The sequence below is a fragment of the Narcine bancroftii genome, chromosome 3 (assembly GCF_036971445.1).
Source record: "Narcine bancroftii isolate sNarBan1 chromosome 3, sNarBan1.hap1, whole genome shotgun sequence".
NCBI classification, from domain to species: Eukaryota; Metazoa; Chordata; class Chondrichthyes; order Torpediniformes; family Narcinidae; genus Narcine; species Narcine bancroftii.
This window is the reverse complement of record NC_091471.1, coordinates 344,290,949-344,363,037: the sequence shown is the minus strand read 5'-3', so window position 1 is coordinate 344,363,037 and position 72,089 is coordinate 344,290,949. Positions and strand designations below refer to the sequence as shown.

Here is a 72,089-nt window from a genome sequence, read left to right as displayed (position 1 = left end):
TTATTAGTAAATCCCCCAACCATATAAGGAGCTTAACATCAATGCTATTCTGCTTTTTAAAAGATCATTCTCCCCCATGTTAAATTCTCAGTAGTTCAAGAGCATCAGTCATTATTTGGTTACAAAATTTGTAATTAATTAGAAATACTACAACCTTCTGGTGATATTTCTTTTATTGTAATAAAGAAGCTTGGGTTCTTTTAACACAACTATACTTTATTAGCTAAAGAACTCGCTCAGGGCTCTGTGGAAGCATCCATCTTGAATCCAACCAAAGCTGCAACAAATGAGTCTCCAACTCCCTCTGGTGGTCAGGAGGATCATGAGCACTCATCATTATATCCCCTTTTCTTGGAGATGTTTAATCTAACATGACACACTAAAACAGTATTCATTTCAATTAAAAGATCAACACAAACTTGAACATAACATCAGCAGCACAAACTTTTCAAGTATGCAGTTCTTTTTCTTTTAGAGATTCAGCCTGTCAGGTACCTTGATAACATGTGTGGATCTTCTTAATCCAGATGTTTGTGTCAGCTCTGCTGGTCCACTATTGTCTTGTGATGTTTCCTCTGTTGCAGTGCAAGCTGGATCTTCTGCATTTGTCTGTTCCTGAAGGGTCTCTCATGTTTTCAGCAGGCTCTTTCAATTCCTTTTCAGTGTTTGACCATTTTCTTTTCTGACAGTGTAGGATCTGTCATTCACTTCCTACAGAACCGTAGCCTTTTTGTCCCAAGTATTGGAATCTCTTAGTCTCTCTGTGCCATTTTGTGCCAGTGGCCCTAAGCTTCTTTGGTGATTGGTCATAGTTTGACTTTTGTCTCCATTGCAGACACTTTTGCTTCCATTTGATACCTCTGTTCTTGTTTTGGTTTGCATAGTAGGGAAGTGTTGAGCAGAGACTACGTCCCATCGAAAGCTCAGCGAATGATATGCCATGTTCAAGTGGCAAAGCTCTGTAACTCAATAGAGCTAGATATGGATCTGAGCCGCTGTCTAACTATGTGAACTCCTTTCCCTACTTTACCATATGACTGGGGATGCAGAGGACTTGAAGTCACATGTCAAAATTCATACTCTTCTGCAAAGTTCTGGAATTCTCTACAGCTGTAGCATGGTCCATTGTCACTATAGACAATTTTAGAAGTACTATGTCTTGCAAAAATCAATTTCATATATTTGATTGCACGAGCAGCAGACATATTAGGAGGCAGTGCAATCTCTGGCTAGTTTGATAATTAGTTAACTAGCAAGTAATTCTTTCCATCCAGGTGGAGCAGATCACTCCAAACTTTCTGCCATGGTTCTTCTGGTAAGTCAGTTATGATCATGGGTTCCTTTGTCAATTTTGTGGCATGTTTCAAACAGGTATCACAGCTTTTTAAAATTTTTTTATTTTTCACACTATGAACCATACTAACCAAAATACACACAGACATTTCCCTCTTGAATATACACAGTGTCATTTTCTCCCCTTTTCCCCCCTCCCTTTCCTCCCTCCTTCACCCCCCCCATCCCCACCCACTCAACGTTCAACCTATATGATACATTAAACCCATTAAACAATGTCATCACACAATGAAAATAAACAAGAAATTTGTGTCATCTACTTTTACACACTGGGTCAGTTCATTTCGTCTTCTTCTCCTTCTGTCATTTTAGGTGGTGGAGGTCCACGGTAGGACTTCTCTGATGTGTTCCATGTACGGTTCCCAAATTTGTTCGAATACTGTGATGTTATTTCTTAAATTATATGTTATTTTTTCCAATGGAAACAGGTATCACAGCTTGAAACCATCCTGTCAATGTTAGCATTTATCACAGGCCAATAAACATCAGTTCTGGACCTCCTCTTGCATTTTTCCATTCCAAGGTATCCTTCGTGCATCCTCTTCAGCATCTCTTGTCACAGTGATTGAGGAATAATAATACTGCTCTTTCTGCCCATTGAAAGTGCTCAGCTCAACTCTGAGGTTGTAGTATGGCTGGCATTCATTTCAAGGCCATCCTTCATTCAGATTCTTAATGACCTTCTGTAGAACTGTGGCCTTTTCTGTTTCAGCTGTGATCTGCTTGGATTTCATGTCAGATATGGGAAGAGATTCAGTGATGAGATTCACGTCTGTCTCTGTGGAACTCTCATTGTGTGCTTCACTCTGCATCATTGCCCTGGATAATGCATCAGCTAACACAGTAGGTTTCCCTGGTGTGTACACCAATTCAAAGACACAATCATGTAGCTTCATCATCAGTCTTTGGATTCTCGATGACATTTCACTGAGATGATTCTTGATTATCACTGTCTCTACCACAAATGTTGGTAGAATATACACATAACTGTGTAATTTCTCAAGTTCATGGACACTCTTGATCTGTGCATATCGACATTCAGATGTTGTCATCGTCCTTGATGCACATGCTACTGACCTCCAATCTTCTCCCACAGCCTGAAGTAGTACAGCACTTATTCCATCTTTTGAAGCGTCCATAGATATTTTTGTCCTTCCGGCCACATCGAAGAACGTCAAATCAAATTCATTTTCAAAATTTATGTAAACCAAATGTAATTATAAATACACGACTGGAGTATATAAATGTTGCTGCAAGTTAAAAAATCAAGAGAAAGAAAAATGGGTGATTTCTATAATGGGATCCAATCGATGAAGCTGATTTTATATCCCAAAGACAGGTTGCTTTCAACAACAGAAGGACAATATTTGCTGATAAAAATATTTAAATAGAGCAAAATTTACTCTCAGCAAACCCTTACTTCTAATATATCCACACATGCCATTAGTGGTATCCATACTCATTTGTTTTGGTGTTAAAACATTCCCTGAGAATTCAAGGACAACCTTCATTAAACAACCTGTGAAGGAGTATTTACCTTGAACGATAAGACCTATGGAACACTCCAATCTGTATTTGTTATTATGCAGTTGGATTAGAATAATAGATTATGTACAATGAGAAATAATGTGTAAATTGTAAAAATAAAATCATCAATCAATTTTGTTTTATTAAAACACTCAGTAAAAAAACTCAGTGATTAAAGGTTTTGTTTGAAGTATTAGACTTATGCTGATATAGACAACTTGATTACCTCCTGGAGACAAATTTAATTATTAAATCTTATCTAAGCATTACTAACCATATGAATTTGTCCCAATCTTGTGATAATCCCAGGAAGCAAATTTTCAACAAACCAGTGAGTAAACTTAAAATGTTTAAATTCAAATTTAAAAAATGTTTTAATTTAGACATACAGGCCCTTCCAGCCCACAAGCCCGTGCCACCCAATTAACCTAAAACCCCCATACAATTTGAAGAGTGGGAGGAAACTGTAGCATCCAGAGGAAACCCACACAGACACGGGGAGAACATGCACTGGAAATAAGTGTAGAAGCCACCTGATTTTCCTTTCTATCATACCTGATTCTAGAGCACTGTCTTTACGTTCAGTCAGTACGTTAAATATTACCAGCTTAAATTGTCCAAAGGACTCACCTGTGGCTCTATTACAACTTTCGCCTCTGAATAAGAAGGTTGAAGGTTAAAATCCCACATTATTGCAATGAGCATAACAAGCTATATGGGTGTTGTGCCATTTGGATGAGGCATTAAACCACCCTGTTTTAAGTGTATGAAAATAGAACACCATGGTTCTATTTTGAAGGTGAGTTACTGCTAAAATCAGGTGCTTTGTTATTCATGGGGGATTGCTGTCCACAATTTGCCCACAATGTATCATGCAACACAACAGTGTCTATCCTTTAAAAAAAAGGGTTTGTTAGTTGTAAAATGTTTTGAGCTATCTAAAGGGGATCAAGCAGATGCTTTATAAATATCTTTCTTAGAATTAAACTGGGCAGTGTCTTTCTTAAACTTTAAAAAATTGCCCATCTGCTTCCTGTCCTGTTCAGGGCCGGTGCCAGACTATTTTGCGCCCTAGGCAAGGACAACTAATTTCACCCACCCCCCTCCCCCCAAAAAAAATTGCCAACCCCCTGAATTTTTTCTACTTCACTCATTTAACCTGTAGAATTTGCTTCACACTACTTTTGAAGTGACCCAATCTCAACTCACCGCTCTTCTTCTTCTGTTCCTCCCTCTGGGCCCAACCAGTGTCTCCCTCGCCCCCACATGAATCCCCCCCCCCCTTGTTTTGACCATAACCGGTGGTCCCTGCTGCTCGGCGCATCACGTTCACCTCCCTCCTTCCCGGGGTTGACCTGCTGAGGACTGGAGGGTGTCACAGTTCATCACTGGAGGGCTAAAGGGTCCCTCTCTGCACCCCCCCTTCACAGAGGCCCATGACAGAGCTGGCCCCACCCTGGTTTCCCCCTTCCCCGCCCTCCTCCTTCTCCATCCGGAGCCCTCTGTGGGTTGGCTTGGGCTGGGTTGGACACTACCCCCCCCACCCCCGCACCTGTCCCTGACCCACTCAGGGCTTACCCTTGAATGAGACGCGGATGAGGGGTTGTGGCCGTGAGTTCAACCCATCATGTCCATGCTCGATGAGGAACTCCCTCACCTTATCCCACCCACTCCCCCGGCTCCTCCAGAGGAACACTGCACCCCGAAACTGACCAAGCCACAGTGTGCGGGAACAATTGCAAGTGTTGACGATGTGCTCGGGTTTATTTCAACAGGCTCGCACCACTGGGTTACCCTCCACTCGCTTTAATGTGAAGGGGTTTGGCATACAAGTTATTGCAATGGATAACATCTGGGTACACAGGATATTCTCAGTGCATAGATACAAATTGCGTGTTAAGATGCATTTTTAAAAATATTTAAACTTGCTATCACGAGAATACTTTGGAAAGCTTAACAAGATAGATTCGGTGAAATTCAAGGCTTTGCAAGTTGTTCAGAGGAATAAACTTTTTAACCCCCCCCCCCCTCCCACCTTGATTCCAATGATTGGCATTCTTCCCACGAACTTTACAGGGGCTGGCCTGTTACTCAAACATAGGCCCCGGGTCCACACCACCTTCGACACATCAGCAAAGCCCTTTGTTGAAGTAGCCTTCATTTCTAATCGCGAATATACCCTTTGTAAAAATGGTTCTGAATCAGCAAGGATCCCTACAATTAATTATATTTGACTTTGGGTTTCAGGATGTTCACCATTCCAGTCCAGCATCTTTTTTTTTATGCACTGAATTTGTAAGGCCCCTCACTGAATCATTGCCTATTTGCTTTCCGACGCAGCCTGCCTTGCTTGGGGCTCATGTGCGGCTCCAGAGATGCTCAAATCCATCGTGCACGTGCCATCAGCCCTCACGCACGCGCACAAGAATAAAGATGGACGTATCCAGTCAAAGGACCCCTGGACGCAAACTAATAATGCACATTTGGCCCCGACGTCTCATCCACAATCTCCACCAGCACCAGTACACCACAGGATTAGCCACCTGCTCTACTCACTTATGACAGTAACACCATTACAAACCATATTGGGCTGTAGTAAAAGCAGTGATGAGTTAGCATACAGGAGGGAGATTGAAAACTTGGCTAAACGGTGTATAACAACTACTTCTTGCTCAATGTCATCAAAAGCAAGGAACTCATTATAGACTTTAGGAAAAGAAAACTGGAGATGTATAATTCAGTGATCATTGCGGATCAGAGGTGGTAAGGCTGAGCAAATTTTAATTCCTCAGAGGACCTCCCCTGGACATGACATACTAGTGTAATTGTAAAGAAAGCACGCCAGCTCTTCTACTTCCTCAGGATTTTGCGGAGATTCAGTGTATCATCAGAAAGATGGCAAAATTTGACAGATGTGCAGTGGAAACTGTGTTGACTGGCTGTATTATGGCCTAGTATGGAGGCTCCAATACCTCTGAGTGGAAAACACTGCAAAAGGTAGTGGAAACAATTGAATTCATCACAGGCAAAGCACTCCCCACTATCAAGAAAATCTACATGGTACACTACTGTCATTGAGCAGCAGCAATCACCACCCAGGACATGCTCCGCTCTCACTGCTGCCATCAGAAAAGAGATCTAGGTGCCACTAGACCCATACTACCAGGTTCAGGAACAGATGCTACCCCTCCACCATCAGACTCATTTAAGAACTATGGGAAATGGATCCAGGATGAATTTCTACATATCAATTTCAAAGAGAAGATTGTCCAAATAATAATAATTGGAAAATTGCCAATCCTGGTGAAATATCACCCTTCCTGGTGCAATTACATTTCCTAAAATCACTTGTGGTATCAATCCCCTTTTGCCAGAACAAGGTATTTCCTCAAACCAGGAGGACTCTTTCAGTCCAGTTCTAGTCTGGCTCCTGTCATAAAGAGGGTTAATTTGGAAGCCCAGAAACTGTGGAAAGATATTAAAAGCCTCCTGTTCATCTGAATCTACCACTTGTCCAGCCAACTATTTTACCTCTTCAAACCCAAAATGAATACCCATGGTCAACAAAACTTTGAACCATGATACAAGGCTATATGTTTTGTCCAAATAAAAATTCTTACTATAAATTTATTAAATTTGAATGTACTTAAGAAATATTTCCCGATTGCCTTCATTCTTTGCCTGTTACCTTCCTGAACATTTGGCTGCTGGGATATTTTAATTTACACCATATCTTTCATTCCCATTGGGAATTACATTTATAAAGGTGGGCACATGAACCTCCCTTGGCATCTCTCCTGTTTCCAGATAACCTCTTTCACCTTTTCTCTCTGGAGCTCAGCAAAGTGACACTACTTTGTTTCAATACTTCATCCCATCCATCTTTGACCAGTAGCCAGGGGATAGTCTTTTAATCCAAAGGATTAAAATATAGTACTCATTTCTAATGCTCATCATGACACCCGATTTAGTTTTTTTTTAAATCGCCCACTCTGGGATCAATATTGTTTCACTTCTGTTTTCAGGGAATATTTGCAACATGCTATAGCCTTTTCTAAGCTGTTGCCTTTATAGATCAAACTCCCAACCCCCCCCCCCCCCCCCCATTCCCCCATATCCAGTTCTTTCACCATTCGCATTAAGCATAAGATTGGAAAGTGTTTGATTAGTCATGTTGCTTCCACTGATCAAAACAAATATGATTATGAGCACAGTCCCTCCCAATTTTGGGGGTGTTTGATTCCTACTTCCCTCCTTCATTTATTTCCTTTACTTTTCTCAGAGCTTCCCTGTGCATTGCCAATCTCTTCTGGGCTTACCCAACTCTCAAGGGCTTCCTCATCCATATGTAGTGACCATAGTTAATATTTCTTTCATGAAATCCCCTTTTTTTTCTTGGTTGTTCCATTCTTTCCCATTTCTCCCCACCATTTGTACTTTCTCACTGCCTTCAGTCTATATTTTTCTTTTCTTTTCTAGCTCTCTCCTTTTCCATTCTTTCTCTCCCTACCTCCCCAGCTCTTCTAAATGTTCAGCTGTTTCATTGTGTTATGCCTTTTGTGCTTTTAAAAGCAGCTGAGCATTTTTAACAGGCAAATGGAGATGTGGGGAGGGTGACAACAGGTAGAGAGGCTAATGGAGAGGGAAAGGGAGTCACAATTAAGATGCGCCAGGGTGAGGGTAATCAGCCAGCATGGCACATGCTTGTTGCTGCATTTGTCCATCAACAAAAAGAAAGAAGATGTTACCTTTTAAAAGGCAGGAAAATGTGAATAACTGGAGTTATGATTTGTGTTACACTCTGGGACCTTTGGAGTTGTTAATGTTGTAAATACTTGTGTATTCAATATTGGCAGAAAGAATTCATTCTTATAAAAAGCAAACATCACCTGCTGGCTGCACATTGATTTCTTGTATCAATAACTTAATGCTTTCATTCAAGGAGATGATCATTCACCGCTCTTACATAAATAAAAATTAAAAACGCTGGAGGCAGTTAACAGGTCAGGCAACATCTGTCAAAAGAGATCAAATGACCTTTTATTGCTTTTCTTTCTGCCCCTTTTAGAGAGTCTATTAATGATGACAAAGAACTACAAGGATCAGCTACAATTAGATGCTTGGTTGGCAATGCCGTGCAAACAATGGATGAAGGGCATCAAAATCCTGGATCTCCCATATCAACAAGATATAGTTTTTTTAATAGCAACGGTTGATACAGCAAATTACAGCACTTCTGGCACATGCAGGGAAAAAAAAACAATTATAAATTACAGAGATTTTAATGAGCAGGAACTTAGATAAGACCTGCTACCAGTTGAGACAGAACAAAGTTATTTAAAATTTAACCTATCGCCTGCATTGGCTTGCCTTAAAATACAAACAGAAAGGCGCCTTGCTAACGTTGTAGAAATTACGCATGCCAGGTCATTCTGATTTACAGAGATGAGAAATTAAAACAAGTTGAAGAATTCTGCTTCTCCACTATTTGAAACAAACAACTTTCCTTATCTTAAAAAAACCTATCAACCACAATAACAAGCTTGTAAAATTATGGGGTATTTTGTCCCTCCATTAATTTTATACCTGATAATGGTCACTTGGAACTTTGTGGTGTGACATATTTCTTTCCTAATTAATCTGTCACTCACCAATGTTAAAGTTAAATGTGATGGTTTTTCTATCTACTAAAGACTCAAACACCAATTCTTGCAAATAGAAACATAATTCAGACACCTTTAGAATCAAAGCTCTATCAATGTTGACACATTGTGTTAATTCAACTGACCTAAACATGTTTTGCTGCTAATTTCCGTATGTACTCAGCATCCAATGCCTCTCATGTCACCGTCTACTATAGTTGGCCAGCATTGATGGATTCCAGTTGCCCTGATACCTCTTTTCCATGGTTGCAATGTCCTGGTGAAACATTTCACCATGTCCGTCACTGACTGCACCAAGATCAAAAAGGAAGAAGTCCAAGTTTGAAGGCAGAAAATGGATTTTCAATGACATGTTGCACATCATGTTTTTGTACGCTTGAAGTAGATTTAAAATATGACTGGAAATCACAAAAATAGGTTCTAGCTAAAAAGACAGTACATGATAGGAAAATGTTAAGATGATTTTCGTGATCTATAAAATACAACCAAAAGTGTTCAGAAAGAAAAATCTTCATCGTTCAATGCAATTGATTACAGCAGGGTTCTCTGATCTTTGACAAATTCCCTTATTATTTTTAAAACTTAGAACGAGTGGACTGAGTTTATATTGTATGTTTCAGGCAAATGTTTGTTCATTGTCTCCTTGCTATCTTTTGAAATAAAGTTTTTCAAAACCCAGCAGTCTTAGGGGAAATATTCTTCTGCTTTTTTAATTTTACAAGAGTTTGAAGGATTTTGAGTAAAAATTAAAAAGGAGGGAGAATAAGGTGCTTAAAAAAGCAATTGTTTCATAGTTTTTCCAAAAAACAATATTATAATGTAGGTAATTTGTCAATTTGTATTTATGCCTGACATATCATTCACCTGTCCTATTGCTAACTGTCCAGCAATATATATCAAATTTAATTATCATGGATGTAAAATGATACTACACTACCAAACTTGAATTCTAGACAAAATTGGTGATCTTTAGAGTAGGCTCATGTAGCATTCTCATGCCCTTTTGGTTTAATTTCATTGGTCATTTCAGTTAAACACCAGTGATGCTCTAAAGTTGAGGTCATTGGAGCTTCAGGTATTAGGTGACCAATCCAACATGTAACATTTCTTACAAAGGAACATGGAAATCCTCAGGCAAAGTCAGAATCTGACAGATTTGGGATCAGGCCTAATTTTCATCCTTCCACAATCCTTAGGATCTCTCCTTTCCCACCCCCCCCCCGACCCCCCACCCGTTCCATGTTTCTTCAGTTGGCCCATGTTGGAGAATGAAAAAAACTTTAATCATGCAAGAGAGAGGGAATCCAAAATAGGCACCTCCTAGATGACCAAAGATACAGAGATGATCCTGCAACAGAAAACAGGATAAATGGAACGTTCAGAATACCCTAGAAAACTCTAGAAAAAATTGAAAGGGAATAAAACTGGAACATAAGGAGCTCATGAGAATAAATGAGTGTTTAGCATAAGAGGCACTGATTCTAGCCAAATCTTTCAACTAATCTTAGATATGTAAATTCTAAGGGAGCATGGAAATGGCGGATTACCAATAGTATGCTCCTGGGAAAGGTATAAACGATTGCCAATCAGTATGAAACCAGTTACACAAAGTTTTTTTGAGATAAAATGCAAGTGAACAGAAGGCTGAAGAATCATTTCTCATTGAAACCCATTGAATACTGGAAGGCCTGAATCGAGTGGCTGTGGAGAGGATGTTTCCTATGGTGGGAGAATCTGGAACCAGAGGGCATCCGTTTAGAACTGTGATGGGGAAGAATTTTTTTCTATCCAGAGGGCGGTGAATTTGTGGAATTGCATGGGCTGCTGTGGAGGCTGTCATTGGGGATGTTTAAGGTGATCTTGCTCAAGAAGGTAAATAAGGGTTACAGGAGAATGGGATTGAAAAGGATAGCAAATCAGCCATGATAGAATGGCAGGGCAGACTCGCTGGGCTGAAAAACCTAATTCCACTCCTATGGTCAAACATCTTTTGTCTGGGTTGGGAAAGAGAGAAAGCAAACATTGAGAATCTGGAGGGACTCAGCGGACAAAGGAGAGAAAGGGCCAGTCAATGTTTCAGGTCGTGAACATTTATCGAGACTAAAGTGGGAAAGGGAGATAGCAAGCATTAAAAGCAGGCAGGTGATGGAGGCTAATTAAGGTTTTCTCCTTAGATTTGGTGCACCTCATAGCCTAATGGTAGAAATAAAGATGGTTCACAGGTACTAAATTCCATGCATTTCTTTATTTCCTCAGCAACTGTCCTTAAAGGGCATTCAATGCTGAGGTCACTGGTGCATTGCATAGACAACCCAAGAACGTCTTGCACAGTAGGTTTGATCTTCATATTCTACAAGATTTGTTTGAAATTCCAATAGCCACACCCTCAGATTTACTGTTATTTAAAATAATTACCTCCATATCATTGCCAATGAAGGTAAAAAGTCCAGAATGAATATTATGAGGTATTACTATATCCTCAGACACAGTGGGATAATGTCATTCCATATGGTCACAATATCATCTTATCAATATATCTCTGTTGTGAGATGGAAATGAAAATACAAGCAACAATATTTGCTCATCATTAAAATTCATGTTCTTTTGTAGACTAGTACATCAATTAAGTAGTAAAGCACAGAAATCTGCAGACACCGTGATTAAAGTAAAAACACAAAGCTGGAGAAACTCAGCAGGTTAAGCTGTTTACTTTATATAGCGTGGATAAAGATACATAACCAATGTTTCGGGCTTGAGCCCTTCATCAAGGTATGAACAAAGTGTTGGCTGGCACCTGAGCAAAATAGTGGGGGAGGGAGGGGCAGATGGAGGAGCACAGTCCCATAGGCAGGAGTTAAAAGGTAAATAAGGGAGGGCACACTAGCAAAAATTAGGAGAGGGATAGCTCTAGTACATCATTATTTGTGTAAAATTAGATTATTGTTACAAAATGGGTTAATAAAATTATGATTAAAATACATCTTAAAAGGGGTAAGATTGTGATGTTTTGTTGTTAGATCACATTTCACAGACAAACATCTCAAGTTCCATCCAAGTGTAGACTTCATGCCTCCAATTGGCTTTGCTGAGACAATGGGAGGGTATTTGTGAGAGTTTTACAAAAAACCTCACAAAGATAAGCATATACAGAGCCGTTGTCATACCCACACTCCTGTTCGGCTCCAAATCATGGGTCCTCTACCGGCATCACCTACGGCTCCTAGAACGCTTCCACCAGCGTTGTCTCCGCTCCATCCTCAACATCCATTGGAGCGCTTTCATCCCTAACGTCGAAGTACTCGAGATGGCAGAGGTCGACAGCATCGAGTCCACGCTGCTGAAGATCCAGCTGCGCTGGGTGGGTCACGTCTCCAGAATGGAGGACCATCGCCCTCCCAAGATCGTGTTATATGGCGAGCTCTCCACTGGCCACCGTGACAGAGGTGCACCAAAGAAAAGGTACAAGGACTGCCTAAAGAAATCTCTTGGTGCCTGCCATATTGACCACCGCCAGTGGGCTGATATCGCCTCAAACCGTGCATCTTGGCGCCTCACAGTTTGGCGGGCAGCAACCTCCTTTGAAGAAGACCGCAGAGCCCACCTCACTGACAAAAGGCAAAGGAGGAAAAACCCAACACCCAACTCCAACCCACCAATTTTCCCCTGCAGCCGCTGCAACCGTGTCTGCCTGTTCCGCATCGGACTTGTCAGCCACAAACGAGCCTGCAGCTGACGTGGACTTTTACCCCCTCCATAAGTCTTCGTCCGCGAAGCCAAGCCAAAGAAGAAGAAACAAGTAGGTGTTGATGGATCAGCATGTTTGAGTAATGTCCAGGCACAAGAATTGAGAATCTTTTGCTATTAAGCGTGGTGCCAGAAGATTAAATTGCTGGTTGAAGGTTGTTGTTGTAAGAGGGGTCATGTGCTTTTGCAAAGAGAGAGAAAACATTCATTCTTTGGAAGAGAGAGATTCAGCAGCATGGTGTTGAGGACTGCCAGTTTGCAGACCTGCTGCAAGATCCCATTTCGACTAGTTTCGAGTTCAGCCTATTATAAATCTCTGTAGTCAATTGTGTTCCTACTGAAATGGGGGAGGAGTGGGGTGGGGGGGGGGGGGGGGAAAGAGAGAACTCTTTGTGGTAACCTGGAAGAAGAGGTTATCTTTTGGAAAACCCAAGGGGGGCAAGTTTCTTCAGCAAGGAAATCATTTTGAGTGTATGTCCAACAGACAATAAATATCTCTCTGAAACCAACAAAGACCTTCCTGAATGGTAATAACTTAAGTTAAACCCACCAGAGCCTGGTGAAGATAATAAATGTTTAATTCTGTGCACAGAATGGAAGATTGTCTAATATCAGTGAACTTGGAGAAGTGAAAAGTAAACGATTGAACAGTGAAAAATAACTTTCCTGAACACATGAACATTACATGCACATGCGCTTAGAATTAGAAGGTGGTTAATAGTAATAAGTTAAAGATTGATGTTATTATGCTTTAAGAAAATAGAGCCACTTTTGTTTAAGTAGCCATCGTCTTGGCGAATTTCTGTCACTGCTAGTTTTTGAGTCCTTCAGACTCGTACATTATCAAGATTTAAAACATTATGTTCTAAATGTTAATGGTTAAAAAGATTTTTTTAAAGCAGCTTATTTTAAGACCATTTATATACTCTTGCTTCTGTGTAACCTTGTTTTATTAACAAACTATTTTCACAATTTTTAGGGGGAGCTAATTGATTAGATTGCATTACTCCCTATAGGAGATGGGGTTATGACATAAAATCCTGAATAACTTGGATAGGTTTGTCTTCAAAGCTTGCCATCTTATGGAGCACAAGGGAGTCAGTATTGCTCCGTTACCCCAATTTAAAATCTAACTTTTAAGATTATTTTTATTTCCCAGATGGATTCTTTTGCAAGAAAATAAACCTCTTTTAAAGTTTACAGCTATAGATCTTTATATTGGCAAGTATTTTGTCATTAGAACAAACATGGTTATTATTCATCAATCTGATAAATTGCTTATCTTGTTCTCCATCCCATTTTTACGAGGCAAACTGCTTGCTGGAAAAAAAAGTTGAAGTGAAACTTGACCTTTGGCAATAAACAATCTTGAACAAATGTTCGCATTTTTATATTTCTTCAAAATATTCTCTCGGGGTTGATCTTGGACCACCAGGCCAGGTATATTTATTCTGTGCATTGACTTTAGAGGAGGTTTAAATGTAGCACACAGTTATGTTTGCTGGATTACTAATGATATAATCACATTTTTAACATTTGACCATTTAGAACAGGACTCAAACATCAGAAAGAAACAGGCTGAAAGCATGATTGAGGCATTTACCTACAGCAGACATAAGCTCTTTTGTGATGAACATTTTTTTGCCACTACACCACTCAGGCTCTATTTCTGTGACCTTAAAATGATTTGTTTTCCCTTACTGGGAGGCAGAATGTTTATTTATATGGAGAAAGTAACTGCTCTATATAATCAGAACTTTTTTTTTGAAATCACTTTTCCATTCACAAATGAAAACATTCTTGAATGTAGACATAGATCTTCAATAACACAGACTCATGGTCGCAGCTGACAATATTGTTAGTAGACTCACGGTATATCAGGAATTTTTTTTAACCAAGGTTCATTATTATTTTTGAACTTCATTTGAAAATAAAGATGGTGTAAAATAAAAATTCAACTTGTGTTAAAAGTAGTAAATTAGAAAGAAAAGCAGAAATAAAAATGGAAAATGATGGAACTATAAAGTACCTGCAATAAAGACATTTTTGGTGTGATGAAAATCCTTCAGCTTTTTTTCTCCTCTCTGTGTTGCAGTTTGTTTTAATTTCATTATTTATTTTGTATGTGTATGTTTGTAAAGTTTTTTTTTGCACAACTAATTAGTGGCAATTCTGCCTTGCTTGCAAGAAAATCTCAGGGCTGTATGTGATGTCATGTATGTACTCAGACAATAAATTTGAAATCCAGAGAGGACTGACAAAAATTATACGCTTGTTCTTGGTCTTTCCAGGTTCTGGGAAGCTTTTGTGTTTTGCCAGCCTTGTCTTGAATTTTTCTGGGATGATCATTTGAATTCCGTCAGTAAGCCGGTCTTCAGAGTTGAGTAACCTGAAGAGATTCCAAAAGTCATCCTGCATCTATTGCTAATGTTCAGTGATCTCATAATTCTGACGCATGGATTTGCAAATATGTAACCCGACCTCTAATTACACATACCAATTTGCATGTTAGTTGAACCACAGATACCGGTTTTAGGGCAGTACCCAGAAACTCGTTAAATGAACCACACAGACCAGTGTTAGTTGCAGCCCAGAGCAAGCATTAAATTAAACCTCAATATATATACAAGGTAGAATGCCATTCTACAACTTCTGAATATTGATTGTACTTTAATATTAAGAGAAAAGCTGGATCCTTTGCCTCAAGTGCAAAGGAATAAACATCGGAAGTGGTCAAGTAGTAATAATACTTTATGGTCTAAAATTCAATCATTGCATCACCAAATCCCAAATTTAAATATAATTGACAATGTACCACTGACAATCTCCTCCCATGCCAGTTCCCTGCTGATGACCTTCCAATGAATTGCCTACATAATTCTCTTGCAAAGATTCTCACAACCCCCATGAATCTTTTTGCCACCCATTTAAGCCTGTGTCTCTTACTCCTTGATGCATTCACTCTTGGGAATGCTGGTTCTTTGCTTGAAGACTAAATAATTGAATTCCATCCCTGCCCATACAACGGTCCAAGAAATGAGGGGTTGCAGACTCCGGGGGGAGCAGAAGACTGGGGCAGAAAATGGGAGACCACCCCCTTTTGAGACGAAGCAGAAGAAATGACCCACAGGACAGTGACTGTGGCGGAGGATCAGTGAGGAGCCATGATGCTGAAGAACACACAGGCGGCAAGCTGTTGGTGACTCGAGGCGAAGAACTTACGCAGGCTGCGGGTGACTGTGGTCAAGGGAAATGCACGAGACTGCTGGAGACAGGTGTGAGACTGTCTGAAGGGGTACCAGGTACTTGGAACCTGGATGCGAGAGGATGCTGGAGGCTTCCTGATCATATCAGAGGTTTGGTTTGGATCTGGAGCACAGTTCACTGATGATTTGGCTTTGGGAATGGTGGAGGCAAATACATGATCACTTAGTAATTCTAGGGAACTCTCTTTTGCTTCTCTTTCTCTGACTCTAAGGGGAGTTGGGCAATTTCTGCTGATGGTGAATCTTTGTCTGGTTTACAGTACAGGAAATTTTGTGTAATATCACATTTTCTGTTACATGGCAATGAAAGAATCTTGAATATACTGACTTGTGTGATAATGCTCTTCTTATTAACTCCAGCAAATGCATATCCACTCTCTTTAGCATTATATCATTTACCTCAATGTGTCCCTCCCCCTCACCTCTAATGTTTACTTCCTTAGTCTTCATATACACCTTATGATATGAAATACTAAGTGCTCAGTTCAGTGTATTTTTGAGCATTGTTTCAGTTATTCCCACAATATCAACTTGCCCACGCGTTTCTGCTTCCAACTTGCGTAACTTGGTACACCTATGCATTCTCAACCTGCCTTTGACTTTCACATGGTCTTTTCAGTTGCTCCCATCCATGCCTATTCCAGTGCTACTTGATATTCACACTCCTCTGTGCACCTTAACCATTTTTAATCGCTACATGCTAGTGCCCAACCTTCAGCCAAGTTATCAGAAACTCACCCAGCCTACATTTTTGGTGATAAAAGACAAAGCCTTTCCCTCTAGTGTGAAGAATCTAGAAATGTTTGGCCTATACATAATTAAAATCACTTATAATCACTTTTAATACATATTTAAAGAGGCTCAGGTGCACAATTATATAGTTCCCTGAAGGTGGTGACACACAGAGAAGCAGGTTTGCTTAATTTGGGAGGAGCATTAACCATAACAGATGGGACATCGTGTTACAACTATATAGACATTGGTGAGACTGTACTGGAATATTGTGTGCAGTCCTGGATCTCCATACTAAAGGAAAGTTGTGACAAATCAAGTGCTAATGCAAAAAAAATTACAAGGATGTTGCCAGGACTGCAGGCTTCAGTCATGAGGTGAGACTGGATAGGCTAGGACAGCTTTCCCTGGAGTAAAGGAGGCTTGGGGGTGGTGGGGGGGGGGGGGGGGAGAGGCATGACGGAGCTTTACAAAATGACAAGGGGCATCAATAAGGTTGATGGCCACAGTGTTTTTTTTCTAGAGGGTTACAGAGTCTAAAACTGGAGAGTATGAAAGGGGAAAGATACAATGGGGACCTGAGAAGCAGATGCCAGAGGGTGTAAGGAATGAGCTGCAAGAGAAAGTGGTAGACGTGGGTACAATTACAAAATGTAAAAGGCATTTGGACAGGTTTAAGAGGGATATCAGCCAGACTTGGGTAGGCACCTAGGTCAGCATGAACGAATAAGTCCAAAAGGCTTATTTCTATGCTAGCTCTACGTTTATGACTAAAATGATAAATAAACCAGCAGACACACGGGATACAAATGAAATTTTAGTACACCCTCACAATCAGGCAGATAACAATGAAATTAAAATTCTTAGGATTTACGTTATTTTTGATTCCACTCAAAAGATTGGCTTAGAACATAGAAATTTACAGCTCAGTACATGCACTTTGGCCCAGTGTTATGCCAACATATTAACAACTCTGCCAATGGCTGAGAATTCCCCCACTGCATAACCCTCCATTTTCCTCAGTTCCATGTACCTATCCAATTGTCTCTTAAAAGATCCTATTCTACTTGCCTTCACCACATTCTGAGAAGAACTTACCCCTCTTCCCAGATTAAAACTACGTTCCCTGTTGTCAGCCATTTCAGCCCTGGGTAAACGCCTCTGGACAACCACATGACCAATGCATCTCACCATTTTATATACCCCTATCAGGTCACACCTCATCCTCCGTTGCTCCAAGGAGAAGAGACCAAGTTCACTCAACCTATCCTCATAAGGCATACTCTCCAATCCAAGTGGCATTCTTGTAAATCTCCTCTGCACCCTCTCTACAGCATCCACATCCTTCTTGTAGTGAGGTGACCAGAACTGAACAGAATATTCCAAGTGACGTTGCAAGAACTATAGGCTTCCTCCAGAATTTCTGCATTTTTCTACAATCACAACATTTCCAGAATTACATCTTTCACTCCATGGATCCAAAAGATATCTCAGTTCATCCACACTGCTCAGACTTCTCCCGTTAATATTGTATTCTGCCTTCAAATTTGACCAATTGAAATGAGCTACCTCATACTTTCCTGGGATAAACTCTATCTGCCATCTCTCAACCCAGCTCTGGATCCTATCAATCACCCTTTGTCATTTGTGGTAACCCTCCAGACTATTCACACCACCACCCACTTTTGAATCATCCACAAATTTACTAGCCCACCACTCCTCTTCCTCATGCAGCTCATAAGAATCACAATAAGGAGGGATCTCAGAACAGATCCCTGCAGGACACCCCTGGTCACCCACCTCCATGCAGACTACTAACCACCTACAACCATTCCCTGCTTTCTCTGAGCAAGCCAATTTTGTATCCATAAGAATTAAATCATGGGTGAATTGATTTGATAAGAATAAACTATTTTTTTACTGAATTATTTTATGTTTAATATTAACTCAAGGAATGAAATAATACCCATAAAACATGATTTCTGCTCTTAAGAATTTGAAATCTTATGCTATTATTTTTATACAAAAATTCAGAACATGTAAAATGATTTTATCCACTGCACAAATGCTGCATTCTTAATCAAGAATATTGACAGAGTATCTTATCTCATCATAAGTACTTTAACAACCATGGAATATTTTTGAAACACCGCCACCATTTGAAAGCAAGAGCAGCCTTCAAGATGCACATAGCAAGGTCAAATGAAAAGCCAAAAAACAAACGGCTGAGTAATCTTTGTGTGATGGCATTGATTGTGGGAGGGTTGGTCAAGCAAACCCCCAATGTATTTAATTGTGAATTGAGATTACATACACGCCAAAGCCTCAACCAAAATAAAGCAATAATGAAAACAATGCACTCCATTAGCAATGCCTTGAAATATTAGCAAAAGTCAACCAACAACCTTTTGGCAGAGAACCAAATGATCTACCAACTGATTAGCTGCTGGAAAAAAAACTTTTGAACGTGACCACTGATGTTGTTTCAAAGTAAAAAAATCAGCTCTGATCAACCCAATGAAGAACTGTAATGAAAATGTTATGCAGAAATATTAACTTTACTAAAAGATAGAAGCACAAGTGCTGCAAATCTAAGAAAATAGACTGGTCTTTCTCATTCCTGTCATGCAATGTGTTTTCAGGAATTTAAAACGCATTTATTCATAGAATGAGTACATTCAAAAGTTTATGCCCATTTCTAATTTACCCCTTGAAATGAAAAGACAGTTTAAGCTCAACCACACATCCACACACAATTTTTTCATTACCGTCCAAATTGCTTTTTTTTCTTAGATATGTCTAGATTGACTTCATTGGAATGTTTATGTATCATAATGAGAATCAGATGATTTCAGCTCTGAAATGAGAATTGGATGCTTGAAATGAGAAGGAGTTGCTTCTCTTCATAGTACCCGTTCATCCCCCCCACCCTCCAGTTCAAACCCTCTCACAAAACACAGTTACTTTTACCAGCCAATGTGTTTTTTTTTCCCCAATGTAACATAATCTCTGTTATTTGTGTCAGTAAAATTGCAGACTCTGTTTTTTATTTAGTTTTGTTTCCTCATCCCCTGAACCCTTCATCTATAAATGGAGAGTCTGTTTGGTTTGGAAAGTATTCAGAAAGACTGATGAGAAGACAAAGGTATGTGACTAGGCTTTTCATGTGGCAAGTTCAGTTTTCCATTTGTTTCACATGTTCTTATTACTGTAACACTAACAAATGAAAAAAGTACAAACTGATCAGTTACTTAAATCATTTCGAGGCATTGACATGCCTTCGGGGAGCTCATTTAATGGAAGGGAATTAGAGCTGTTCTGCCTTTCAGATTAACTTTATCCCAAACCCAGCCACTCAGGCCAATTCTACATCAATTCTTTTAAAATTGCTGCTATAACTGTATGCATTTCCTTTACATTTGACCTCTCAAAGTGCAACGCCTCACACTGTCTGGATTAAACTCTACCTGCTGTTTTTTTTTTTGGCCCACTGATTCCATAGCCTCTTGTATTCTTTGATAATCCACTACGCTGTCCAAAGCCAAACCAATCTTGGTTTCATCTGTAAACTTGTTGACTCATCCATCTACATTTTCATCCAGGTCATTGATACAAATCGCAAACAGCAAGGTTCTGCCAGTGAGGCTTCTAGATGGATACACGAACATCCAGGAAAACACACCATGTGTAAGCAACAAACATTTTTTTTTAAAAATAAGTTGGGCATCATGTTTAATGCAGACATGTGGACCGAAGTACCTTTTCCTGTGCTGCATCGTTCTAGGTCTATGTTGATGGACAAGCAGAGGTTTTCTCCTGCTAAATGCCAAGATAATTACTTATGGTCACCTCCACAAACTATATTCTATTTTACACTGTAACATCATATAGTGTCCAGTGCCATCATGAGCATGGCTTAATGATTGACAGCTGGAATCACACCCTCGAATCATGTTTATTATTTACCCTAATATCTTCTATTGTGTCTCAAAGTCAAATTATGGGGGAATTACACCACATTTTCACAAAATGAAACATTTTGCTCTTATAAGCATTATACAATTTTTTTTTCTTGCTTCTTGATGCAACAAGAATAACAGCAGGACAAATCTTCCCTTCCAGAAAAATAACCCATCAGCAATGCTACTTAGTTATAGAACTTAATATTTTTCACGTTATTTTCATCACTGCCTGTGTTTGGCATAACCAAAGCAACACAGATTAAAGGAACTGATCTAAGTTACATTCTTAATTGGTCTATTCATCAATAGTTCAAGCAATCAGTCTTGAAATTGCAAAGAGACCACCCAACACAACACAAAGCCATTCAACTAATCTTTGCTGCCATCATCCTTCCTTCAGGAAGCCAGATTGGGACCATCAATATGACAGAAGTGTGAAATACACCATGATCTATTAACAGAGGCTAGCTCTGGGGAAGTAGGACTCTTTGGCACAACAGCTACACAGATCTTAGCCGACAGCTAAGTCAAGAACTCAAAACTTGTTTACAGAGCAAAAAGGAGCTCATATCTGAATCAAGGTCTCAATTCAAACGTGACCTTTCTGGATAAAGTTAACCATGTAATGCATTTTCCTCACAGATTAAAAAGCAAATATATTTTCTATTGCTCTTTATACCATGTCTAGTCTCCAGTGCATCAATGATTGACAGTGAGAATCAATCTGTTGATCCAGAGATAGTTACTTCTCTGGAATAATTTTATTATCAATTAACAGGGCTCACAATATCTCAGGCATTACATTCTCCCAGTATCAGTCTTCATCATTATGTCTTCAGAAATCCCTCGCACTGTACATCAGCTTCATTACAAAACAAGTTTCCAGGCATCATTTTGAACATCTGTACATCATATACAAGTTTATGCTACATTCATATCCTTTAAGACTTTGAAATTCATTAGTATTTGTATATGGATGGTAGTCTTGAATAAAAATTATCTTTTTTTTGTCTTGTTCATTTTAGTTTAGCTGAAATCTGAAATGTTGCTGAGCAACACCGGGCTCTATTAAAGTGGCAGAATGCTTGGTTTCATCAGTACCACATGTCAAACACATCACACTACAAGGTAGTGTTCCTTTTGATCTAGATAACTGACATCCAGTTGTGGAAGGGTAGTGTCAATCTGTGGTCAGTTCACAAGGGATTTCCCCCTTGTCTCTCGCTTCTTTGTAGATCCTTCTGAAGTCCTTATACCGGGGTGCACAGCCGAGTTGGACCTCACCAAAGTGCACGCTGCCTGTGAACAGGAAGTCTCCTTCTCCTTCCTTGACTCCACAATGCAGCATTGTCTTTATATGTCCCAGCCATTTTGCACTCTTCCCAATTGGCTGGAATATTTGGTTCTTTTGTCTGTAAATCTTGTCTGCAAATATATCTATCCTCGATTCTTCCTGTTGCTGATCATGTGTCACGGAATGAATGCTTCCTCTGACAACTGGGGAAGAGACAAGAGGGTGTGATTAGTTTTTTGCTGATAAAACAGAGCATAAAAATAGATCCACAATGAGAATAAACAATCCACGCTCTAAGATCATCTACCTTACTTACATTTCTCCTTGCATTGAAATATATACACAAGAGAATGTCCCCAACATTCACTCCTTTGATTACCATCTACTTTTTCTATCCTCTCTCCATTGATTTTTAACAATCTGGTTCCTCCAAATCAGTTGTCCTCCTACCCTAATCTCCACACTCTCATTTTGATTTCCACCCTACTCCCCAGCAGCTCTAGCAAACTTGCCTGCCAGGATACTGGTCCCTTTCCAGTTCAGGTGCAGCCCATCCTTTTTGTCCAGGCCAGACCATCCCCAGAAGAGATCCCAATGAACCACAAATCTGAACCCCTGCCCCCTACACCAACTCATTAGCCATGCATTCATCCACCACATCGTCCTATTCCTACCCTCTCTAGTGCATGGCTCAGGCAGCAATCCAGAGATACCACCCTGCTTCTTTTAGTTTCTTCCTTAACTCCATATATTCTTTCTTCAGGACCTCATCTCCACTTCTGTCTATGCCATTGGTCCCCACGAGGACCATGACATCTGGCTTCTCCCCCTCCCCCCTCCAGAATGCTGTGTACTCGATTAGAGACGTCCCTGACCCTGGCACCTGGGAAGCAACATGCCATCCAGAAGCCCTGATCTTGTCCAGCAAACCTCCTATCTACTCTCCTGACCAATGTCCCCAATTACAAGAGCTCTCCTCTTTTATCCCCCTTCCCTTCTGAGCCAAGGGGCCACCTTCCATGCCAGAGACCTGACCACCCAACATCCCTGGTAGGCAATTCTTCTCTCCCCCCCCCTCCCCCAAACAGTATACTTATTATTGAGGGGAACGGCCACAGGGGTACTCTGCACTGACTGTCTCCCCCCTTCCCTTTCCTTACAGTCACCCAAGTTAGCTGACTCCTGTCTGTTTGGGGTGACTGTCTCCCTTTAACTCCTATCTACGACTGCCTCTGCTTCCCTTATGATCCGAACCTCATTCAACTGCAACTCCAGTTCCCCAACTCGGTCTCCCAGGAGCTGCATCTGGATGCACCTTTTGCAGGTGTAGTCATCAGGAACATTTGTGCTGACCCTGACCTCCCACATCCTGCAATCGGACCACAGACGACCCCAACTGTCTCCATAACCTAGATTAGATTAAAATACACTAACCAACCTTACCTTACTGGGAGCACTTCCTTATCCTCTGCTCACTGAAGCCTCTCAAGCCAAAGCCTGAAGTCTCCACTCCTTCACTGGACCACTTTCTCAGTGGCCACTCATCCAACTACCTCTCTATTTAATTTTCCTTGCCATTTACCTCAAGAACTGAACTAATCCACTATTTTTTTTTCCCGTAACTGATCTACAATTTGCTTCTAAAATACAAGCCGTAACTATTAACTGTAGTTCTACAGCACTCTGGGACGCTTTCAACATATAGAGTCAGGTGGGTGTGACCCCGATGGATAGATAGAGCACGAGACCAAGGCTAGTTGTTGATACTAACTCCATCTAAAAGTAATAGTTCTGCACAGACTAAAAGGTATATTTGTTTGTGCTTTAACCTTCTATGGTTCTAAGCTCATTTATTAAAGCTAGCCTCAAACCCTCAGTGGATGAAGTAGGTTCTGGCATCAACACAACGTGAACAAGATTAGTAATGCTTTCTGTTCTAAAATTGGAAGATATGGCATTGTACAAAGACCAAACCCAAACATTGGACATGAGCATGAGATATTTATACCAAATTACAGAATTCAAGGAGGATTTAAAAAAAAGGATTGTGGCAATATTGAAATTACAGCCTAGTATAAGGCAGCGTGCATATGAGTCAATGTCGAGCAATAATTTTAGTCTCAGCATCACACATGCTTATCAAAAGGCGGCACAGTTGGCGAAGCAGTTAGCGACAGCAATCAGGATGGGTTTGAATCCTGCGCTGTCTGTTAAGGAGTTTGATTGATACGTGATATGTATATGATAGGATTTAATTTCGGTCATAATTAGTATACCTTGTGTAAAGGGTTTTTGTTAAACTCAATAATATTTTTATAAAGAAAGGAGTTTGTACATTCTCCCTGTGTCTGCATGGCTTTTCTCCAGGGGCTTCCATTTCCTCCCACCATTGTAAAAATTTGCACTGGGGGCTGTAGGTCAATTGGGGGTAATTGGGCAGCACGGTGGAAAGGGCCCGTTACTGTGCTGTAGGTCTAATTTTTAAAAAAAATAAACTTTAAAGAAAATTTATACCGTATTTTGATTGTCAAAATTCTGACATTCAAAACTGTTGAGTTATCTGGGCCTGCAAAATGAATTAGCAATTTAACTATTTTTCAAGGGAATGGATAGGTTCAAAGCCTTCTTAATGGTTTGCAAAATAGATTCCTAATTTGTTCCAAAATCAATTTCATCTTCAAGAGTGGCATGATTAGTGTAGCAATTAGCGCACCGTACAATGCCAGTGACCCGGGTTTGAATCTGGTGCTCCGTACAAGGAGGTTGTACATTCTCCCCGTGCCTGTGTGGGTTTCCTCCAGGTGCTCCAGTTTCTTCCCACCTTTCAAAACTGAGTATTTGGGTGGCACAAGCTCGTAGGCTGAAAGGGACAGTTTACCATGCTGTATCTCTTAAAAAAAATCTTCACTTTTACATAGAGCATAGAACATTACAGCACAGAACAGCCCCTTCAGCTCACAATGTTGTGCAAACCAATGGAAACCTATTAAAAAAAAACAAAATCTGCCCTACCTTACATCCATAATTCTCTATTTTTTCTTGTAAAGATGTGCCTGACCAAAAGTCTTTTAGAAGTCCCTATTGTACCAGCCTTCTCCATCACCCCTGGCAATTCATTCCAAGCATCCTCTACAATGTTAAAAAAAATATATATATTTTTTTTTAAAATCTCAAAGACCAGGGATCACAGAACAGGAGCCACTAACCTCCAGGCAAAAAATATTCCATCTACTACTACCATCTGCTTTCTGAAGGCAAGCCAATTCTAAATCTGCACAGCTAAGGTTCCATGGATCTCATGCCTCATGGCTTTCTGAATGAGTCTACCATGGAGGGCCTTGTCAAATGCCTTAATAAAATCCATATAGACCCCATCTATCACCCTAACTTCACCAATTTATTTTGCCACTTATGCAAAGCTCACAGGATTCATGCCATTCCTCAGCATCCTGTTTGCATCTCAGCAGCATGCATAAAGGTACACTCTTCACCCTTTAATTATGTTGTTTCATGTGTATAAGAAACCTGGTGTGAACAGAGACCATAAAACCACTTTACTTTTCCATTCCACAGAAGGAATAAAGACAATCCACAAAAACTTTGAGTCCACTATTCCTTTAAACTTTCTGGGAGCTTTATCCAATATGCAAAAGGTGCAGATTATTACAAGATCTTTAGTCAAAAGAAATTGTCATAATTTTGGTTAATTGTGGTCTCTTAAACCCAAATAATAACTTTTATTCTTTTTACTAGTTCTATTTTCTGCTCAGCTTACCCAAATACCTTTACGTAGAGTCTGCAAGTCCTTGCCGTGAATACATTCAATAACTTTGCTGCCGTAGCTCTCTGGTTAGACCGTTCAGAATGTTCATGACTTTCAGAAGAAGTTCCTCCTTCCATCCCTCTCAATCTGAAATAACCTGCCCCCTCTTATGCGATGCCACCAATAGGGGAAATATACATCCTCTTGGAAATATGGGACTGCTCGCCTTTGGCACTTTTATATTGCCCAAACGTGTTTCTCATGATACAGATTGCTTTAAGTTTCCCCCTCACCGTAATCCTCATTTAAAAAAAAATATCATGAGTAATTGCCTTTTTTTATTATTTAGATTATTTAACCTGCCACTTCCAACTATTAATTCCGTTCTCATTCTCTAAGGGACGAGCGTTTACTTTAGCCACCATTCTTTTAAATAGCTCATAAATATTCTTAATATCAGTTTTAGATTACATGTCTGTTTATACTCATACTTTCTCCAGTCTACTTCAATCAACTCTGTTTGCGTGCAATTGTATTTGGCCTCATTTTTTAGTTAGGACACTAGCTTCAGAACCAAATTCCTCACCCACAAACCAAATTTGAAATTCTATCAGGCTATGATGACTTTCAGAGGATTCTTGCCCCATTATACAGAAGTTCTTCGGTTTATTGCTCAATAAGAAACTGTTTCAGATACACTCTATGAATGACCTCAATTTGCCAATTTGACTGGTTTCATTTCTGGGATCATTTAAAATTTACCAACGATTATTGCAGTAGGTTTCTTACAAACTCCAGTGTTTTTGGGTTATGCACTACAGCACCGGTTCTCAACATTCTTCCCCACGTACATACTACCCTAAGTAGGTGCTCTATGGTTAGTAAGGTATGCGAGTTGAAAAACGGTTGAGAACCAGTGCACTAATAGTGACTGTGTCCATCTACTATGTCTATCGGTGACATATTGCCCATTTTTAGTTATTACACATCCTAAGCATTTGAATCAAAAATCATAGTATCCTCACCACGGCAGTTATCTCACCTTTATTAAGTGTGCTGATGTTGAACAGAGCAACCCCACTTTCTTCCACTACCTGTTCTTCTAAAATGCCAAATATTCACTTTACAACTTTTCCTCTCTACCACTGTTAAAAAGATTGACCACAATGAGGCTTACCCAAATCACTGGTGCAGGCAGCAAGGAGGACTTCCATGTCATTGCATGGGCGACAAGAAGCTGAATAAAAAAAAAGTAGCAGGTTAAATACTTCAGGTATTTAATAAATGCAATTAGGTTTCTTTTAATAGCAATCTTAATTCCAGTTCCTTTCTCTCTCCACCTAGCCTGGACTCCTTTCCCCTTCCTATGGTCCTCCCACCCCCCCCACTTCACCGATCGTCTCCCACTCTCCCCTTTTTGTTCGGGCATCTCTCACGTTCCCCCACACCTTGATGGAGGGCTCAGGCCAGAAACATTGGTGATGTATCTTTACATTTGCTACATAAAGGCACCATTTGACCTGCTGAGTTTCTCCGGCATTTGTGTGGTTTTTTTTCCACTCAACACAGTGTCAACAGAATCCGGTGTTTTACCCCCACAAGCTTAACTCAGATGCATTGTCAGAGTGCATACATAACATCACATACATTCCTGAGATTCTTTGTCTTGCAGCTGAGGCAGAGTTACACATTAGCAGTGCCATAAAAAAACCCGACTCAACGGATACAGGTGCACAAAAAAAGAAATTTAACCAAATTGACGATAATGCAGAGATAGAAAATGATATAAGCAAGAGTCCCGGGACAAGTTCCTTGTTGAGGGGTCGGATGGTGGAGGGGGAGCAGCTCTTCCTGAACCCAGTGGCGCGAGTCTCACGCACCTGCATTTTAATAATTCAAAGATTAGATTTAAATGGAAATTTCTTGCAACGTGGTAAAGAATATTGCATCTCGATGCTATGCTGTTGTAAACATCAGTGTTTATAAAAGCACTCTGCCTCATTTCCCCTCCCCCACCACCAGCCCAAAATGAATTAGTCTTTTCTTTGGCTTGGCTTCGCGGACAAAGATTTATGGAGGGGGTAAAAAGTCCACGTCAGCTGCAGGCTCGTTTGTGGCTGACAAGTCCGATGCGGGACAGGCAGACACGATTGCAGCGGTTGCAAGGGAAAATTGGTTGGTTGGGGTTGGGTGTTGGGTTTTTCCTCCTTTGCCTTTTGTCAGTGAGGTGGGCTCTGCGGTCTTCTTCAAAGGAGGTTGCTGCCCGCCAAACTGTGAGGCGCCAAGATGCACGGTTTGAGGCGTTATCAGCCCACTGGCGGTGGTCAATGTGGCAGGCACCAAGAGATTTCTTTAGGCAGTGCTTGTACCTTTTCTTTGGTGCACCTCTGTCACGGTGGCCAGTGGAGAGCTCGCCATATAACAGGATCTTGGGAAGGCGATGGTCCTCCATTCTGGAGACGTGACCCATCCAGCGCAGCTGGATCTTCAGCAGCGTGGATGCTGTCGACCTCTGCCATCTCGAGTACTTCAACGTTAGGGGTGTAAGCGCTCCAATGGATGTTGAGGATGGAGCGGAGACAACGCTGGTGGAAGCGTTCTAGGAGCCGTAGGTGGTGCCGGTAGATGACCCATGATTCGGAGCCGAACAGGAGTGTGGGTATGACAACGGCTCTGTATACGCTTATCTTTGTGAGGTTTTTCAGTTGGTTGTTTTTCCAGACTCTTTTGTGTAGTCTTCCAAAGGCGCTATTTGCCTTGGCGAGTCTGTTGTCTATCTCATTGTCGATCCTTGCATCTGATGAAATGGTGCAGCCGAGATAGGTAAACTGGTTGACCGTTTTGAGTTTTGTGTGCCCGATGGAGATGTGGGGGGGCTGGTAGTCATGGTGGGGAGCTGGCTGATGGAGGACCTCAGTTTTCTTCAGGCTGACTTCCAGGCCAAACATTTTGGCAGTTTCCGCAAAGCAGGACGTCAAGCGCTGAAGAGCTGGCTCTGAATGGGCAACTAAAGCGGCATCATCTGCAAAGAGTAGTTCACGGACAAGTTTCTCTTGTGTCTTGGTGTGAGCTTGCAGGCGCCTCAGATTGAAGAGACTGCCATCCGTGCGGTACCGGATGTAAACAGCGTCTTCATTGTTGGGGTCTTTCATGGTTTGGTTCAGCATCATGCTGAAGAAGATTGAAAAGAGGGTTGGTGCGAGAACACAGCCTTGCTTCACGCCATTGTTAATGGAGAAGGGTTCAGAGAGCTCATTGCTGTATCTGAAACCGAATTTGATTACCGTCTCCTTTGTTACTCGCGTTAAAATCATCCAATATGACCATTCAAACTAAAGTGAGGATAAAATTATACTGTAGGCTTACCCTTTCATTGTTAACGACGTCTTAAAGGGACAAGAATGGGTTTCAGTGGATAACTAGTACAAAGAAAATCCGAGAAATTCTTTTCCAAAAGTATGCAAAGCGGTATGTATACAAGCCTTCTACAAAAAGGGATCATGAGATCATCTGGTCCTGCCATCGTGGATAAAAGAATAGAACTTGGCAATGTACAACTTTTTAAAAATTAAGATAGTTTGCAACAGAAATGAATATCGTGAGATTATTTCTTTCCACCATTTATGCACACAGCAAGTCTATTAAAAGTACATGTTAACTTATGATAAGGACCCATCACATAAACTTGAGAATCTAACAGCAGATTTCTAATCTTTGTCAAAACATATTAGCAAGTGTAACCAGGACATATTATTTCCTGGATGCAAGAATTAATAATTCAAAACCAAGAAAATTAGTCCAAAAATTCAGATTGAATCAGTCACATCATTTCATAAAGCTCTCAATTTATTAAAGAGGTCAAAAAGAATGAAATAAAAGGAACAAGCTTGTGACGGTGTATTTTTAATTGTGCACAATAAAAGCTCAAATTCTTAATCTATTTTCTTGGGAGGAAAGGAGTCATTGTGACCCCATATATTTTTTCTTCACTGACCCAAAAGACAAGCAGATGGCAACACTGTATGCCTTCCTTCTTTACCACCCTGACTGAAATCACATGAAGATAAATAAAGTATCACGTAATGGACCTCCAAATCCTGGACACTTACAATTCAGAGAGGCTTCCAGTACAATGTGAGCATTGTCTGCAGTCCAAATTTAATTCTGCTGAAGATTTCATTACGGATACTGACAGCATCCTGCAGTAATCTGACTCAGGCCTTAACCACTGCTCATGAGCTGTTGCATTCACTGCTTGACAGAAGGATGTAATTACATCATTCCGCACAAGCCAGTAGTCATGTTGCAGCTGCTTTGAGTGACTTGCCCTCTCAACCTGATGTTGCGGAAAGTACATGATGCAGCTAACAATAGGGCAGCACTTGTTGGCCAATATACTTCATTAGTAGCTCTTCCCAAGGGGCACCAACTACTTGTCACTAGAATGCCATAACATCCAGGACCTCAGCAGGTGAACCACTCAGTCAAAATTCCTCAACCACAGTCAATTAAATGTTTAAGAGAGGGGGAAAGTGCACAGACTCCATGAGCAATAATGTTTTCACATTTTTAAACAAAACGTAGCACACCATTTTATTGACGTTTTCCCAAAATGGTCTTGTTTTTAAACATTCTATTCTGCTCATCTTCACAAAAATCTCTCATCCTCAGGATTAAAAATACTAGTATCAGAAAGGAGGAAGAAATAAGGTTACGCTGAAAGTATCAAAATATCAACTAAAAGAGTTGTTCCATTTAATGTTCAAAATACATTTCAATCAAACCTTTAAAATGCCAGGAACAGTAACAGAGTACAAATGGTTCATTTGCACAATGAGATCTCGTCTTCTTGGACCAAAATCACCCATTTGCGTCTTTATGACATTTTTCATTCTTACTTCCTGATTTAGTCACCACAATTCTTAAAAAGTGGAGCAGCACGGTTGGCAAGGCAGTTAGTGTAACACCTTTACGGCGCCAGCGATCAGGACCAGGGTTTGAATCCCGCGCTGTCTGAAAAGAGTTTGTACATTCTCCCCATGTCTGCGTGGGTTTTCCCCGGGAGCTCCAGTTTCCTTCCACTGTTCGAAATGTGAAGAATAAAAGGGTGTGGGTTAATTGGGTAGCTTGGACTCGTGGGCCATAATTGCCTGTAACTGTGCTGCATGTCTACATTTAAATTTAAAGTGCTCAACAACAGATTACAAGAGATCAGACTCTTAACTGAGTCAATGACATTCAGACCTGGTACATTTTTCTTTGCTATCCACAAATTTGACCAATGCAATGTTAAATCCATTGGTCAACTTAAATTCTGAAAGACAGACAGATCTGGACATTTCATTTTTAGGTTAGAGATGGCCAAATAGATTCAAAATACAAACCAAAGCAACATAAATTGGGCTGCAGAGTTAGCGGTGGACAATACAATGTCTTTATGATGCCAGTGATCAGGACCTGGGTTTGAATCCCGTGCTATCTATGAGAAGTTTGTACATTCTCCCCGTTTATGGGTGGGGCTTCTCCGGGAGTTTCGGCCTCCTTCCACCATTAAAAATGTACCGGGGGTTGTATTGGGTGTAAATTAGGCGGCATCGGTTAGTGAGATGAAATGTCTAAATTTAACATTTTAATTTAAAAAGTTTAAATTTTAATTTATTTAAATTTTAAAATTTATACTGTAGAAAGAATATTTCTTCACAATGGTTGATAGCAACAGAAAAAAGTCTGTTACTCTGGACTATGGTTTCTGCAGGAACTCACAAGCTGGTGCCATGCACAACTTTTCTTTCAATTGAGTTGGAGTGAAGTGAGTCGAGTGTTGCCAGTGGGAAGCGCTGAACAGGAGCTGACCCGAGCTGATGCCGTGAAGTGCGGAGAACCTGTCCGCTGAAAGACGGAGTTTCGGGCACAGCCTAGAGGAGGAGGCTGTTGTCATTGTGGCCTAGTAGCTTTACAGAGTACTCAGGCCTACGTTGGGATTGTTTGCTGTCGGGGGTCAAGAGGAGAGGATGGGAGCGGGCGGAGTCAGAGGCAGTGTCCGGTGGCGACTGGAGCTGCAGAGCCGTGTGAGTTTTGGAGATCTAGAGATGTGTTGTCCAGGGCCTCGTGGTAAGTTCTGGAGGTCTAATGGATGCATTTTCTTGGGCCTCACAATGGATGGCACTGGAGCTTTTGGGAGCTCCGTGAACTATGACAGCGCAGTGGTCTGTTTTCCCTAAATGCTAGCGGACTTTTAACATCTTGTCCTGGAGAGACTGGTAGCCTAACCTGGGAAACCTGCACTACTAGGTGCCCACAGCAGCTCCTCAGTTCTTCTCCACTTGAAATGACAGAGATTTTTAAACATCTAGTTTGTAACCAGTCTTTACTGGTGCCATTGTCTAATCTCTGAAAAATTAATTGGATGTAGTTCTGTTTGATCAAGCAGCTTTGTATAATCACTGTGGTCTCGAGAACGTTGTTTCATTTTAATTCTGTGGTACTGCTTTGCAGTATGGTGTTAAAGCAACGATAAACACTGATACCGGAATTATCATTTATTTGCAGTGCATTTCAGCTTGATTGATGGCTCATAAAAATTGTGAATTAAATTATGCAAAATGGCCAACACACAGATATTTTACATCATGACATCAAGCTGCCTTTATCCACGTTTTTTTTGTAAAAAGGGCACTCAAATTTTCATTGTAAAATGTTCAAAACAAGTCTACATTTAGCATAGCTGACCAGATGATGAACCAACTCTCTGATCGCCCTTACCGCGGTCCCATGACCATCTAATTGCCTCTGACCCTGAACTTCCAATTGCCCCTGATATCCCAACCCCAGACTCTAATCCTCGCAAATGCCAAGCCTTCCAGCTCCATCCCTCAATCCCCTGTACCAAAAGTTCTGATTGCCCTGCCACTAAAACCTGCATCAACCCAAGTGACCTGACCTGTCCCCAAAACAATTCTTAGCCACAACCCACTCAGTTACTCCAGTCTTCAAAACAACCAAAATCGCCAGACCTGATCTCGTGTCCACAAAGTCAATCTATTTGCTCAGCGTGTAGCACACCCACAAAAAATATGCAACATTCAGTACGTTCATCACTAATAAGGACAGAGGAAGCCAAAAAAAAAGGGGATTAGTCCAGCCTGTAAACACGTGACTCGCCTTTTCAAAGCACTCGTTGAGTCTTGCAGTAAATTCTGGCTTAAAAAAAATCCTGGCCTTGCAGGTCCATATACTGTACCTTTGAGAATTATTTTGGATAAAGTTAAATATTTAGAAATCTATCATGATCAAAGATGAATCTTTTAAACAATTCAAAGACAACTATTGCAAAATTGGCTATTAATTGTAAGCCAATGTAAGCAGTTATCACCAGTGGCACAGATCAAAATATTACTGTTATAGCTCAATTTAACAAGGATTTCTTCACGAGCATCCTATTGAAGAAATGCTTCAGGATGCTACAATCCTTGTACATGACGACTACATCAACCTCATGGACAGTAAATTTAATAAGAATGAAAAAATGTATTATACATGGAAGTAGTCATCCAATGGCTTAAAGAAGATCCAGTTGTTTTTATGTTTGTGAAGTATAAAAGCACAAGAACAGATCAAGATTTGACAAAATGTCCACAATATTCTCTGCTCATGGTTCGACCAATTTCATAGAGCCATCGAGTTACAGAGCAGAGAAATAGACCCTTCTGTCCAACTCATCCATGCAGATCAAGTGGTTTGATCTAGAACTGTCAAATGTTTAATCAAGCAAATTAGTTCAGTTTCTTGCATCTGAAGCAAACCAGGATCAAGTTGGTTTTTAACCTGGACACCACTGATGGGCAACGCACCAGTTTCTGAGACTGAGGCTAAGGAGAGAAAAGCAGACGGTGTGGGTGGGAACTCCACCAAGTTCTCGATCCTGGTCTGTATCAAGTGATGCCAACAGGAATGCAAATGTCTTGAGAGGCCAGCGTCAGTTTCAATTCTTACTTTTCAACCCGTGCCAAATACCCAGTAGACCCTCACTTTGCTGGGGCACTTATGCTACTTTAACGTTCTGACCAAAAACTGGAAATGCTGTGCGCACAGCTAGCTATTCTCTGCTTGAGCAAAAAAAAATTCACAAGAACAGGAGAATAATGAGAAAGGATCCATCCAGCAGAATAATAGCACGCAGATCAAGTTCTGTGTGAATAAGCGATGCGAAGATTATTTGATCTCATCATATAGGAACATCAAAGTCTATGATGCAAAGCCGTAAATTCTTACTTGGTGGGTCCACATGCAATTGCTAAACTCCTCACTGATTTGTGTCCAGTTAGACTATTCCTGCATAGCCACGTGAAACCAGAGAATTGAATGTCAGCAGGATGACCCACTTTTCGCAATTTTGGCTCAATCTTACAGGGTGATCCCATTAGCAAGAGCAATTGTTGTGACATGGCAACCCTTACATATACATGCTCATCTGCAAATCTGGTTGCAAAGGGTGTGGGAATTGTCAATTGGGTCTTAATTAAGACTAAGATATTGACTTAAATTTGATTGATCTGGTCCCAGTTTCTTATTGATTGATGTTGAAAGGTAAGCACAGAGTTCAAAGACATTACAAGATTCTGCAAATCACCACTGCCCATTACTATTCAAAACAAACACACCATTAATTTTAACTGCCACCTCTGCACAAGTAAACAGGCTATGTTTGTACAACAGCTGTAAATCTTGGGCCGTTCTGAATGACCTGGTGCTGCGAGTAAAACTGTGCTATCCAAACCCTGTGGGACAAGTCACTGTGCAGATTAGCCCACAACAATAACTTCCGACCCCCAATATCAGTTTACATATCAGTCTGCGCGTCTGAAATAGGACACTGGGGATTCTGGCTTGAAAAGTGGACAAAGGTAACAAGGTACTGGCCTTTTAAAATCAGCAAGCCTCTGAAATAAGCCATAACTCAGCCCCCATTCAACAAGAGACCATCGCAGAACAACTCAAAAGGCTCAGCAGCAATTTGGCAATGGTGGTGATAGAGGAAAGCTTACAAGTGGTTTTTGTCACACTGGCAGACACAGTGATGATGTGACCACTGGCTGGGTGTGTACATAGGAGCTCATGTCACAAAACTCAAAGCGAGTCAGCCAATAAGAGGATGAGAAATTTCTTCACCCAACACCAGACAAATCATTGGAATTGACACCCCAGGAGAATTCTGGAGGCTTATTACATCGAGGCAAGAATTTGACTTTCAATACAACGCTCTGGACTCATTGCACTTAGCTCTCAAGATAAAAATGGTAGATAAGCTTTATTATTAAAAAGTGTTATTTGATGTAGTTTTGCTAACTTTACCCTGCAATTATTATCCTCCGATTCCATCTTACATATCAAGCAGAACATTTGACTAAAGCAACTAAATATTTGCACTAGAAGAAATTCCACCAAAATGAGCAAAGATTTACATGCAATGCTAATGTAATAAAGGGGGGAGAAACAGATGAAACATCAACTAAAGGGCAAGTCTGAAACATTGAACCTTACAAACTCAGTTAATAAAATACAGCAAAAAAATATATAAAATGGGTTTCTTCAGAGCAACCTGATTTTAGCAAAATAAATTATTAATCTTTACTCAATAACCAATTTTCTCAGAGAACAAAAGTAACTGCAAAGTACTTCAATCCAGACGTTGAATTACAAAACTTGATACTGTCAAGGACTCCGCATACTAGTACTTGGAATTGTAACCATTCATTTCTGCTGCACTTTCTACTGTTTGCAAGGTCAAAATAAACCTTAGGGCATTGCTAAAAGAACCATGTCTAAAGATATTATCAAAATCTCAAAAGCTGACTGTTGCATATTGTTAAAATTTTGCACCAGTTAATATTTTTGTTCTGGGTCAGCAAAAGGATATATAAAAAATTCACCAACAGAAACTTTCCAGAAACAATACACTAGATCAAGATTTCAGACTTGCAAACATTTTACTTGAATCCAACAGTGTAATGAAATAGCATAGGGTACTGTTACAAGCCCAGAGGACCCATAAACCCAGCACCAATAGATATTCACCAAGACAAATGGTTGGCTTTAAAAAAAGTTGTTTTTAATTATCTTTAAACATGAAAACAGAATCACGCTTTAACTTATCACTATTAACTTAACTAACCTCCTTTTAATTCTAAGCACACGTGTATGTAATGTGTGTGTAAGTTCAGAAAAGTTATTTGATTCACAGTCAAATCTCACTTCTCATTCCTCCAAGTTCACTGGTTGCAAGAAATTCTTATACTGTGCACAGAATTTAACATTTATGAAGTTCACCAGGCTTTGGTGCAAGAAAGGTAAATGGTTACTGCTCAGGAAGGTTCTTGTCTGTTTTCAGAGAGAGATTTGTTGTTCGTGGGACACCCACAACTAATGTCGTCTTACCAGCCACTTCAGTGTCTTGCTGAAGAAACTTTCCTCCTCAGGGTTCTCCAGATGATAACCTCTTTCTTTCAGATCACCAGAGTTTTTTTTATTTCTCCTATTTCAAGTGAAACATTAGGCAGCCAGTCCTCTCCTCTTGCTTGAAGCACAAGAGCTGTGACCAGGCTGATCTAAGCAGTCACAACCCATCTTCCAAATGGGGTTTTCCACAAGCTTGCCAGCTTGTTCTGTTCCAGTCCCAGCTGCTACTGCTGACTGTAAAACTGTAGAACTGAATTCTCTCTCTCTCACACACACAGAAAAAGCCTGTTTTATACTCTGCTTGAAAAACCACACGACCCCCTCAGAACAGCAAGTTCCCCTCCAGACAGCCTAAATGGCTAATCAACAATCCATTAGTGAAGTCTCTTGGGCACTCTCCAAAGCTTTTGCAAAGGCTCTTAGGCCCAGCCTGTCTAACATGAGCAGAGCTCCAGCATTTTAAATAAGATCTGGTTTAAAGTTTTTGTATGTGACTTACACTAAGAAAACCTGCCCCAATTTAACATAATCTATAATCTGTCACAGTACTCATCCCATCAGATCTGTGCTAGCCCTCTGAATGAACTAACCACTTTATTCCTAATCCTTACCTCAAATCCTTTCAAAGATCTCCTCTTCCTCACTCCCCACCACAAAGAAACAATTATTGATTTCCCTTTTAAAAACAATTTGAAAACTGCATCAGTTTATTGCTCCCCATGATCATCTGGACAACTGATTTTCTCCAGACCCTCTCTTCAGTTATTAAATGCATGTCTTCCACAAAAATATAACCAGAACAATTCCCTTCAAGATAACTCATTAAAACTTTCTAATTGCTTTTCTGAGTCAGAAAGTTGCAGCATTAAACAAGCCTCTTAGTTCACCAAGTCTGTGCCAACTATCAACCACCCAGTTACACTGATGAATTCCGTTTGTTGTTCAATAACGAGCATTGTTATATACATTCCACAATGTACATAGGCACTGAAATTCTTACTTGCCATAGCTGAAATAGTTCCTTGTAAGAAAACTACAAACGACTAATTGGATTCAAAAGAGAAATTAAATATTCTGCTCTCCTCGTGTTTTTAAAAAAAAAGCTTTTCAGCAATTGTGCGGATAATCTTTTACTGGTGTTGGAGCATTTGCTGATTAGTGTCACAAGGGGAGGTTCAAGAGCCTGACAGGCATTGGAAAAAGTGTTTTTGAATGTAGAGGCACTGGACTTCAGACTTCGGTGTAGCAGTAGAGATTGTGACCAGGGTGATAGGTTCCTTGGCTGCTGTATTGAATGGATTGGGATGAATTCGAAGGATGGGAGGGAGGTTGGACTTTGCAATTGACCTGGCTGTTTGTTACTTTCTAACGGTTTAAAAACTCATGACCAAACTGAAGCCAACTGAAGAAAAATGAGGATAGAAAAACATTCCAGCTTCTTTTAGAATGAATAAATTCACCTTTTGTTTTTGAACTGCAGGAGATATTTTATCACAAGACCAGGTGCAGAGCGACCAATTGAAACATTCCATTCCTATCTTCCGAAGGCAGTCAGCATCTTTTAATAGCTTCAATTTTGCCCAAATGATGCTTAGAAATAAACAAATATCCACAGCCAAAATAAATGAAAACAAACAGCAAAAAAAAAAAAAAATGTCCAAGGGAGCAAAAAGGATATAGTGTTCAAAACTATACATGGATTTTAACCCATCATGATTTAGGGCAGGTGTGGCCAACCTTTTAATTTAGACATACAGCATGGTACCAGGCCATTCCAGCCCACAAGTTACGTACTGAGGGTATAGGTTAATTGGGGGTCACGGACCCATGGACCGAAATGGCCTGTTACTGTGCTGTATGTCTAAATTAAAAATTAATAGGTTGGCCATCCCTGCCTTAGGATGTCACAGTTAGCACAAAATTCTTCTAGTGCCAGCAACTCAGCTTCAAACCTGGTGCTGTAAGGCGTTTGTATGTTCTCCCTGAGAGTTTTCTCCAGGTTAATGGAGTGTAATTTGAGCAAACACAGGTGTCGTGGGTCGGAAGGGCCTTCGACTGCATTGTGCAATTAAAAAAGACTGACAGAAAAGTTTGTGATATTATACTTGTTCATACTATCAACTGATTCCTAAACTGATCGATATACAAGTGTCCTGGAGAAGCTCAGCAGTTCCAAAACGAAGGTTACCCTTTACTTCCTATGGGCGTTGCATGACCTGCTGAGTTTCTCCAGCCCGTTAGTGCGTTGTACTTGATCCCCAGCATCTGCAGACTTTCTTGAGTAACTTCCTCATGAATTATCTTATAACCGGTTGAGGCTTCTTTAATTTTCTTTCTGATGAAATTGCACATGGGGGAAGAACGAGAGTTCTTAGTTTCGAGCACCTTGATGGTTTGTCTTCAGTCAAACTCTGGTGATACATTTCTTATTTACCACAAAATACATTATCAAATAGCCAAACACCAGGAGTGCTGAAAGCTCCTCATTGCCCTTAGTTAGAGGATACATAAATCAGTTATGCTCCTGTCCAACACTGGGGGTGACAGAGCAGCGGTATCCGAGGATGAAAATAAAACCAATTTCTGTGGCATCTGTCAAATCCTTAGCATGTCCCAAATTGTTCCACAGCAAATGAGATACTTTCACGTTTCTCCTTTTTAATCTTGAGCAGTCCCTTGGGATCAAAGTTAAATTGCTTCAGCTCCAATTCAGTACATTCTGAGGTGAATGAAGAGCCAATGTAAGACTGGCTAACTCTGCCACATACTATCTTGGAGAACCTTTCCCCAAACTCAACACACAAGCTGAAGTATTGATGAATTGAAGAAAGCAGGTCATCGCCTCGAATTTCTTGGGATTTTGTGCAGGCTTGGTTTGTAATCAAAAACCCTGGCCAACTTCTACAGATGTGTAGTGTGTGGACTGGCTGCATCATGGCCTGGTAGGTGGGCACAATACCTCGGAGTAGAAAGCCCTGCAAAAGGTAGTGGACACAGCCCAGTACCTCACAGGCAAAACTCTCCCAACCATTGAGAAAAATCGACGTCGAACGCAGCAGACATCAACGATCCACACCATGCCCTGCTCTCGCTATTGTTATCAGGAATGATGTCTAGGTGCCACAAGACTCACACCACCAGGTTCAGGAACAGTTGCAATGCTCAGCTATCAGACTTCTAAACAACCAACTCAATCAGAGACTTATTTAAGGATTCTTATTTTGTACATTATTATTAAATATTTATTTTCCGCATTGCACTTTTTTTGTTTGTTTGCATTTCTCTTTTGTATAAGCATCCTGAGTACAGTTTATTTTGCCCGACCAATAAGTAGAAATTCTGCCTGGCCTGAAGAAAAAAAGAATAGCAGGGTTGTATGTACTCTGACAATAAATCTGAACTTTGGGCATGCTGCTTGACTGGATGGGTGTGCGAGTGGTTTGGGAAGTGGTCGGTTCCTTCCTCCATATATACTGGCTCAAGTTGTTGACACAAGGCTCTCAATGCCAATTCTTCCTCCACTGAGTGGACACTGAGAAGTTAGTGGGGAACTTTTTCAGGAGGTTTGAAGTTATTTTTGAACCTTCTTTTCTATCCACCTGGTAATCTCTTCCTATAGCAGCGGTCAGAACAGAGTGCCCGTTTTGCTAATCTGGAATGGAGGATGTAAACAAAGATGGCAGTAAATGGAGTCAGCTAGAGCTGCAAATGAATAAATAAAGTTTAAAAAAAACTAGAGCTGCAATGCCAATCTGGGAGGTAACATTGACATCGATTTGCTTATCCTGCCAATGGATTTGGAGAGTTGGCCATTCATACTGTGGGTTCTCTCTGTCTCAGGAAGGCAGGAATCAAGATCGCCCAGGAAACCACGAGTTTAGGGGAAGATGGACCCCCTGCTGAAGTTCTAAAACCTGGCCCAGAGGAACTTCAATCCCAAATTCACCACCTCGCTCTCCCAAATTTAATAAGAGGAGGATGATCCAAGGGATCTCAGAGACATCATAATCATTCCAAAGTCAGTCATCCGTGTGATGTGGCACCCTATCTGCATTTGGAGGATTTCAATCCACAGCCATGAGACAAAGAACAAGAAAGGCTGTTCAAGTCACATTGACCAGATGATTAAAAAAATATATTTTTGCTGCTCTTTGTGCCAATGGAGTCTTTTGCAATCTATTTTACTTTTTGTAACTCAAGTCTTTAGTTGTGTCCCACACCCACCTTCCTCTGGACTAGAAATGGAAGGTCATGACGACAATAACTTTGTATTAAATGTCATACATGTGCACAGAATTTAATAATGGTCTCAGCTGCAAGAGAACTGGACTTAATTTTCCATAACAGTCTTCTATAATAAAAAAAAATGTGACTGCAAGTCAATAAAGGGCAACAAGACAGAGAGCCAGCGTGCTGAAGGTTCCCAGCTAGGGCAAAGAAAATGCACAAGTGATTCCAAGTAACAGGTTAAAAGATTTTGCTACAAATATTTTAGAAAAAGAATATATTTCACATTCAACTCAATTTGATTTTACTCTTGCAGAATCAGAATCTATTGTCAAGAAATTCGGTGTTTTGTGGCAGCATCATATTATGGAACTATCTTACAACATTACTATTAAAAAAAATTAAAATACTCGTGCACGAAAAGTAAGGCAGTGACGTTGGTTCATTGATTTTTCAGGAATCCGATGGCAGCGGGGAAGAAGCCGTCCTTGGGCCACTGAGTGCTCGTCTTTAGGCTCCTGTAACTTCCCCACCCCATGGTAGCAGAGTGAAGAGGGCACGGCCTGGATGGTGGGGGTCTTTGAGGACTGAGGCTGCTTTTATTTATATATAAAGACACTGCCTCATGTTGATGTCCTCGATGGAGTGAAGTCTGGTGCCTGTGATGTCACAGGCAGAGTTGACAACCCTCTGAAATTTATTCTTGTCCTGAGAGTTGGCGCCTTCATACCAGGCAATGATGCAATCAGCCAGAATGCTCTCCACAGTACAACTGTAGAAGTTTTCGGTGACAAACCAGACACATCACAAATTTTAGCCACTGGTGAGCCTTCTTTGTGATTGCATCAACATGGAGGCTCAATGTGCTGTTCATCCAAGACTCATCTTCAGCCCCATGTATCCTCTCACCTTTTAACAAGTTCACAACTGATCTTCCGCCTCCCATCACTTTCCTGCACTGATGGCTCAATCCTTCCTTAATGCAAAGCTTTCTTGAAAATTACCCCTCAAATGACCTCTGACACTGTAAAAGCAATGATATGAACAAGGGGTGATTCAGTGTCATGGACAATGTTGTAATCCCATAAAATACAGCGAAATTGAAACTATATATAATTTTCCAAGATGCACTGTGTAATGGCAAACCTGTTATTTTTCAAATACTTAAAAAGATCAGTTTCAAAAGGAACTCTATGAGAGGCTCACCACTTTAGATCTGGTTCTACAAGATGCAAACAGATGCTTCGAGCTGTGCTGAACAACCTATTCATTTTGGAGTAAAACCACTGAAAGCCATTTGGCAACCTTACTAAATAGTTTTCATTTCCTGACTTGGATGAAATAAACCTCAGTGCTTCTGACTTGCACTCTACCCCAAAGCACAGTGAGCATTTCTTTCCATACTTCAATGAAGTGTGAACGCAGCACTCAATCCCAAAGACTTCTTCCTCATTCAGATCGCATAAAGAAAGGATACAAAATTTGCTAATGCTCAGTACAAAGGCAACTGAAGGCAAGTTATCTGGCCAGATTTGACAAGCAAGAATTTCTTTGTCTTTTATGGCAGGCAAAAGTTGAAGTACCAGTATATCATGTACATTACATTTTTTTGTATAATTACATGACAATAAAAGGAACTTTGAAGAAATATTCCCACTAAAAAAAAATGTAGAAAGCCAAATTTTTCTCCTGGATGCTATTTTCTAAAAACTTGTCACAATTTAAGACAAGTTTATACTTGAACAGTTCATCTTTTGTTTTGTAAATTTGACTGAATTTCTAATAGCTTTCAGTAGAAGCTTAATCTTCATTGTTGAAACACAACTGGTTCGACCTGTAATGAGCATAGAGATTTGTTCCTGAGGCTGTCTGATGTAAAAGCGCCACCTATTGGTGTGTAAAACTCTACTGCAGCATCAAAACAAACCAAAAGTGTAACTTGTGCAATAAACTTCCGTTTTTATCTCATTTATTGCATATACTGCATCGTGTCGCATTATATCTGCATTCTTGTCACAATGCATTAATGATGTACTGGTCAGTTTGAAATTCATTGTTGTTTTACGCAGAGTTAAGACAGGCATGCTCAGAAAAATATATTTATTTGTACGAAGTATCCCCACTGATAAGAAACATAAAATGATGCATTCTGGAGGTTTGCTTTCAAGGAGGCCAATGAGTAAAGTCCAAGTAACTTCAAACAACTAATTAGTTTTAAACTTACTTATAATATTGTACTGGACATACCACCATTTCTTGACTTCAAACATGACCTGACAATCAATAACTACGTTTTATGAAAAAAGTTAGTAGATTTTATCTTGCACTCATTCAAATAAACCAGATTTATTCTGTATTCCTGTTTGAGTCGTGCCACACTCTTGTACACAAGGATTAACACTTTACATCAAACATTGAGTCAGGGAACGGAATCCTGCTGTTGAGCACTTTTTGTACGCGGTGTACTCAAGCCAGTTATTTCAATGCAGCCAATCCTAGAAGGCCAGTAGATTCCATTCTATACAACTCTGGAGTTCAGGATAGAAACTTCAGGAGGAAGTTTGACAGTGGGGCTAAACAGAGTAAATTATTGAAGAAGTAAAAAAACACAAAATGCTAGAGAAGCTCAGCAGGTCAAACCGTGTCCTTTAATGTAGCAAAATAAAGGATACATAATTCTTGAAGGAATATTTGAAAAGTACAACTTAAGGTTGTCCAACAATTATCTAGTTCCATATTGGTGTTAACTACATCTGATCACAGAGGGCATTTTAAATTGCCCATCGTGAAGTTATTCTATGTAGAGACTGTAATATGAAGACATTAATTCTTCCACAATTTATCGTGAAGTAGCTTGCAAAAACCCGCAAGTAATATACAGTGGAAACCCTGAAAATACGCCTTACCTGCGGCATTGCGTGAATTAGCAGCACTCCGGTCTTTAAAGAATTCGTATTGAAAACCAGTGATTTTTCTGCTTATGTCCATCTGAGGAGTGGCCTGGATAAAGAGTGCACCCTGATCCATGCCAAAACAGTATACTTTATTTGGGATGTGGTCCTCTTCAGTCACCAGAAGTTTCAGATCACCAGTCTTTTCTAAATAAATATTAGCTCCCTTGGAATCTTTGAAAAGTTTAATGCAGACAGTCAAGTCTTTGAAGGAGCTTGCTATATTGGTTCTCAAGTTAACCCTCAGGGCTCCCGTTGGATACAGCCATTCCAAAGAGCCTTTAGAGCAGCGGAGGTACACCTGTTCTACATCTCTCGAGTGTGCATTGTGCGTTAAACCACTATGGGGGGGGGGGGGGGGGAAATAAAACAAAATTAATTAAAATCTTCACATTGAATAGATTTGGATAGTTTGCAAATACCTGTAGAGTTTTTTCCACCTCAGAGTTATCAACTTGCATTTTTTTTTATTCCTCAAGTTACAGTAGAACAGAATATTAGAAAAACAAACTACTAAGAGAAGATAACAATGGTCTCAATGAAAGAAAGAATGTACACTGGTATTTGCAAAAGCAAAGTAACTCTTAGAGATAATTACGGAGACAAAAATAACGGTTTTTATTGAACTAGGTTTTTATTTATTCCAGGTTACAAAATTTCATATTCAATCCCTGTCCTTTTACATCTTATGTGAAACAATTGCATAACAGCTATTGTTCTCTGATACAGGTATCCCCTGCTTTTCAAATATTCGAATTACAAAACAATCACTTCTACAAAAGGATTTGAATGGGTTTTCACTTGTACAAAAATAGCCTCCAACAGTAGCTAATGGGTCTTTTGCCATTTCGGCTTACGAAAGGTTTCCTAGGAACGCTCAACATCTTCTTCGCAAGATAATGATTAAGTACATTTTTTTTCCTCAAATGCCATTTGGGTTTGAATTTGTCAAATTCCTCATTGCAAATAGATGACTGGTAAACCACATTTAGAACAAAGTACAACTTGGAATCTACTCTTGATCACCATTTAACTCATTGAAGAATTTTGACCATGTCAGATGTGCATCTGCTGTATGCTATTTTGGGTGGATGTATAATACACGGACAATAATTTACAGTTTCTAAATGGTATGGATCTTTGATCTACAGATGTTCACAATGGACTGCTCAATTTAGATTGTTTACTGAATTTGAATAAGTGAACTTAAGTAAGGTGAAAACATCAAGCATGATCAACTTATCTTCCCAATTAAATCTGCAGGGTCTTCTAACAAGATAGCAGCAAAGTGGTCGTTCTTTTTTTTCTCTCTAGTTAATTTATCCCATGCTTGTAAAAAGGCACTGACAGATAACAAGGTCACTTTTCATTAGCTTTGGCAGACTCTCCCTGGGTAAAATAAACTTGCTTTGACTGGAGGATGTTCCAGACCTCCCAAGATTTAATCACCCCATGTCAACCTACAAGTACACACAAAAGATAAACAAAATAGCAAATTATTTCTCCCCCCCAAAGAAAGGGCTGGAAAAGACAGCAAAATTCAAAACAAAGCTTAAAACACCAATGGTGCCTTTCACCAAACAAATAAAAAAGTTATTTGGATTAAGATGCACAGTGGAGGTCCAATCAAACAGGAATTCCTGGTCGAAACACAGGTTCCAAAGTTCGACTTGGGATGGCCGGCACATTCTCGAGTGCCACAGGTGAAATAAAAACATTCAAGCAGTCCGGGTTGATAGGAGAGGAAGTCTTCCTTGCCCTTATTGACATTGCTGCTATTCTCATCCCTCCACCTCATCCGAAAGTGTCACCTCCCGTTCCCGCAGACCCCTCCCTACAAGGGGACCCTCCTTCCGAGCGCGTCGGCCCCCACCGCCTTCGAGGCATTGGACTCAAGAACCCGGACATCATTTGGGTGAGGGGGGAACTTTCTGATCCAACTTGTTAGCGACCACAGCTGATGCTGCGCCCCTCGCCCACCCACAGGGACCGACCCCAGCGAGCGCAACAGAAGTGGGAGCAGGTGACTCGCGTGTTCACTGAAACTTCCAGGAAAAAGAGACACGAGGAGGGAGGGGGATCTACGAGTTCACTGTCTCCTGCTCTTAAAGTCGGTCCGCAGGTGTTTTCAGTTTGGGGGCGATGAGAGAGGGAACCAAATTAAAATTAAACACATGGGGGTGGCTCTCTCCTTTGTGCAATTTAAACCCAACTTGAACTGCAAACACTTTTTTTTTTAAATACAAAAAGTAACTATGGGGAAAAGAAAGTTCCAATATTCTTTGCTCCCAACTTATCTGCAACTTTTTTTGTAAAAAAAAGGAACAAAAACACGCCAGAATTTTTTTTTAAAAACCCAGCAAATCGATATCGAAGTCAACTCGCCCACCAACACACAGCGGCGGTCTGAGGTCTCAACCCCAATGTGTGAGCTACTGGGGAACCACGAGGAAGACCGAGCTTCATCCCCCTCCCAGCCCCCAGTTAAGAGTGGCAGTCCCGGGACAGGTGAGTCTTCTCCGGAGGCTCTGACAGGTTCGGGGGGTTGCTCACCTTCCCTTCCAACTGCACTGATTGCTGGAGGACTGCGACGTCGCCGCTTTGCAGAGCAGGAGGACCGCGACCACCGAGTCCAACACGGCGCTTAACATTCTTCTCCTCTGCTCCGATTGCCAGGGGATGTGAAAAGGAATCGCGGCGATTGGGGGGGGGGGTCTCTCTCTACATTATGGTTGGGTTTGAGGTGCCTCTCGCTGTTGCAATCCGCTGCGTTCTCCTCTCAAGCCCCCAAGACATGATAGAGCATCACATTTCCTGAGTGCACTTTCTGGGCAGTGAAACTCCCAGCTCCACGTCACGGGTTGAATCCGCAGCTCCGCCTCCGCTGGCGGCCGCCTCCTTGTGCAGGGCTGCTTGTCAAAGCTCTTCGGCTCGATTTGGTGGAAGGGAAGGGGGGGGGGGGTTAACTCGCATTCCGCCTAAAACATTCCCTGTGATTAGGAAGGGATTGCTTAAGGTGTGTGGGAAGGTGGAGAATCACTGCCAGTTGTTACTGAAATGTTTTGCTTGAGAAAAATTCTTGCACATAACCAGTCCATTGGGGACGATTAAAACCTTGTTTTCCACTCACCTACCACCTGAAGCACATGACTTTAGGTGGAATGTGAGTTTTGACAGAAAAAGTTGCCCAGCCCTGGTTTAGAAGGATATGCATCAAATGCAGGCAAATGGGAATACTAACTTGGTTGATATTTTCAAGCCTCTTTGACTCTGTTTATTAAGTAAAGCACAAAAGTCTGCAGACTTTTGAGGTCATGACAGAAGCTCACCAGGTCAGACAGCGCACTTTATCAAGCAAAGATAAAGATACAGAACCAACGGTTTGGGCTTAAGCCCTTCATTGGCCAAACATTTCTATCCTCCCCACTATCATCCTCATGTACTGCAGGAGATGCTCCATTTCTACCCATACCTCCCTCACCAACATTCGGGAGGGCCCCAAACAGTCCTTCCGAGTGAAACAGCACTTGGGTCTCATCGCAGTAGTTCTCAACTTTTTTTTCTTTCCAGTCACATACCACTTTTAAGTATTCCCTCTGCCATAGGTCTAGAATCAAGCTCCTCCAAACCCAGTGTACCCTTTCTCAAGTAAAGAGGCCAGAAATGCATGCACTTGCTTTCTTAATTATCTGTAACATCTGCACCTTTTCTTGTGTACAAGCATTCACCGAATCCCTCTGCACGACAGCATGTTGCAATCTTTCACTATTTGAATAATAATAGGATCTACTATTTGCTTTCCAAAGTTTATGGCCTCATATTTACCAAACACTTTTCTCCATCTGCCAGACCCTAACCCGCTCACTGCCCTGCTTGAAGTAGAGTTTTTCATTATAAGAATAAGTGAAATCCTGGCACAATTGCAGCAAAGGGCAATGGTGTCCTCATGAAGAACAGGTGATCTGGTCATTTATCACTATACTCGCTTTCAATCTCTCATTGCTGCAGCTGGAGGTCCCGACATGCAACAAAAAGACATCCATTATCCCTGAGCCCAAGGAGAACAGAGTGAGCTACTTCAATGACTACCACCCAGTAGCGCTCACATGTACCACGACTACCACCCAGTAGCGCTGACATGTACCACGACTACCACCCAGTAGCGCTCACATGTACCACGACTACCACCCAGTAGCGCTCACATGTACCACGACTACCACCCAGTAGCGCTCACATGTACCACGACTACCACCCAGTAGCGCTCACATGTACCACGACTACCACCCAGTAGCGCTCACATGTACCACGACTACCACCCAGTAGCGCTCACATGTACCACGACTACCACCCAGTAGCGCTCACATGTACCACGACTACCACCCCGTAGCGCTCACATGTACCACGACTACCACCCAGTAGCGCTCACATGCACCACGACTACCACCCCGTAGCACTCACATGCACCACGACTACCACCCCGTAGCGCTCACATGCACCACGACTACCACCCCGTAGCGCTCACATGCACCACGACTACCACCCCGTAGCGCTCACATGCACCACGACTACCACCCCGTAGCGCTCACATGCACCACGACTACCACCCAGTAGCGCTCACATGCACCACGACTACCACCCAGTAGCGCTCACATGCACCACGACTACCACCCAGTAGCGCTCACATGCACCACGACTACCACCCAGTAGCGCTCACATGCACCACGACTACCACCCAGTAGCGCTCACATGCACCAGGACTACCACCCAGTAGCGCTCACATGCACCACGACTACCACCCAGTAGCGCTCACATGCACCACGACTACCACCCAGTAGCGCTCACATGTACCACGACTACCACCCAGTAGCGCTCACATGTACCACGACTACCACCCAGTAGCACTCACATGTACCACGACTACCACCCAGTAGCGCTCACATGTACCATGATTAAACACTTTGAGAGGTTGATCGTGACCAAATTTAACTTGTACCACTGCAGTCTGCCAGTTGTCACAATCATTCCACAGAAGATGCAATATCATTGTCTCCACTCAGCTATGGATCACCTTGACCACAGCAACACATAATCTTCCTCAATTACAACTCAGCCTTCAACACTATTATTCCCTCACTGCTGGTCCACAAGCTCCAAAATCCCAGGCTTCTGCAACTGGATCATTAACTTGCTCATTGCAGGACCACAGTTAGTATGAATTGGAAACAACATCTCATCCTCACTGGTGATCAACACAGGTGCACCTCAAGGATGCATGTTTAACCCACTGCTCTATTGACTCTACACCCATGACTATGTGGCCAGACACAATTCAAATGTCACCTACTAATTTACTGATGACACCCCAGTCATCCTCCTAGATTTCCTGGACCAACACACCAATGGCATCATGAAGAAAGCCTCTACTTCCTCAGGAGTTTACGGAGGAGCTAGTGGAGTTGTTCAAGTGAACCGGTACGGACTTGAAGGGCCGACGTGGCTTGTTTCCGTGCTGCAAACGGTTAGATGGTTATATGGTTATCAGCAGAATCTCAGACAGCAATGAATAGATGTTCATGAGGGAGACAGATCAGCTAGATAAGTGGTGTAACAAAACAACAAAACCAAGGAGCTGATTGTGGACTTTAGAACATGAACCAGTCATTAACGAGGGGCCACCAGTGGAGATGATCATGAACTTTCAAATTTCTTGGGGTCAACATCTCTGAGGACCTGTCCTGGGTCTCCATGTTGATGCAATCATGAATAAGGTTCACCGGTGGCTACATTATCCTCAAGGACCCCCCACCACCCAGGTCATACCCCTTTCACACTGCTACCATTAGGAAAAAGGTACAGGAAGCTGAAGACGAGCAGCCAGTGCCACAAGGACAGCTTCGTCCCCTCTGCCATCAGATTTCTGAATTGACAGACAGTACCTCTCTTTCTCCTAATTTCTTGCACTATTTATTTATTTTTGAAATGTGATTTTCACAATATTTGCACTGCAAAACAACAAATTTTGTGATGTGTTTTATTAGCAATAAATCCTGATTCTTGGAGAATTCAGTATATAAATTTGTTACATTTTCTAATGTTAGAGCAATGACTAAAATTCAAACTGGCACCATTGATTATAAAGTGCATTTGAATGCAATGAAATTATTTAAAGGTGCCAAGTCTGTGCATGCCTCTTTCCATGCTTGACCAAGGAGCAAACTAGGCCATGAAAACAGAAAATTCCAGAAACTCTTAACAGGTCAAGCAACATTTCTAAAAAGAAGAGGATTCTAAATATCAGTTTTCAAAACTGGGAAAGAACCACTGAAAACTAATCTTGGTTTTTATTTCACATTTCCAGCATCTGTTTTTATTTTCAGAATACTGGGCAAACTGACTTCTGGGAATGGGGCCACATGGCAGTCATTCAGGCAAATAATGGGGACATGCAGGTTCCAAAGTTAAAATCTGTATATCTGAAAGACACTTCACCTTCAGTTCAAACACTGAAGCGTGTAATTATGTTACTGGGGGGGGGGGGGGAGGTGGTGGTGGTGGAATCAATGTTTCTCCTTGCTGATTGTTTGAAAGTTCATTTTGAATTTAAAATTGTACTAAAACATTGGATTGGCTGTCAATCTACAGGACCATAGGAGCAGCATAAAGGATCACTGGGCTCTCCCTCCCCTCCATTGATGTGATCTACTGGGATCATTGACTGGAGGGCTTGTAAAATTGTTATGGACCCTTACCACCCCCACACATGGCATCTTCCAGCTACTCCCATCGGGAAAGGGATACAGAAGTATCACTGCCAGAACCAAAGGCTGAGAGAGCTTCTTTGCACAGGCAGTGAGATTGCTGAATGACCGATGTACTACTCATACAACCCCTCCGAGAATCTACTATTATTTAACTATTTATTTATTTTATAGATGTACTGCATATACTGTAAATATGCATGCTTTGTCTATATATGGGCTTCCATTATTTTTTTATCCTGAGGACCAAAGAATGCTGTTTCATCCAGTTGTACTTTTCAATTGTATGATAATAATAAACTTGAACAGGAATATAAAACCCATAGAGACACTCAGAAGAACAGATGAAGTAGAAAATATACAAAGACAAAACTGACCATACGAGGCAGTTTTATAGTTTGGGGATATTCTTAAAAAGTTCTGATTCAAATTAGAAGATAGCCTGAGAATACAGCAATGTACATAGAAATAAATAAATGTATTCTATTGGAAAAAATAACATATAATTTAAGAAATAACATTACAGTATTTGAACAAATTTGGGAACCGTACATGGAACACAACAGAGAAGTCCTACCGTGGACCTCCACCGAAGGAGGAGAAGAAGACGAAATGAACTGACCCAGTGTGTAAGAGTAGAAGACACAAATTTCTTGTTTATTTTCATTGTGTGATGACATTGTTTAATGGGTTTAATGTATCATATAGGTTGAATGTTGAGTGGGTGGGGAAGGGGGGGTGAAGGAGGGATAGAAGGGAGGGGGAAAAGGGGAGAAAATTACACTGTGTATATTCAAGAGGGAAATGTTTGTGTGTATTTTGGTTAGTATGGTTCATAGTGAGAAAAAAAAATGTTCTAAGACTCAAACCTTGAAAATTGCACCATATTCCTATAACTGGATTGAACTCAAAAAGCTAGTGACTTAAATCAATCACAGCGACAGCAATTTACTGCAGGGTTTATAGACAGAGAGGAACCCTAACATTGCTATTTCTGAGTTGCAAGATGAGACTTCACCAACCCACTGCTTTGTTTTAAAAAAAAATCCAACAAGTTAAAAAGCTAATTGAGCATCCAAGAAAGAAAATTTAAGTTATAAAATCAACAGAGCTGCCATTTATATGAAAGCTTCCAGGAAAGTATAATGCTCATGAGGGCAAAATGCAACATTTTCTAAAGCCTTAAGGCAGTTTTATACATTGCAATATGTGATGCCTTTGGTGAGTTCTTTTGTTCAAAAATAGTTCCTGCTAACTGTGGACAAAGTATCCTAGCACAGCTAAGGCATAAAACGACCATTAATTTGGCACTGAGCAGGCCTATGCTGGATGCTATGGCCACCCAGATTCCTCACCATAGACTCTGCCTATCCCCATACTTTTGCCAATGTAGAGGGCTGGACTTATGGCCATGTGCACCTGACAAAGTGGGAGTAGGCTCCAAGCATTAAAAAGGCATTAGGCAGTATATCCTAACACCCTACCCCAGAAAGAATTCATATAAAAACTGTGGAAGCATTTTACTCAATTTAAAATATCTCTGGAATTCATTCACATTTAAAAACTTTTTAAAATTAAAATATTAAAACACCAATAAATAAGAAAAAAAGTAAAATTAATAGAACACTTACTTTTGTCAATAGGCTTGAAAAATGAATAGGTCTGGCATTGCAGAGCTAACCCTCCCTGTCTTAAAACAGACAGCCTGATGTGAAGTTTACCCACGTCTTCTCGTCAGCAGGTTACAGGTCCACGGATGGGCACTATGGTGAGTCTAGCGACCGTGCTACTGACCAGTTGCACTACCTCATTGCGTGTGTGGCTGGACGAGTCTGAAATTTCCTGATGTATGCATGCAAGTGTGTTAGCTAAAATGATCATTCATCAGTTATCATGACCTAGCATGGTAAGAGTTTCAGTTAAACCCATTAAGATTCAGTGTGATTCTCTGAAGACTAAGTAATGCTTAAAATATTGGATTGTTATTAAAAAGAATCCAGTCCATGTAATTCTCTTTTTTCCATCAGTGTATCCAGCGTCCTTAATCCATTTGGTCTGCACAGAACTGTGGATCCATCAAACTCAACCTCTCAATTTCCCCTGAAATGACCAAGAAAGCCATTTAGTTCAAGGGCATTTAAGGAAGGTAAATATTTTTTTTTTCTGACAAAAGATCCCTTCAATGAATAATATAGATACAGTATTCATCTGTGTTTATGGTAAATTTGTGTAGTTGCATTCCAGTGATACAATAGATGTTGTTTGTACAATAAAACCTCTGGTGTTTGGTACTTACTAGATGCTGGATAAGTGAATTTTCTGGTTGCTTGAGATTGCGTGTTGCATGGATTGGTGAACTAAAGCCAATTTTAAATATCAGTATTTTTTATCTGTTTATTTTCCTCGATTTTTATTTTGCTGGTTGCTTGAGGCTGCCAGTTGCTTGAATTCCAGATAACGTGGATTTTACTGTATATTGAGGTGCAGTTTGATCCATTGGTTGACATTTTTAAAATTTACCAACTTTCTCCTCATTTTTGTTTCGGAATAGGAACTGAAAATGTAAATGCAACAGGTTGTTTTTTGCCCTTTTATTATGTTTTTATTTAATTGCCAGTAAAAAGCTCAATAGGGAAGGTTACATTGAAGTTAAGTATAAAAGCTCCTTTTGTAACATTAGCAATCCTCATCACACACTATTGGGTAAATACACACTCCACTGACCTCCATAATATTGGTTAATAAACAGTTGAATACTCCCTAAAATAAATATACCAGTTAGTGTAGCTGTTAGGGTAACGCTAACACAGCAACGCAGGTTCGAATCCAGTCCTATCTCTAAGGATATGTATGTTCTTCTCGTGTCTGTATGGGCTTCCTACGGGTGTTCCAGTTTCCTTCCAAAAATGTACAGGGGCTATAGGTTAATTGGGGGATTCGGGTGGTATGGTCCTGGGGACTGGAAGGGCCTGTTATGCTGTATGTCTAAATTAAAATAAATTAAATCAAAAGTTAATTACCTGTAGAATCTGATGCAACAGCAACTTTACAATTTTCTTTGTGCATTTAGTAAATAACAATTACTTATCTCTTTAAAAAGAGTTCAATTCAGTATTAAAGCCAAATTTTCACTTTTGATCTTTGCTCTCAATGTTGACTTTTTTCTTTAAATGTCCATGCCAACAATTTGGGAATACAAGAAGGATTCCAGTTGTGAGAACAGATTAATCCTAATAAAGGTACTGATGTGAATTGGGATTTACAACAATTACTTTATTCAAGTGTGGTGATCAAATGGAAAATTGAAGCAGATTCAGCAGTAACTGTGAAGAGAAATGGATATTAGCTTGGAAAACAAAAGCTTGCAGGCCTGTTGGGAAGAAGTGAATTTTTAACTGACCCAGAATTGACAGGTTTTCAACTGTCCAGTAACGTGGTTATTTATTCTGAAGGTTTTCATCAGTATTTCAGCTTCATCCAACACCCTTTGATTGAAAGATTATGTTTCCTCTATTCTGCTGAGAATTACTGGATGAGGTCTGACATTTTGATCAAGCAAAAAGCATTGGATGTGCATTTCTGGTGAAGCTCCAGCTCTTGGAGATAACTCAGTTCAACAACTGAAAAGATCAGAGTTTTAAAGTCCAGCGTGACTCCAGGAAAAGGCCAATTAATGCTTGGTAATGCATGGAGTGTGTAATCATTGTGTCTACACCAGCTGGGCATCTGGCCATTCTTTAACCCTAAATATTGAAGATCTCAGTGCTTCGCATTTGGAGATTCTCTCTCTGCTCTCTTAAAATAATTCAGTTTTGACCATGCTTAAGTGGGAATCAATGAGGAAGGAACACTGAGCTCTCTTGTAATGACAGATCGTCGGGGCCTACTTAGAAAATCAGTGAGAGCTGAAATCAAGACCAAAGAGGAATGAAATACTTCAGATGCTGTGTTAAATTATGACCGAAATTCCTGAAGTACTGCCAGCAATGAATGATGTATACCATTCACAATAGTGTAATTGTTTGTACAATTTACTCTTTACCGCTGTATGTACAGTATGTTATTCGAGATGGGCATGCTATTTACAACTCTTTGTCAGATAATTTAACAAGGAAACCTATTCTGTGTATCTTATCGCCTGCTTGTTATATATTTATTAGCAATGCCACAGTTGAGAGTTGTGTACAGTTTTGACCTGTGTACTCTGAGAGAAAGTTTAATGGATTAATGTTTGCAGTACATGTAGATTAAATTATCATTTGTTTCCTTGGATCAAGAAAATAAAAGATTGATTTGTTAGAAATATTAAAGTTTTAATACATGGTGGATGCAAACTTATTTATTTGAGTCTCAGAACAAGGATATATAAATATAAGACAAATGGGGACAGTCTTAGAAAAGAGTACTGAAGACCAATTTTTACACAAAGATTTGCGAGCTTGGGCAATGATCGAAGCTCAAAATAAAAAGTCCAATTTTAAGAATTAGGTAGGAAGCAGAAGGAAAGAGATGTAAATATGGAAACAAAACTACCATTTGTATAGCTTTAAGGACTTTACCATTTGTTTTTGTCTTGTAATTATCATGCAAATCTATAGGTACTTATTTTTTAGCTGTTTAGCTTATCTCCATCTTCCAGACTTACGCACTGAAGTGCAAATTGTCCATGGATCTGACCTTTCTTTCCAGTGGTGAGGGGAACAGCTGAAAGAGCAAAGGGGCTGAAAGTAGTTCAGGCCCTGCTCCACACCTTTATGTCAGAAAAGTCCAGTGTAAATATCCCTGAGTCAAAAAGGCAGGTAATTAATTGACTGATTTCATTTCATCTCAACAATTTTAATTTTAAGATGCTTTTCATTATATTTATTTCATTTTTAACATATAATTTTCATTTTTTTAATTATTAAATTACATTTTGAGGGGTTCTTCAATGTTCAGAGCTGGACAGCTACCTCAACCTTGTTGCTCCTTCTCATTCAACTCAGTTTCATGGAACCTCATTCAGATATCAAGGGCTTGGCCAGGCCATTAAATCCATAGCATAATAGCTTGATTGAGCAGACATCACAGCAGTGAGTTCAGGCAAGGGGGTGGACCTAAGACAATCCAGCTGCCTTTTTTTTAAGAGACACTATGTGATCGTACAGATTCTATCACCAATGTGTCTATGCATCGATTGTAGTGTAGGATGACTGTGATTGGCTGAGAGCGTCGCCACGCCTACTGGCAGGTCTTAAAGGGTTGCTCTGAGCCAGACCAGGTCATTCTGGACTGGTCGACTACTTGCGACATGCTCCAGTCTTCGAGTTAATAAAAGCCTTGGTTTGGATCAACAAGTCTTTGATCCTTTCGACACGCTCTACACACTACACGTGAGATCATTGGGGAAATTCTCCAGATGCCACTGACGAACGTTTTGGTATGAGGAAAACTGCATGGTTAAAATGCTAGGAATGTTGAAGCTCCTGGTCTTAGTGACAGTACTTTGTCATTCAATACCCTTATGTGCCACACCCACTGAAGCATATACCGTAGTCCAAAGCATTTTATGAAATCATTAGTACTCACCACACGAACAAGGACAAAAACCAAAAATCGGGGGGGGGGGGGGGGGAAACATGCTATTGTTACTTTGTTATATTTTAATCCTTGAATTTCTTATTTTTGATTATTGTGATAGGAGTCTCTTATATTTTTTATCATTTGAATTTTATTGTTCTTTAAAAAGGAGTTTTCCCAAACCCTTGAGTCAGTGTTAAAATGATGTAAACCATAAGTTACAGAAAAAATAAACTTATCCATAAAATAGCAACATGGCAGCAAAACAAATCAATATAATAACCATATGTGTGTATTTAGTCCTCTAATAACAGACAAAGCCCTACTGTTCATTAATGTGCTCCACCGCAAAATCCACCACTATTCTCCCCACCACCCCAGGAAACCTAGATATTTGCTCCCTTTTTTGTGTAGAGACACCCAATTTATCAAACTGAAGACATGCGTTCAAACGCTGCCACATTGGCCATTTCTGAGACCCACTCCTGAAATGATGCAAATTCTTCCAACCTCTCAGTCTAATTTGTCTTCTTACCATTATACTTCTCTAAGCCCAATTCTGAGAGTATTTATCTCCAAATAACCCAAGTGGGAATCCCAAGGCAAAGAGTCTGGGGCAAAAATAAATTTGAATACCTGAAACTTCATCAATATACTTAAGTTTCATAATCCAAAATTCTTGAATTCTGGAACAAGACCAAAGCACATATGCTAAGTCCCTTTTATCTGCCTCTTATTAAGGTTAAACAAAAGTGAAATTCAGAAGCAGTGTCCACCATCAACAATCTGGATTTCCAGTCAAATCTCTAGCTACATTTGATAGCAGCAGGAGAAGGCAAAGAGTTGTTTGAGCTCACTGAATACAAAGTCATGGAACATCAGGCTCACATCAGTGAAGTCACTATTTTCATTATGTAAAACTTGGCACTGGCAAAAGTATTTTAATTTTACTTATTCCATTTGACAGTGAGTCATTGCCAGACTATTTAATGATATCTCGTCTCTGTGATTAGCTACTGTGAAGTCATTGTTACAAAATCATGTATCTCACTTGCTTTGATAAAGTTCATGTCCAGTTAGAAATTATTTTCTTGCAAGGTGGGAGAACGTGTAAATGAAGGACTGCAATAAAAGCTTCCAGTAAAAGAGTTTGGAAAGACATTGGAAAGAAATGTGTTCAAAGACATTTTTCAAATGTTGTGAATATTTTTTATTTATTTATCCACAATATCTAGATAAACACTGCAATGTTTCACTTTTATTAAATTTTATGGTAAATAGTAGTGTGTTTTGTCCTCAAAAACTCTCCCCCTCCCCCCCCGCCCACCCAAGTATGTATTTCACTCTGTCTTTACACCAGCTAAAAACTGGCCTGTGATTTGAAGTATATTATACAGAGTAATTATTCCATGAGTCTCTCGCATTACAATTCCTATCTCTACCTCCAAATTAACATATGAAAGAAATCTCAAGGTGGGACCCAAACACTGTTCCCTCTAAGCTGTGCGTGTGTGCGCGCACTCACACGTCTTGCAAGAAGCGCACAAAGGAAATTAATGTGTGCACAAACTGAACGAAGTAGATCAAAGTATGGAATAAAACTTTATTAACTGGTCAAGTGTACCTATTGGCCAGATGTACCTGTGGTCCCTCCCCACAGGCTCCTGTATAAAGGTGATTGTTCCACGGCCCCCTGCAACTCAGTGCAGGACAACCGAACAGTAGGGATATACTATCTTCTCAAGTGAATTAAAGCCTATTGGTTTCTCCACATCATCTCCTGAGTGATTGATGGTGTATCAAAGTTGATTAAATATTGCCGAATGTATAACCTATTCCCCTCCCCTTCTTCAAGAGCAACTAATCACACTACTCCCACTTCCAGCCCCACACGCATTTGGGCTCATTAAAGAAACTTCCACCATCCTCTCCAATTAACTGGTAGTTACGCCATGAGTGGCCTGCATGTTGCAACTTAAGCACATGCGAACTCAAACGTTTGGAAAATTCAATGGCTGAGCGCCTGGTTCACTCATTAATCTGGAATGTGTGCTAAAGATCGAGAGTGCAAGTGATGTCTGCGGATGGGGCTGGGGATTGGCGTGCCTCTATATTGAGTCGTCTTCCCCCCCCCCACCCCCCTAAACTCAGCAGGTTAACTGAAAAGTGAATAACACAGCTTGGTAACATAAATGAAAACAAACAATTAAGATGACATTGTGTTGTGGCATTGACCAAAGTGATATTCGATAGTCTGGAACGTCTGCAGGTCCAGTACTGCCAAAATCCTGAGTGCCCCAGATTATTGGAATTTTCCTTGCATTAACGGAAGTGTAAACGTTAAGATGATTGTTAGTAAGTAGAGCAGAAAGAAACACATCAATGTTAACAGAGGGAACTTATCATCTACGGATGCATTGGGTAAGAAGAGATAAGGAAGTGATCTAAAAGTAAAGTAAGATGTTATGCCTAGATCTGCAGGTATGTAGACATAATTGCCAATGAGATCAATGAGAGATCTAATTATAGCATTTTAATGTATAAAGTTTGAAAGCTTACCTCATAAAGAACATAACAATCCCAATCATTGTGTTTATACATGAAATAAGCGAGGAAGTCATGAAAAATATTTCAGTTATTGGTGACGGAGAGAAGATTTATCAACAAATATAAAAGGAAAGTGTCAGACATGAAACTGGAAAAATTCAAGTATGAATTTAAAGTCTGAGGATTTGTAATAGGTCTTCACAGATCCAGCCAGCTTCGAGAAACAACTAATGAAGCTGAAAATAATTTGAATTGAAACAATAGAGTGGAAGTCAGGACAAGTTGTAGCCACTCCAGTTGAAATGTCTCCTGAGCAGCATGTCCAGTTGCCACCCAAAATTGTTCAAGGGCAGGAGCAGAGAAGAGCTTGTCACCTGACGTAACAGAACAAAGCATTTGGATCATGCATTTAACGTTGCATAATGTCAACATAAATTGACATTAAGCAATGTACATAGAAAGTAAGGCATGCAACCAAGGGTTGGTCAAACTAGATTTTAACGACTGAGTTAAAGATCAGAGAGAAGTAACAACCAGAGTGGATCTGAGGGAGGACATTTGAGGACTTGGACAACCTGGCCGATGACTATAAGCTGCTGTTAGTGAAGCAAGAGGAAAATGCGGGGGTTGCCAAAAAGCCCGATTTAGGGAAAACCCAGACATTTCAGATGATGGTACTGAAACAAGAAAGAGCAAAAGGTGAAATCTGAGGGAAAGAATCACAATTTTAAAATCAATACATCGATAATGCTGAATTTGGGTCTAGGTCCAGAAAACACTCAAAGATGCTGCTTTGTTGTGAAGCAGGTGAAGGGCATGTCAACCTTCATTAACCATGGGATCAAGTTCAAGAGCTAAGAGGCAATTTTGTAGCTGTATGACCTTAGTTTGACTTTACTTGGAATATTGTGTTCATTTCTGCACATCTCACTACAGGAAAGAGGAGGATGCAAAAGAGAGAATACAGAGGAGATTCACAAGGATGTAACCTAGATTGAAGAGAATGCCTTCTGAGGATAGGTTGTGAACTTGGTCTTTTCACCTTGAAATGATGGAGGATGAGGGGTGACCGGAAAGAGGTGTTCAAGATGATGAGAGGCATTGATTATATAAATGACCAGAGGCTTTTTCCAAAGACTGAAGTGGCTATCATGAAGGGGCATGGATTTAAGGTGTTTGTGATTAAGTATACAGGGAATATAAGTTTTTTTTTACACAGAGGGTGGTGGGTGTATGGAAAGCACTGCTAGCAACGGTGGAGGAGGCTGGGACAACAGGACCTTTTAAGAGATTATTAGATCGGTACATGGAACTGAGAAAAATCAAGGGTTAGGCAGGAGGGAAATTCTAGTCAATTTTTAGATAAGAGTAGTTCGGTCAATACGATACACTATGGTCTGAATGGTCTGTATTCTCCTGTAGATTTCTACGTTCTGTGGGTTTGTAAATAATAGAAATGTGCGTGTGTGGTGGTGGGGGGTGTTTATTCAGCTGTAAATGAGCTGAGGTGAAGCAGAGTCAGGTAATATAACAGGGCTGGAACATTTGACACACCATTCATCTCACAATACAATGCCACTGGTGAGAAAAGTTTCATGAAGTTAGGAAGATTTGAGTTTCCTTTCAGTTTTAATTGGAAGTACATGTACACGATTCTTTATCTGGACATTTAAAATCTGGAAAGCTCTAAAATCCGGCAAGTGGGGACTGGCGGTTGGGGGAGATTGCCGGGCGGCTGGGGGAGACTGCCGAGGGGCTGGCGGTCAGGAGAAGTGGCCGGGGGACTGGCGGTCGGCTGAGGGACCAGCGGTCGGCTGAGGGACCAGCGGTTGGGGTGATGTCCGGGCAGCCGAGGGACCGCAGTTGGGGGAGACTGCCGGGCGGTTGGGGGAGACTGTCGGGTGGCCGAGGAACCGGCGGTTGGGGGTGACATCTGGGCGGCAGAGGGATCGGCGGTCGGGAGAGGCGGCCAGGCAGCCAAGAGACTTCGGTCGGGGAAGGAGGCCGGGCGGTTGGGGGAGACTGCTAGATGGCCAAGAGACCGGCGGTCGAGGGTGACATGCGGGCGGCCGAGGGACCGGCGGTCGGGGGAGGCAGCTGAGGGACCGGCGGTCGGGAGAGATGGCCGGGCAACTGGAAGGGGGTGGGGGTGGATACGGCAGCACAATTCAGGTGGGATTTCCAAAGTCCGGAAAAATCTGAAATTTGGAACCCCCAAGGGTTCCGGATAAAGGATCGTGTACCTGTACTTTGCACAAGCATTCAAATTGAACTGACTTCCTAAAGATGATCTAAAGGCTGTAAGCTTGAAGCATGTTCGTTAACACAATAGACTTTCAATCAATTGTAAATTGTAACTCAATATTGAAGTTGAATCTATAGTGATTAGATGTTGGCCTTCCAGGACATTTAATGGAGAAGCCACATGACTACCAACATGACTACAGATGGATGGTATTGGAATGATACTCTTGTTGAATGTGTACAGCTCCTAATTCATTTTTCAGTCAAAAGATTTCTTGACATCTGACAAAATCATGTTTCATTGTTGGTTAATAGACAAACATTTCCAGAAATTGTCTTTGTGGAAGTGGCTGCAGTTCAAGTGATGATATCATTAGCTGAATAACTGATGCTAGACGAGCATCAACCATAGATAGCAAGGAGAATTACACCCAGGAGCCCTAGACCAATGTCTCAATTAATGTTAATTAATTGACTGGTAGTGTGGTCCAACTGAAGAAATATCAATTAACATAGGAGTTATACATAAAAGCCATTTCGACCCAAGGTTTCTGGTTATATCTTATTGTATCTTGTATAACAGGTCATGAGTAACAGCAAGTATTTGGACAGTATTTCTCAATCTATGTTCTGACTGGTCTGCATTGATCATGTTCAAATTTATTGTCAGAGTACATACACGACATCACATACAACCCAGAGATTATTTTTCCTGCGGGCCAGGCAGAATTTCTACTTATCAGTCGTGAAAAGCTGGAAAGCAAGTAGGCTCTGGGGATCGTTTAGTGAGGCAATCTTAAATAAAATGGTGGCATTGCTTGAGCAGCTGTTACAGCAGCTCTGCTGCTGGAGTCGACTTGGGAGAACGGATAGCACTACTCCGAAGGGTTCAACCGCCTGGTTAATACTGACGGCTCCGTACAGACATTAAATGGTCTGTTAAAGGAGCCGATGGTGTTTTTAAACTAAAATCCTGCAAGCACGGGTCCATGACCAAGATGGCGGCACCCGTGTTTGGTAGGGGCCATGAGGAGTTGCGGACTCCAGGGAGCTGAGGACAGGCAGAGGGCAACAGTAAAGGGGAGCATGCCCTCCATTGAGAAGGAAAAGCAGAGGGGATGACCCTACAGGACAGTGACCATGGTGCCAGACTAACAAGGCTGCAGGACTGGCTCATAGGATCGGAGCTGGGATATGAGAGATTGCTGCTGACGAGAATGGCTCCTGAAGGACCTTGGGCACTGATGGCTTCCTGATCATGTCAGAGATTTGGATCTGGAACTTGGGTTCCCAATGAATCAAACTGGTGTCTTTGTAGCTGCAGAGGCTGTGTAAGCACTGGATGCAAATCCATGGATGCACCAGCGTCTCTGAAGGGACTCTCTTTTGCTTCTCTTTCTCAAATGTTATAATGGGTTCAGGCAACATGAATAGTGACTGTTTGTCTGCCTTATGGCAGGCAGAAGGCAATTTTGTGTAATACTATGTTCTGTAGTATTACATGACAATAAAGGAATCTTGAACCTTCATGATTTCTTCAAATAATAACATCTCCGAACCATATACAACTTTAAATATATATTTTTAAGAACTCTTAAAAAAAAATCTGTTCACTTCTGGAAACCAAAGCTTTGTATTGCACCCTTTAAGAATGTGAACATAAATAAGGTTGGCTCTTTGACCATGAGACTTTATGGATGTTTAGGTATTGAAGGCATATTTCCCATTCTTTTCAATGCGTTTACCTGTGGAGAAGGGTAGAGAAGTGGCAATCGTGCTTGAAAACCCAGGATTCGAAACCATCGACAGAAAAAAAATAGTCTCATGAAACTGGGCTATTGTGTGCAGCTCTTGTCTCTTGAGAAAAGCTGTACTGGCTTTGGAAGCGGTGCAGAGGAGGTTTACTAAGTTGATTCCAGAAATGAGGAGTTAGCCTGTGTAGTTAGATTGAGTAGCCTGGGATTCTACTCACTAGAATTCAGAAGAATGAGAGGGTATCTTATAGAAACATACACAATTATGAAAGGGATAGGTAAGACAGAGGCAGAAAAGTTGCTTCCAATGGTAGGTGAGACGACAACAAGGGGTCATAGGCTCAAGATTTCAGGGAGTAGGTTTAGGACAGACATGAGGAGGAGCTGTCTTTCCCACAGAGTGGTGAATCTGTGGAATTCTCTGCCCAGAGGCACAGTAGAGGCAACTTTATTGAATATATTTAAAACACAAATACAATTTTGCAAAATAGGGGAATGAAGGGTTTAGGTCGAGGAGAAAAGGCAACAAGGTGGGACTGAGTCCTTGGCCAGATCAGCCATTATCTTTCTAAATGGCAGTTTGTGTAGGCCTCAGCACTGGCGTCACTTGAGGGATGCGATGGGGGGCGGGTGCAGTGCACACCGCACTGGGTGATACCATTAGAGGGGGTGACACCATAACAACTGTCTATAAAATTTTTGTGCAGTGTTTCAGCAGAAATTTATTTTTTATAAAAATATCCCTGCAGTTAGTTATAATAACAAAACATTTTTCGTAAGCCCAGCTTACATGTATCAATATTCTTAAAACTCGATGCTAATTTACTATTTGAACCTTCCAATGAACTCTGGTCAGAGCTGTCATTATTACCCAATTACAATGACGCTTCGAATTGCGTGGTTTCGTCTGCACGCGCGACAAGCATGCGCTGTTGTTTTTGTTGCTGCTGGTGTTTTTATAGTCGCTGCTTTTGTCAAATTTTCTGGTATTTTAGCTAAAATATTGTCGTAATTAGTATTCGTGAACCTATATCAATAACTTTTTTTGAGAATGAAGTAGCATTATTTTGTAATTTAAAGGTGTAATATTAATTTTGCTATTTGTTTAGCTCACTATTATTGCCGTTACATTCAGTGATATACGGGAAGTACGATTTATGAAAAATATTAGTACAAAAGATATGGTTTGGTACTGGAGGAGGTCCTTGGGGGTGGGGGGGGGTGACACCATGAGTGAACACACTGCCCTAGTGACGATTCTGGACCTCAGGAACAGAATGGACTCTAATTGCTCATTTCTTATGAAAGTGGTAACTTCTTATCTGCTAAAGGTGACACTGCATCTTAGTGGTGCCTTTTACCTTAGCAAAATGTTTAGATATTAACCAGAATCCATATCTGCAGCAATTACTGATGGGCAGGTATCCCTTTTACTGCGGTCTTGTAAAGATTTAATAAGGTATTGGTTCAACCCTGCATTGGAGAAATAGTAAGGACGCTCTTAATTGAAATAGTGACCAAAATGTCCCGTTTCTGATCACAGCACTTTAACTAGCCAGCGATTTTTAAGGAACGTCTTAACATTCACAAATTATCTGGAAACCCCATGAGAGGATAGTGTGCAAACAGACCACTCAGCTTTCTTTTCCGAGGGACTATCCGTACTTAAGAACACGATGCAGCTTTACTTTACAACACATTTTACTTCAACCACAGTATCTGCAGACTTTCATGTTTTACGTCGAGGTTTTTAAGACTTCTAGGTACAAAATTACAAATGAAATGTCTCAGTTCTTATTGAGCTTAAAAGGAGCATTGAGTAACTGCGCAGACGACCGAAGAATTTGAATGACACCAGTGTATCACCCTCGTGTCCCAAACGAGATACAGTGGAGATTTACTGACCAATCAGCTACCAGCAATGCCAAATGTTTCAAAGTCTGGCGATGTCAGCCAATCACCGTGGAGTGGAGGCGTGACGCACGGCTGAAAACGGCGCAGTCCTTCCGGGTGCTGCTTTCCCATGTCGGGTTCTTTTCACCCGGTCGTGCTTTTAATCTCCCTCTTCCCCCAAGTTTTGGTCGGGTGAGGGTATATCGAGTTTCGGTGGGACTTGGGTAAATTGTTTTAAAGCAGACTTTTATTCAAATGTCATTAGTTTCAGATCCAAATAAGTCTGTTGAAGACGCTGCTGGTTCCAAAACAGCAAAGCAGAGAGGAAACGGTGACCACCGCAGATTATATTGTGGGAGGGAAGATTATCTCAGTGAAGTGGTATGTTTTAGCAGCTGAATTGAATTACACGTTTTCATACATGGGCCACTTACAAGTTTGTTTTGCAAAGTGGACAATAGTGAAAAGGAACCACATTCATTTCATTTGGTTTTTTTATGTTCATCCTTTTATTGCAGTTACCAATTGTTTATTGCCTTTTCCTAGTTTATCTTTAAGTTGTGTTCAGTTTGATTGGTAATGCAACTTGAAGATTGTTTTAAAAGTGACGTTAATGAGATTCATACAGTGTTATGTTTGAATCTTGAACACCTGTTGGACATACCTGTACATGTGGTGCCCTTTATCACTTCATACCAATACAAAGCTTTAAAAGAGGTTATATGTGGCTTGGAAGTGTTACCTGTTGTACTGGTGATAAATAATTTATTGAGTGTTTGTTCCCACAGCAGGAAGATCCTGCTTTTTTTTTCTTAAAAGGACTGATGATTATGTTTGAGGATGCAAGTGTGTCTTTAGTTTAACAGTGAGTCTGACCACTGGCTCTTCTCACCATGCCACATTTCCTCTGGACTGTTCTAGAATCCCACCATCTTTGGTGTTCAGGAGTCAGGAATGGGTTTGGAATCCATAACCCCCTGCGTCAGAAATAAGCCACAATTCCTAACAAGTGTTGGCCATGATACCCTCAGAGAATTGGAAGAAAAATTTTGAAGCTTTACTAGGCTACATTGGTGCTCCCCTGTGAGTTATACATCTGTTAAACATAAAATGTTCTTGGAAAGTTATGGTTTAGTGTTGACAAAGACTGAAAGCAAAAAGTAATGCTGTCTGCCCCTATTAATCACACTTTTTTTTAAAACTTGTGGCACCAAGGCTAGAATGGTGCAAAGTAGATATTCAACACAATCAGTCCCTGTATTGGTTTCGAAACTAGCTTGAGGGTTCAGTGGAAAATGCTTGTCTGAGTTCACACTTTTAACATTTTGATTACCTTTTTCTGAGGATTGTAAACTCATTAAATATAATTGTTAAACTTTGTAATAATTTATTATCTTGGTTAAACAAAGGCCCTCCACTGTGCAGTTACCAGTGAATTGCACAAATAAATTTAGAACTGCAAAAACCCATCAGATAATGCACATTAGCTGATTCATTATCAGTATTTTTCTGTTGAGGAACTGGGGTGCCAATTAATTTTTCTTCCTCTTTCTGAGATTTCTTGCCTACATGCCTTGTGAGGAGAGGACAAAACAAAAGGCAGTTAGCTTATCAGCTTTCTTCATAGTTCAGTTGAGAAAGCTTGTTAAACCATCACTGATAACTCTCGTTCTCAGTTTGATTCAATTAACAAATATAGATATTTGCGAATTCTTTAAATAGGACTGACCACGTACGAACGTGATGTGGATGATTTCTTCTCGAAAATCCTGATCTCTTGGAACATCAGATTTTTAATTTTTAGAAACTGTCCATCAGACACTATCCCTTTGCTGTTTGTTTATATTCTGGTTCTAGCTTTTTTTTAAACCTTGTTCCAAATGAACAATTTAAAATCCTTCTGTTTAACCTTCAAAGATTAAATTGATGCTTTATGACTCAGTCACAATAGTAAGGACAAAGGTCCCTCCATAAAATCAACAGTGAATATTGAAGTACCTTGGCGAAGGGGGTCAGGCCTGAAATTTTGATTACCCTTTGCATCCAATAAATGCTACTTGACTTGCTGAGTTTTCTCCAGCATTTTTGTGTCTTCCAAGATTATTGTTTTGTTACGTTAGGGCAGTGTTGCAAGATGGTAATTGATTTACTACCTGGTGTAGGGAAATTCAGCCTTGGGAAACGATGACATTTGCCCTGCTTAAATGTATGGGGCAAAATACGAAATAGTGCAAAAATAACCTGGAATGAAATAATTCCTTCAGGTCATGAATTTGAAAACATTGCATCTAATATTGCGCTGGAAAAACTGAAATTGTTTGGAATGCAAAACATCCAATCTCTCTTCAATTGTGCATTGTACGCCTGCAGTGAACAGAAGATAATTCTGCTGCTTAAGATCTTGCCTAGAATAATGCTATTCAAAATAATTGCCAGGAGCTTTGTCTGCTGCCCACTTTCCTCGAATGTTTTTAAAGAAAAAAAAACTTTGGTGTTCTTTCTTTTCCACTGACATTCTTGCTTAATTTGTGATGCAGAGTGGTATCTCTCCTAGTTCCTTGTCAGCAATCCACTCTGCGTGGGTCCCAAATAGTGAATGTTGGGAGTTCTTTGACCCTGGGTGGGCGGGGGAAGGGTTCAAGGCTGAATCAAGTACTGTGCCATCCAATATTTGTTTTCTACAGGAGTCACGGTATTGTCGCCTTTAACACAGTGACTTACTGGCAAACAATTCTCATATCGGAGTTTGTTGCCCACTCTGCAACCTTTGGTGCTCCAGAGGAGACAAAGTCATTCATATGAGTCGGACTTTAATGAATATCCATCAAGGGGATCCTAGCCTGTGTTCCTCTTTAACTTGAGGGTGTTAAACATGTTTGCTGCTCTTTCAAAGTAAAATTGGATTGATATTCTCATCTTCCTGTGACTAATCTCAGTCAACATTCAATTTCTAATCTCAGGCAAAAGAAATGAAAGGGGGAAAAAATGAATCATTCTGTGCCAATTTCCAATTAATTTAGTGTCTTCACTAAACTAACCAGTCAATTTTTTTTTAAGATTGAATTAGATTCTTGCCCTGTAACTACACTGGTTTTTCACGTGAGCCAGATAAAATATCGGTAACTAAACTAACCAGTGACCATACTTCTGACTCCGTTGGAAACTCGGTAATGGCAATCAAGTTTTCTTAGGAGTGACACGATAATAGTGGTTGAATCTCCTGCCAATTAAAAGATGCTATCGTGTTGTTGATGGCTAGATTAGTTTTGTTCAGCTTTCCACTGTTATATACCAACCAAATGTTGTAGTTCATGCATCAGTTGTTCATAGCAGGTTTTGGGCTGTGAAAGATTATAGTGAAACCCTGGGTATCTGGCACCTGTGGAGGTCGGTAGATGCCGAATAAGTTTATTTTCCGGTTGCTTGAAACTGAATCTTGCAATACCTAACTAATTCACCTGCATTGAGAATAAACAGTTTAAAAGAAAAAAAAATGTACTTACAGTGAACAAATTACACTTGCATGAATATATAAACCTTAAAACATTTTACTTTCAGTCATATTCTTTGAAAACTTTTAACCGTCGCTGCATCTGCAGGTTCATCCCTCTCCACTGAGCTGCCTGAAAAAAGAACAATAACATTATAGGTTATTATAGATAATAATATTATACATAATTAATCCTCCCTCCCCACCCCCATGTTTACAGATAAACCCTCTGAATGGGGCAACTCTTACTAAGCATGGATAGGGAGACACTTTAAGAGAGTCACCCCAAACAGCATCACACAACCTCGTTCAAACAGCTGTTATGAGCAAAGCCCTCCGCTGGCTGAATATTTGCTCCCATCTTCACCAAAGGTTTATATCTTACTTCAGAGAATATTTATAATTCGTAAACTTGCATATATTTTTACTTTGTATTTTATTATTAATTTTAATTTTTAAAATTTGTTTTCCTTTCTTTTGCCGTTTGCTTGAGGGAGCTGGTTGGTTGAATTCTGGATACCAGGGGTTTTACTGTCTAATAAGAGGATGGAAGTCGGATCAATCAAAAAGGACTTTGAACTGAACAGTATTTTCCTTTTTTTTAAATTAGTTATTTTGGAAAGTGTACAAAATGTGGATTCATTGTAAATTTGCTACCTTTGATTTGATTTGCAGTCTATCATTCTGCCCGTTCATAATGCTGCAAGATGGTTGGACAAATGCCTTCAATCAGTTTTGGACCAGGATTTCCAGGGATTGATGCAATTATCGGTCTTCAATGATGCAAGCAAGGTCGTATATATTATTTAATTATTTTTGGTGAATCTGTTTGGAGCCTTTTCTTCAAGTATAGAATGGTGAAAGAAATTACAGTCTAGAAGCTGGAATTCACCTATTTTTGACACACTGAATGGATCCTACACTGTACCTTTGTATTAAATTGGAGACTGGCAAAAATGAACAATTTTGCCATTTTTAAAAAAGAGCAAGAATCAAAATTTATTGTCATAAACAAGTCATGAAATTCAGTGTTTTACAGCAGCGTCGTAGTGTAAACATTCATATTATAACCATCTTTCAACATTACTATAAAAGATATTAACCGTGCACGAAAAGTTAGGCGGGGTCTTTGTTCACTGATTATTCAGGAATCTGATGGCAGCGGGGAAGAAGCTGTCCCTGTGCCACTGAGTGCTCGTCTTTAGGGTCCTGTATCTGCTTACCGATGGCAGCAGAGTGAAGGGGGGAATAACCTGGTTGGTGGGGGTCTTTGAAGATTGAGGCTGCTTTTTTAAGACACAGCCTCATGTAGATGTCCTTGATGGAGTGAAGTCTGGTGCCAGTGATGTCACAGGCCAAGTTAACAGCCTTCTGGAGATTATTCTTGTCCTGCCATGCCAGGCAGTGATGCAACCAGCCAGAATGCTCTCCACGGTACACCTGTAGAAGTTACCGAGAGTCTTCAGTGACATACCGAATCTCCTCAGACACCTCACCGAGTATAGTCGCTCGCGAGCCTTCCTTGTGATTGCATCAACGTGGAGGCTCCAGGACAGATCATCAGAGATGTTGACACCCAGGAATTTGAAGTTCTTGACCCTCTCCACCTCTGAGCCCTCGGAGGACTGGGTTGTGTTCCCTTGAGCTCCTCCTGAAGTCCATAATCATCTTGGTTTGGCTAATGTTGAGTGCAAGGTTGTTGTTGCTACACCATTCAACGAGTTGCTCTTTCTCCCTTCTGTACACTTTCTCATTGCCGTTTGTGATTCTGCCGACAACTGTGGTGTCATCGGAAAAATTGTAGATAGCATTGAAATTCTGCCTGGCCACACAGTCATGGGTGTATAATGAGTAGAGCAGTGAGTTAAACATGCAACCTTGGGGTGTGTTTTTGTGGTTTTTTTCATGTGACTAAAACAGCATTTGGGCATTTTAAAATTTAAAAATTAATAATTTTAACTTTTAGATGTAGCATGGTAACAGGCCCTTCTGGCCCATGAGCCTGTGCCGCCCAATTGATCTACAATCCATGATCATTTTTGGAGGGTGAGAGAAACTGGAGCACTCGAGGTAAATTTATGCAGACCAGAGAAAACTCCTTACAGACAGCACAGGATTTGAACCTTAGTGGCTAGCACTGTAACAGCATTGTGCTAAACGCTACACTAACTGTGCCACCCACACGGATACCTCAAACTATCGGGTCTACTTTCTGGCAAACCCAACATAAGTTTTTAAAAAAATAGCAAGTCAGAAAAGAAAACTGTACCTACAACTTTTTAGAATTAAAGTTTGAATTCCTTTAGTTCACACTGGGCGGGGGGTGGGGGGGAAAGCCCATTAATGTACACAGCTGAAAGCACATTGGGTATAAAAATTGTTTGAAGCATTGAGACCGAGCGTGATTGAGTCAGCATCGTGAGAGAGTATGATATTCTCGTGCGATGCTGCCATCACCCAGCGTCGCCAGAGAGTAGAGTACTGCATATTGCAAGCATGGGAACAGATCGGAATTTGAAATTGAACGTATGGATTTGAACCATCGTATCTTTGGATAATCGTAAGTAGGGGAGCGACTGCACTCCCCTCATTCAGCCCACTGAATCTGCTCCACCTTTCAGTACATTCATGGCTAATCCTTTGACTCAATACCTCATTCCTGCTCTTTCTTCAGGCACTTCCCTTTTTATCTGCAGAACTGTATCCATCTTGGACATGTTTACTGATTTGTCCTTCACAGTCTTCTATGGTAGTAAATTCCACAGGTCCAACATCTGCGAGTTGTAATATCGAAAGGAGATGGAGAGTCTGGTGTCAGGATAATAACCTCAATATCAGTGTCAGCAAAATTAATGAGCTGGTCGTTGTCCTGGAATGGAGAAGAGCACCCTTTCCTGTGTATTATCAATGGTGCTGAGGTGGAGAGCTTCAGGTTCTTAGTAAATATTTATAGCCTATTCTGATCCATTCAGGTTGCCGTTCCATCCAAGGAAGTGCACCAAAGCCTACTTTCTCAGAAGCTTAAGGAAGTTTCGCAAATTCCCATGATCTCCTGCTAACTTTTACAATTGGCACCATAGAAAGCATCCTGTTCAAATGCATCATAGCTTGGTACAGGAGCTAAGATTGCAAGAAACTGCAGAGAGTTGTAAATGCATCTGGGGTCATGCAAACAAAATCTCACCCTGTCTTTACCTTCTGTGTCTCGGGAAAGCTGCTAACGTATTAGAGGATCCATCCCACCCTTATCAACCTCTGCTCTTTCTTCTGTTGGGAAGAAGATACAGAATAGAAAATTCAAAACCTCCACATTTCAGGACATTTTCTTTCCTGCTGGATATTAGATTCCTAAATGGATCTCTCAATGATAAACAATGAACTTGTACTGTTTTGTTGTGTACTGTTCTCCATACCCTGCGCTACCTGACTGACTGTAACACTTGTACATCTATTGTTGGCCCGCTCTTTGTGTGGAGTTGCCTGGTTAGCACACAAAGGTTTTTTTTACTGTATCTTGGTACCTCTTCGTCATCCCCATACACTGAAAAATGCAATTACCCCTGCCAGTACTTGGCATTTTTCCCTAAACCCTGTGCTTCATCCTCATTTACGTTCATTTTTTTTTCCTTCCAATCTTCCCCACCTCATCATACTCCACCTACAACCAGCCAGAGAAAAGAATCCTCAGAATTTTGTACATTTCCATGAGATCTCCTCTCATCCTTCAAAAGTGTGCTGAGTACAAGCCTAATTGGTCCAATCTCACCTCTGATATTCCAGCCAACCCCAACTGGTGAAATGAGATTTAAATTCAACCAGAGAAACTTTTGGAAAGGACAGAGAGCATAGATTGACAGCACTGTTAAAAGACCACAAATAAGCAACAATTCATTGGCTGGCTTCTCTCCAATTTATTGGCCAGAGGAACAGATTTCTACTTTTAGTTCCTTTTAAGCCCATTGATTTTGAAACTATAGTAATGCGATGTATCCTTAATACCAAAAATGAGTCATGTGGATAAGCTGAAACTTCACTTTGAGAATTAAAATTTGAATCGGATTGTTACAGTGACTTGAAGGGTTTAGGTTGATTTGCAGATAGGAAAGTAACATTAAACTGCATGAAACTATTTAATGATAGTGTAGCCAATCATTTTCTCTCATTGTCGATCCTTGCATCTGATGAAATGGTGCAGCCGAGATAGGCAACAGACTCGCCAAGGCAAATAGCGCCTTTGGAAGACTACACAAAAGAGTCTGGAAAAACAACCAACTGAAAAACCTCACAAAGATAAGCGTATACAGAGCCGTTGTCATACCCACACTCCTGTTCGGCTCCGAATCATGGGTCCTCTACCGGCACCACCTACGGCTCCTAGAACGCTTCCACCAGCGTTGTCTCCGCTCCATCCTCAACATCCATTGGAGCGCTCACACCCCTAACGTCGAGGTACTCGAGATGGCAGAGGTCGACAGCATCGAGTCCACGCTGCTGAAGATCCAGCTGCGCTGGATGGGTCACGTCTCCAGAATGGAGGACCATCGCCTTCCCAAGATCGTATTATATGGCGAGCTCTCCACTGGCCACCGTGACAGAGGTGCACCAAAGAAAAGGTACAAGGACTGCCTAAAGAAATCTCTTGGTGCCTGCCACATTGACCACCGCCAGTGGGCTGATAACGCCTCAAACCGTGCATCTTGGCGCCTCACAGTTTGGCGGGCAGCAGCCTCCTTTGAAGAAGACCGCAGAGCCCACCTCACTGACAAAAGGCAAAGGAGGAAAAACCCAACACCCAACCCCAACCAACCAATTTTCCCTTGCAACCGCTGCAATCGTGTCTGCCTGTCCCGCATCGGACTGGTCAGCCACAAACGAGCCTGCAGCTGACGTGGACTTTTTACCCCCTC

The 72,089-nt window shown here is 40.8% G+C and overlaps 2 protein-coding genes and 1 long non-coding RNA gene across 8 annotated transcripts in view; 2 read left to right on the top strand and 1 right to left on the bottom strand.

Moving 5' to 3' along the window:
- Window positions 1–20,972: 20,972 nt before the first annotated feature.
- LOC138759322 (meteorin-like protein) lies at window positions 20,973–45,790 on the bottom strand. Its single transcript, XM_069929541.1, has 4 exons — window positions 45,491–45,790; window positions 42,893–43,278; window positions 26,482–26,541; window positions 20,973–21,744 (listed from the first exon to the last, which is right to left on the bottom strand). The coding sequence occupies exons 1-4, from the start codon at window positions 45,586–45,588 to the stop codon at window positions 21,428–21,430; spliced, it is 861 nt and encodes a 286-aa protein (XP_069785642.1). The 5' UTR covers window positions 45,589–45,790; the 3' UTR covers window positions 20,973–21,427.
- Window positions 45,027–53,910, top strand: LOC138759323 (uncharacterized). Its single transcript, XR_011354730.1, has 5 exons — window positions 45,027–45,445; window positions 50,222–50,324; window positions 51,339–51,463; window positions 51,723–51,841; window positions 52,896–53,910. It is a non-coding gene; the product is annotated as an uncharacterized lncRNA (long non-coding RNA).
- A 9,893-nt stretch (window positions 53,911–63,803) lies between these two features.
- Window positions 63,804–72,089, top strand: part of b3gntl1 (UDP-GlcNAc:betaGal beta-1,3-N-acetylglucosaminyltransferase-like 1) — a 392,999-nt gene continuing 384,713 nt past the window's right edge. For 5 of the 6 annotated variants that reach the window (XR_011354723.1, XR_011354721.1, XR_011354724.1 and 2 more), the window contains exons 1-2: window positions 63,804–64,073; window positions 67,858–67,974. Coding sequence is in view for 1 of the 6 variants with exons in the window: in XM_069929539.1 (XP_069785640.1) it covers window positions 63,948–64,073; window positions 67,858–67,974 (243 nt within the window). In the remaining 5 variants the exon portion in view is untranslated. The remainder of the gene's footprint in view (window positions 64,074–67,857; window positions 67,975–72,089) is intronic. The other variant, XR_011354725.1, reaches the window with a different exon arrangement.

Excerpts from the sequence above, each read along its gene's own strand:
- LOC138759322 (XM_069929541.1), bottom strand. The coding sequence starts at position 45,588 with ATGTTAAGCGCCGTGTTGGACTCGGTGGTCGCGGTCCTCCTGCTCTGC. Across the intron at positions 26,542-42,892 it reads TAATTCACGCAATGCCGCAG|CTTCTTGTCGCCCATGCAAT; the intron begins GTAAGGCGTATT and ends TTTTTTATTCAG. Across the intron at positions 21,745-26,481 it reads TGCCTGCACCAGTGATTTGG|TTGTCAGAGGAAGCATTCAT; the intron begins GTAAGCCTCATT and ends TCTCTTCCCCAG.